General features: G+C 29.7%; 2 protein-coding genes across 3 annotated transcripts; one reads left to right on the top strand and one right to left on the bottom strand.

The window, feature by feature from the left end:
* Positions 1-35,572: 35,572 nt before the first annotated feature.
* Dh31 (diuretic hormone class 2) lies at positions 35,573-59,676 on the top strand. Of its 2 annotated transcripts, XM_040715040.2 has the most exons (5): positions 35,644-35,801; positions 51,587-51,717; positions 54,121-54,210; positions 55,031-55,075; positions 58,760-59,676. In XM_040715040.2, exons 1-5 carry the CDS (start codon positions 35,700-35,702, stop codon positions 58,908-58,910), a joined length of 519 nt encoding a protein of 172 aa, XP_040570974.1. In that variant the 5' UTR covers positions 35,644-35,699; the 3' UTR covers positions 58,911-59,676. The 2 variants fall into 2 exon arrangements, with proteins under 2 accessions (XP_040570975.2, XP_040570974.1); XM_040715041.2 differs by lacking the exon at positions 55,031-55,075 and having other exon boundaries at positions 35,573-35,801.
* Positions 45,682-48,337, bottom strand: LOC121120195 (uncharacterized). The gene is made up of 2 exons (XM_040715039.2): positions 47,225-48,337; positions 45,682-47,150 (listed from the first exon to the last, which is right to left on the bottom strand). Exons 1-2 carry the CDS (start codon positions 48,233-48,235, stop codon positions 46,950-46,952), a joined length of 1,212 nt encoding a protein of 403 aa, XP_040570973.1. The 5' UTR covers positions 48,236-48,337; the 3' UTR covers positions 45,682-46,949.
* Positions 59,677-72,089: the final 12,413 nt, after the last annotated feature.

Here is a 72,089-nt window from a genome sequence, read left to right as displayed (position 1 = left end):
TCTAGAATATGTCATTCATTCTCTTCACATCCAATCACAACTGTTCAAACTTCAATACGTAGGTTTCAATTCATTTTGAAGGAGACACGGAATACTACTCCTATGGTCACTTGCGAAGAATCATTGACATTCATATGCAGTCAATTACTTCATCAAGATGCCATGGAGATTATTGTACTAGAGTTATAGAAATAGATCAAGATGTGGACATCGTCCATGAAAGTCTGCATGTATTTGTGAATATGTTATATAATGATAAATATATATAAATATTTTATTAAGTTATCACTATCATAGATTGTCTTGGGCTCACTTCGACCCTTCACTTGTGCTTCCCTCACTGTGCTTCGGGGAAACAACTTTGTTATTTGAAGCAATTAACCATCTTCATAATACTGGGAGTATTTTGGATACATACACGATCACAAACCCTGTACTGACCTCCAAATCGAATCAAATAAGTATTTGTGTAGGTGCATAATATCCATGGATAGGCTGTCAGAAACCCCTTTTTATTTAATAATACAGTTAATTGTGATATATTCAGCCTTTACTTCCACATATTAAAAGAAGCTGTATTTAATCTTTGTAAGTATTGGGGCATGATTCAGAATCGTTTATTAATTCCACGTCATTTTTTATTCAACTCTCAATATCCAGAAAAAAGAATGATTCGAACTGATATTTAAAAAACCTGTATTGAACAAATATAATCAATTCTTAAAAATTAAATTGTAAAGTATTAGCTATAAATTTATTTGACATACATAAAATATACATTTGAAAATATGGCGCATCATTGATAATGCACTACAGTATTCATTTGTATCAAACTGTATTTAATCCAAATTGGTATTAAGGAATACAAGCGGACTTTACTTAGGCTCTGTTCAAAATTCCTTATAATCATAAAAATTCCATAATAGTTATTTTAGTTAATAAATGATTTTTAGTTAAGAAAACCTGCACAACCGGTCGGCCGGGATGTATTTTTGGATATTATATGGGATTTATGATTCTCAGGCTTGTGGAAGATTTTTTTTCACTCAATAGTTAGAGTAAAATTGAGTGAGCTGCTACCTGAATGTACGATATACGAATAATCTGTAAAGGATTCAGTTCTTTTGATGATTCAGTTCTTTTAGTGAATCAGTTCTCTTTTGTTAAAACAGTTCTGTTGGTGGGTTGGTGACTTTGCAATTCTTCGTATGTGCAAATCAGAGTGCACTCAAAGTAGCAAGCTAATTAACTACCGTGCAATACACAAATATATACTTTTTCACTTGAATATATTGATAATAACTTAATAAAAAAGTCAAAGTGAATAGAAATATTTGATTGAGTTTAAGTGATATATTCTATATATATATGTATCTATTAATTGAGAAACCTTTCAATGTTGATTACAAAAATCCTTTCAAGCCTACATATCGGGTTAACTTTTATTATTTATTCATCTCTATTATGCATATTTTGAGTGGTTAAGAGTCAATTTTTACAATTTTCTTTGCAAACAATGTTTTAGAGGACATAGTTAGCAGTCAATTAAAATGCAACCTGTGGGAATTTACAATGATATAAGGTATTACTGCCATTTACTGGGCTTTAACTTTACTTAGTATTTATTAGAAAATTAATAAATAATCGGCCAATTAATAACTGCCGACTAATATTTAATCATCCAAATTGTTTATGGGGGTATGTATACCTAATTATTATGTCTTTTTAGTATAACCCCAAAGATGCCTTAAAGCCGACTAAAACAACTTAAAAACCTTTCCTCCAAAAATAAGCATACAAAAAAACCAAAATCTGTTTGTAGCAGATAGTAATTCTTCCAAAATAGGGAACTATTAAAGAATAATTTTTGGAAATTGTACACATCTTAACAAGTGCTAATTCAAAGTCAACCAATCAAAGTTCTGAACACAGATAGTGGAAAATGAAGCAAATAAATTCACAGCTGACAACAAAATTGTTATGTTTGTGAGGTTATTGAAAGAATAAATAATACTCCTATTAACATTAGCTGCCTATAATATAATTTTGTAGCAATAATCATCAAACATAATATACAGCTATGGCTAATATTGCGTAGGCTTTTATTTAGGAATTAGGGCTTTGGTCCAGGCCAGTCCCATTTGTCAGTCCTTAAAGGAGATAAAATCGATCCTTCGTGACGTCATTGAGGTATTTTTTCATTTTTTAAAATTAATTTTTAAATAATAGAATAAATATATTTACTAAGTAAAATAATAATTTTTCATATTATATTGTGTTATAATGAAAACATGAATACTTTTTGCAAGATATGTGCAATGATCTGAATTTCCCAAGGAACAACAATCCTAAGGACCAGTAGTACTGATCCTAAAACTAGACGGCACTGCATAAATAAGGACAGAAACAAAATAAGCATAGATATTGGCATCTTAAAAATATCACAGGCGCTGAAGCGCCTAAATTTTTTTGATTGCATACAGGGCACCTTTATCAAAGGATAACCTGGATACCTTTCGGCATTAGTGGATATATATATATATATATACATAATATGACTTTTGCAAAAGAAGAAGGCGAGGGATTGTTTATAAGTTTTTCCTTTAAATAATTCTTTAAAAAAATTGTATGATACATTTTTTTAACTTTGTATTTATGAATCAATAGAAATTTTGTAATTAAGTGGTACTCAAGGAAGACCAACATTTGAAACGTCGATCCGTCTTGGACTACGTTATCATTCTATAACTTCATTTGTTTGAAATAGAATATAAATTTTATCTTTGTTTTTTAAGTAATATTTTGATTTGATTTTAAGGTCTTCATTTTTTATCCGGTTTTTAGAATTTATTGCACATTCTATATATTTTTTTATTCTTCTTAAAAAACTTCAATTTAACATATAAAAGAATTAAAAAAAATATTCTTTTCATCAAATCATGATTATAATCCCAAAAAACCCGTTCCATACAGAGTCACATCAAATCTATATGAGGATACAATATGTAGCTCAGCCCGAACAATCTGGAATTTTTGGATTTTTCTATTGTTTAAAAAAGAATTTATAATTCTTATTCTTCACTCTAATGCCAATTGGTAGATAAATAATAAGTTTTCCAACAATTAAAAGCTGTTTAAAAAAGATAAGCTCCAAAAAAATATTTACCAATTTTAGACATGTCAAACTTTTTACTTGACGTTAAATTTTGACATAGAATATTGTTGAATATCACATTAAAAGTTTGTAGTAAGTAAAATATTGTATTGTCATATTTTCAGATTGATTCAAAATACATGAACATATATACTCCTAATCTTTTCAATAGTATCATATAATAGTTTTTAAGTATGTTTAAAATAAGATAATGAAAAAGTATACATGTGTTGCTCACAAACGTGTGACGTTCCGTCCAGTTCCGTTCCAAACCATAAGAACGAGTCCCATTCCTACGTAAATGCCACGCCATGGAACAAACTATGTCCAATCGAACCTTTAAATAGATACACTATTATCAATCTATATTAGTTCTCTTGAATGTTGATAGAAATTTTGAATACTGTATTTAACCCTTAATTAATAATAATGACAAACTATTTTGTGAATTTGTCTATCATAATAGGAAATAATATTAAGAGATAATTCCAATAAGTTTTATTAAAATCTTGAGTGGCACTAGCTCTAACTGCCTAACTTCATCGATAGGATAAATAACATTTTAAGAAGAGAATTAAGTCCCAGATACTTAGTCGATATGAATAACTGATTTTTTTCTTCAAATAATGATTGTCCTATCGATACTTATAAGTCACGCGTATATCTCTACCAAATGATCAAAAAGTTATATCATTTATGGAAGCAATGGGTTTCAAGGACAGTTCCTGCTACGAACTAATACCATTTTGTTAGTTGATCTTCTAAGAGTAAGTAAATGGTAGATGTTATTCAAGGTGTCTTGAAATGAAAAACTGTACTTTAGAAAAGCACAGATTGATTTTATGGGAACTAAACAGGATATTGCTGTATTCGTTTTGTAGGTTAAAAAAATCTATATTAATTTATTTCAATTATTATTAAGTTAATAAGAAAACTTTGATATAAAAAGTTCCAACTTCTTCAATAATTTGGATGAATTGCAAAGACAACTTTATCTCTTTCTCAAAAATGAAAGAAATACGAATATATATTAGTTTGTTATTTCGAAATTAATTATTAAAAGATTATATTAATTAATTGAAACAGCAGTTATGATGCATCAAGTCGAACTAATATAGGAAAAAGAAAGATATCATCCCACAATTATAACATATGTTTATTTCTTGCATTTAAAAAAGTAAAAAAAACAACTTTACCATAAGTAATCAATCTCTACACGAGTCAGTAGGACTTCAAAAAACCATAAGGGATGTACTCGTAGAAATTAATAAGAAGAAGAAAGATTTTATTTTATTTTAATCTGATTTAACTTTTATTGCAATAAAGTGCAACCAATAAATGAAGTCTTCCAATCACAAGAAGATATACAATATTGCAATAATGAGTAAAAAGTCGTCATTTAAGATCTGATCATTTGAAAAAAGAATATTAAAAATATGTTTTCCCAACAGTGGCTTCTCAGAGCTGAGCATCTATTAGAAATTGCATAAATAACCCTATTCAACAAAATTTCAACTTCCCCTGTCCCCTTGAATTGAGACGAGGTGTTCTTGAGTGCTTTTTATCGAGAAACTTAAAATGACCTTTAAATTGCCAAATTTCTGTTTTTGTGGCAAACATGGGTTTTCTTGGAAAAACAATTTTTGAAACATATACATTATTTTGTATTATTTTAAAAGATAAAAGTATAAATATAATTTCTAGGTTCATGTTTCTATATTCCAAAATTGGTTTTTTTATTTTTGTTTCTTTTAGTGTTTTTATAGGTAAAATCAATCAGGAGCTTAAAATATCTAAACCCAAGGGAAAACATTTATAGAGTAGTAATAATGAATAAAAAATTAAAGTTTTTATTTACCCGAAACGGAATGTTGAATTTAGCTTCATGAATATTATTTGGAAATACAATTTTTCCTCCAGATCATATTAAATCCTTTTTGACCATTTCATTTCTAAATTATATATTCATTAACTAAACTTAATATATCATTTTGGGTTATATCTTAACAAAAAAAAGCTTGTATTACTGAAAGTGTTAATTGTGGTTGAAAATTTGACCACTTAACCTGCACAATAAAAGTATTAAAAATAATTAACTAATTAAAACACAACAAAGATAAAATAATGTAACACCGGGGTAAAGTTCTTCAATTTATTACGTTAGTCTCTCGTTAAAAATACATACTATTGGACGATTATCTTCACCGTAGAATAGTTTCAAAGAGAATCCTTTATACGATACCTAATCAAAATTATATATTTAGTATCATGACCTATCAAGTTTGAGATTTTTAAGGGGAAACACAACAAAATATAACTATTGGCCTCAAATTAAGTCTGTTAAATGTTTACCAGAGTTTTGGCAGAGCAAAATGCATTGCTCAAATTTCTTGAGATGATTTTCTTGATGAAACAACAGATAAAATTTTGCTTTTGCTTTAAATATTATTTTCCTCTGTCATGTTCTTGTACATTAGAGTGTCCTGTTAATGTATTTTTTTAGCTATGTAAACACAAAAGGTATCAAAATTTGCTTCATTTTACAAAAATTATGAAAATAGTATTATTTTTTGGGGTTTCCTTGACCTCTCAAAATGGAATGACCTCTTACTGTGCCTATATATTATCTTAGTAAGATGTTAGATAAAAATCGATCTGTAATTTTTATTATAATATTTAACTTTATTAACTAATAATCTGCAACCTGCTGTTGCTTCTGCAGTTTTGGCTGACTTTTGCTTAGTTTTGTCGAAAGTTAAACACTTGTCATTGTTAAAAACAAGATTCACAGACCTGTATCAAAAGATCGTATAGAAGATTTAAAAGCTTTTGAAGGAGTTCTCATTAGAAGTATTTACTTTGATGGACGAAACAAAAAAAAACTCAGATAAATAGGAAAATATGCGACCATCACAAAGAAGTTATAGAATATCAAATCTCAGTTTCATCAGAACCTGGATCTTTTTATTTGGGACACACAACACCAAGTCGTGTTTCACATGTAAGGCCATTATTACTTCGATCACAAATTTATTAGAGGGACAAGGTTGGAATTTAGATGCGATCATTTCAGTTGGATGTGACGGAACTACAGCTAACATCAGTTGGAAAGGTGGTATGATTCAATATTTAGAGAGACAATTATAATGGTGCATTTGTATGTTTCATGCCAATGAGTTAGCATTCGTGATTTTTTTTTTTTTTTTTGAGTTTAGATTGTGGCACTTTTGGTATTTGGTAAGAATATTCTAGACCAATTGAAAAACGATTGACCCTGTTATTGAAAGAAAATACTTTTTGTGTGCATCCAGAAAACTTACTTGTCAATATGTTATTTGATGAGCGGAACCATATTTGGGAGTTGGCATTGCAAAGAATAATAAAAGCTAGGGGAACTGAAATTAGCATTAAAATCAGAATATTTAAACCACTAAAAGTAAACTTTTATGCAAGAGACTAAGCCAAGAGTGTTGTGTGGCACGAATGTCAAGTTACAGAACCACCGGTTGTTTGAAATATTTCTAAAGAGGACCTACAAATCATGACCAAAAATAAGAAATTATAAATTATTGATTATCCTTGTCATACAAAATCAGTGGAAAGATATGTTAAACTGGCAAGAGATGCTTCACAAAGTGTAACTAATGCTAGCTTTAGTGATGGTCGAGAAAAAATACCAAATTTTGAGCACGAAAATAAGTTTAAATTCTGAGTTTTGTCGTGGATTACCATCACTAATTTACTTATATTATTTTTCTATATTTTGAATCATTGATTTTAATAATAAAATATCTTTCAATATCCATTTTGTATTCTTTTAGGCAATCAGCTTAATTATGGGAAAATGTAAATTTTTATAAAAATTTGTAGACCTGTACAGATCTATAAATGATGCAAAATGTTAGTTTAATTAATTTTAATAATAAAATAAATATAATAATAAAAGTTACTGATCGATTTTCTTCAAACTTGGTACTAAAGTATGGTCAGACTAAGAGGCCATTACATTCGGAGAGATCAAGATCAAAGTCCAAGGTCAAAATCACGCCAAAAAATGACCATAAGTGGCCAAATGTTTTATGACAAGAACTCTTAAAGCATTGCAACAAAAGGTTATTCAATGAATGAATGTAGAACCTTTAAAAAGAGCTTCCTACGATGTTTGAAAGGACAATTGAAAAGAGACAACCTGTGGAAATCTAAAACTGTGAAGTCTCCTCTCAGATTTTCCCCATAGAATATCACAATATCTTTGGATATTTCATTTACAAATTATTCATTAAGCTAAATTCAACATTCCATTTCGGGTAATATCTAAACAAATTATGTCATTTTGTCATGATTTATAAAATTTTTAATGAATCATGTTATTGGCTTGACCTCATTCTACAAAAAAATATATTTTAAGTTTGGTGATACATATATATAGTATGCTTTATTTACTAGAACAGCTTATGTTCAATAAAATCATGTTTTCTTTTTTTTTAAATATAAAAATGTAGTTATATTTTTTTGTATAAATAACACCATTACTCCAATTTCTGAACTAACAAAAATTAATAGAAAAAGTATTTTATAGGGGTGTAAAGATGTATCGGAATTGGCCTATTTTGAAGTATGGAAATCGGCTCTATACTGCCAATTTTTGTGGCCCATAAATAGGATTGGAATAAGAATTCATGTGCAATAGAGTGTCTGTTAATATTAGTCTTTTTTAATATCCAATGAATCCAATGTTCAAGAGTATAGAATCAAGTAGAATCATAACTGAATTTAAAGTGGTACTGTCTCTAAGAGCATAAAAAAGTTGTTTATGTAGTTTAACACATAGAACAAACTAATTCTTCATTTAATCTATAAATACATATTTACACATACTTCCTATTTACACGTTGATACTTCTATCATATCATCTCCCTCCCCAGTTCGATCTTATTCCAATTATTTTCGACCTTCTGACTCTGAGTTCATGTGTATCCCCATTACCTTCGTCACATATTATTTTTGTTCTTTTTCGGATCTTGGACCATAGCTCCTCCAATGAATAGGTAAACACGACCTTACTTCATTACCAAATAAGATCTCATTTGGTGATCTTCCATCTGCATTTGGAGTGTTTTGAAATTACAGGATTCAATGTAAAAATTCGTCAGATTTACATTTTCCTCCTATTTTCACTAATAAATTCTTCATACATTTTACCAAACTCTCAGCATGTCCATTACTTTGCTGAAAATGGTGTGAAAAAGGTTCTCATGTTACTCCTCACATCTTCAAGAATGTCTGAAATGCTCTGAAATGGCCTCATTGGTATTGAGTCCCTCATCATCGTTTCTTCTGGTAAACTAGGTAATCTTTCTCTTTATTTTCTGCATTTTCTAATAATTTCTTCAACGTATGAGTTCATTCCAGGGCAATAAATCGTCTATCTAGCTCTTTTTTTCGTCTTCTAGATACCTTGATGTGAACTGTGCAATCCCCTGCAAAACTGGAACTTGCCTCTCCTTTGGAATTACCTACTTATTAGCATATAAAACAAAACCATTTTCAGTACTTAAATCCTTTAATATCTTGGAAAATGATTATATTGAATAGTTTATACAATTGTCTTCAACTTCATAGACTAAATCTTTATATGTTTGATCTTTCATTGCCAACGAATCTTCCTTCATCTTCTAAATTAGTTTCTCTAATAACTTGTCCTCTTTGTTTATTCAACATCACTATCCAACTCTTCATCTTCCTCGGGATGAGACACCATTGATCTCAATAATGCAGGGTACTTCATTATGAGAAGTGTAATCGATGTAGAAGAATAGGATATTATCAAAGAGTTTGCAAGTCCAAAATAGATGAGAAAATATTCGCTAAAATAAGAATAAAACTTCACATCCCAAATATGATGAATTATTATTTCTTGAAATCCAAAATTGACCAAATCAATAAAAACTGTTGTTTTGAAAATATATCTTCATTATTATCATATTAAAAAGATAACGTGTACTGAAAGCACTTGTTTTGTTTTATTCTCCTGATACTCAACATTAATGTTCGAAAGTCTTATTGAAGAAAGGATTGAAAGCTTCCGTAGAAAGTTAATATTTGATCATATTTAGAAAGTCAAAATTCCCATTAGAAAAATATTTAGTTTATATAATTTCTCACATTTTCTGCGTTTACTTAGTATTCAGACTAATGAATGCTAATTAATATCAACGATTTGGATCTTTAAATAATATATAAGCAAACCATACACAAAGGTATTCATCTTCTTATGGATTGGCAATCCCCTGGCACTTGAAAATGGAACATTCTGTAGCAGATGTGGATGAGGTGAAGAAATTATGCAACAGGTTCTTAGATGTCCATGTTCTATCAGAGTCTTAGAAAAGCCAAATTTTAAAATCTCTTACTAGTATAGCAGATGGTAAAAAGTTTACGGCACAATTTCAAATATCCTCGGGAGTTATTTATTTAAATTATCCCTGTAAAGACTGTATGTAGTAAGCTATTTAACTATGGGGTTCATGCTTTTTGTAATTGTCAGGCTCTGTGGATCCTGAGATAGTTTTTTTTTTTGAAGGGAGTCACAGAGTTTGCTGGATATTTAATTAAATTTCCTTCGCCATTCTCAGCAAGAAGGTTTTGTGTGAGACCATTTGCAATTTTAAAAAGTTAAAAAATCTTTTAGTCCAAAACAGTCCTTTGCATATTTACGTTTTTTTATTCGTATTTCTAGTCATTTTATGATAACTTTGTGGTTGCTTTTTGAACTTTCAGAAACTTGTTCTTGGCTTATTGGCTTGTCATCGTTTTAAACGTGTATATTCGAGTTTGTTTTTTTCTAAAAAGGAATTTTAAACTAAAATATTTATTTATATTTGTTTATGCAACTTTTCTGGATGAATAAAGAAAAAAAAAAGAAGATAATTACATGAGTTTCAAGTAAATAAAAATTAGCTTGGCTTGATATCTATTGGAAATATGAATTTACAGTCCTAGATATACAATTTCAATACTTGGAGTTCTTTTACTAATGTCACCTGTTTTGTTCTCTTAGGACAAGAAAGAAGGTTTATGTAGACTCAAATGACTTAATAGTACTTATATAGGCTATAAAATGTATTATTAAAAAATTATGTGTTGGAGTTGGAATAGCAAGGGGCCAAGAGAACCTTTATACTTGGGTTGGCTGATTTAATTTCAGTTTTTCCTAATATTAAAAATAAATAAAAAAACATAATTTATTTGATGAATTTAATTAACTATTTTTCTAGATGATAATAATTTGGTATTAGTTAAAAAGGCTGATTTAAAAAAATAAAATAAAAGTACCCCATATCAGTAAAATAGTTGAAGCTATAGCAAAGTTTCCTCTTTAGTAATTGTAATCATTGGTATTTACAGTAGTGTCCTATTATCATTTTACCATTTCATCAAATATATCATATAAATTATCAAGTCTGACTCATTAAGAACAGGATCCTGACCTTCAGAGGCCCCAGAACGCAAATATATATATATATATTTAGGGAAACCCCATTATATGGGTTCTATCTATTAATTTAATTCAATCTATATTAAAAATAAGCAAAGTTAGTTTGTTTCTCTGACTTTGGGCGACACATTTTGAGGAACGTGTGTTGCTAAAGCTCAAACCATCATATGGAAAACATTTATGGTGCCTCAACATAAAATAATCTCGAACAAAAACCAAGAAAAGGAATAAATCCAAATTTATTTTTTACATCATAGGTATATACATACAATCTAACATTTGAGTCATGAATAAGCTTTGTTTTCAAATTTGTAAAATGAGGTAAACTTTCTAAAAATTTGAAAAAATGACTTATATTGGCTCCGATATGTTCTTTCAAATAAAATCAATCAATTTTTCATTTCTTTATTGTGAGGATCAATTTAGTTCAGTCTAATTTGCAACCAATCCACAGAATACATTAGAATAATTTGTCGATGGAAATTGATAATAATTTGTCGGTGAATATATATGTAATCCACAGTCAATTTTGTACAAAATTCATTTTGGCTTTCTTTTGTTTTGACGGGCCATATATATTTGTATATAAATAATAAATTTGATTTTAAATGAGGTTAGGAACGAGCGTGTGTAGCTAAAACGCAGCACATCGCATTAAAATAAAAAGAGAGTATATCTACATTTTTAAAGCAAAGTTCATGGACGCTTAATAACTCAGACCAATTGAGGTTACTCCCTCTAGTACACTTATATTGACAAGCAAAAATTTTTATCCTTCCTACAAAACTTTATTCTTTCCTGTTTTTTTTCAAAGTTCACAAATGAACAAATGACCGGGAAAAAAGTGAAGGAATAAAAGACGAACAATTTTTTTTTCTTCAGAATATGAACGGTAAAAGGGTGAACTGGTCCAAGCCTGTAATGAATTCAAAACACATTAGGGCCAATATTTTGTTTGGAATTCCTCCGCAAAGCAATTCCAGCCCTGAAGTTAATGCAGTAAACTATTCATTTTAATTTTTAAAGCACTTATATCAAGTCTACTTAGTTATTGCAATAAATGGTGATTTTGGCACATTATGGCAGTAATAATAGCATCTGTAGCAAGATGTTCCGCATTTTCTTGCGTATTCTTAGGAGAAACTCCTTGGATCAGGACTTTGCCTCAAATTTGGTAGGATACTTTCCTTTTTGGTTGCTTAGATATTATCATAAACTAAGGGCCAAAATAGATAGATTCCGGAAAATTAAAGATTGATGGGAGAAATGTCTGATGATTTTATTATTATTATAATGAATATTAATTAAATTAATATGTTTTTGTATGTTTCTCGTTTGTGTGAATATTTTTTGAATTTAGAAAAATATTATAGCCTTTGCGTGTTTTATTTTAGCTCTTTAGATGTTTATATTTTATAAACAATCGTTTGTAGAAATTGTTTTTTAATGATATATGGTTCAAATAAATAAACAAATGGAATGGTGAACTATAATTAAGGAGGATAATTTTAAACTAGAATGTTCATTTATGATATTTATTCTGCATTCCCTCTTAGTTTCATGATGTTATGTATGTTAGGTACATATTTTTGTGAATAATAAAAACCATACAAGGCCAGATTGAGGATAATCCGTATTACTCACAAATGTGAATTTTCTTCATAATAATTCTTAAAAACATAACTTTTTTTTATTTATTAAAGGTTTATGTTTCTTCTTTAATATAAAATCTAGATCTTAATCATTATCTCCTAAAATGAGGAAATTATAAGTTTAAAAAGCAAACAGTGATTTTTTCGTAAGTATTTCTTACATGTATGTATGTTATTTTTTCAAGTTTAAAACAAGATAACGAAATGTTCAACTTTTTTTTTTAAATTTAAATACTTTTGTCTATAAATTTTAGTATATGTTTTTAATTTTTTTGTCATGTTCAAAAAAATCTTGAGTAAAAAAGCAAAATTCTTCACTTTATTTTTTGTGCTATTTGACATCAACGAAAATATAAAATAGCCATCAAAATCATGGTACAATATAAATCAAAATTTTATTAGTATCATTTATCTTTCACATTATGAAAAAAATATATACATAATTTTATTTCGAGTAACACTCAACTTTTTAATACGTATCAATATAGTAATATGAACAATGATTTCTTTAAAAAAATTCAATAAATGATATTTATGAAAGCTATTCCTTCATATTTCTTGAATAAAAAAATTAATTTTGACTGTATATGGTTATAGATGTAGCCATAAATCCCGGAAATTATATAAAGGAAATTTATGTGACTCAATTCCCAAAAAATAAGATTATTTTATTCGTACATAGTGTGCATTTGAAGGTTATTTCCTAATAATTGAGTCGTTTGAATGGGAATATAAAAAACTATAAGTGATTACAGATTACGCAATGAATCACTAATTTTTATCCCAATTAGTCCATAAATGGTGAGAAAATAAGATGGATGTATTTCAACGGGACATGAGCGTTGATTCCTTACCTATATTAGTTCCATACCGATCCCTGGATCAATTAGTACCTAGCCGCACAATAATCAATTAGTTATTTATATTTTATAGTATGGGAAGATAATAAATGGGACTTAGTACTTCATTTACAGTTACGGGGCTATTATAGTCCACGTCTAAGTCTAGCAGTCTTTCATTTTGAAGTGACCGTATTTCCTCCACTTGCATGTAAAAATTTAATCCAGCTATCAAAATAAGTCTTTGGAAAGTTACTTTAGGTTTTTCGGCAGTGACAGCCACCAATAGGAGTAGACTGGACATAAGCAACACACTTTGGGTGTCTTTGTGTCTATTATCACCAGATGGAACTATTTTCTTGCATAGAAACAATCTCAGGGCTCCTATTGATTTAGAGTTACGGACAGTTTTTGATATCGGATATAATAGCTTTATACTGTTGGAGCAATGTCTAATAACGTTATTATTTCCTAATGTTATAATAGCACTTGAATGTTTGAGCAATGTGCTAATCAATTTACACATGACTACAAACTGGATTCACGTTTATTATTATTGAACCACTTACACAGTCTGCAGTAAAATTGTCAAACTTTGACTAGTCCCAGTTAAAAAAGGTTGGGAATCACCCGCTTGAGATATTTGTTTTTATTAAATTAAAATTCTAGGTATTTAGGGCAACAGGAAAATAGATTAAAAAGGAATAGCCTTTTTAATCTATTGATGGCCCGCTCCCAATCAACATAATGTCTCACTAACTTGCATTAAATATATGTATTTAACTTGCTCATGACTCATAATGTCGTTGTAATGTTACTAATGTTAAAACTATGACTGATAACATAATATCTTATAAATACAATATTTTCATCCAAAATAGTGCATAAATAAGATGTACAGTTGCATTTGATAAAAGAATAACCAATAACTCAAATTAATAAGAAAAAATATACGTTATGGGCTAAATATATATTTAAAGTAGAACCTGACGCACAAAATTACACTATTTAACAAACTCAGACTTTGTTCCAATAGAACGAAATATACTTATAGCACATTTTGTACAAGTACATGAATATTCTTGATCCACAGACCAGATTATCCAAACAAGGTACCAAAAGAAGTTGTGTGGGGAGTTCCATCCGTCATAGTCCGAGAATAGTTGATTTTTTTATGCTCCTTCAATGGTGAAGACGGATCTCAAATTAGGGATTCCACTTTCAAGAACAATTTACTTTGAAAAAATTTAAGTTTTACCGCATTTTATAAGATACAGCTCAAGACGTAGCTTTATCTTTAAATTATTGTGATAGCTTTATCTCAAATTAACAACAGTATAAAGGGTTTTGAAGATTTAAAAAAAAAATTAAGTTCACATTTATATCGATCAGATTTAAATATTTTTGTTCTTTCTGGATTTCTTTTTGGAGCTATGACTTTTTGAATAAAGAACCCTCATTTTCAAATCTAAACGAGGAAACCCCAGATTTAAACATGATAAACACATTTTAAAATGATTTTAGAATCTTTCCACATTAGGCCTTCAAATATTTCCAAAATTATGTATCCGTTTCTTCAATATATATATATAAAAAAAGATTTCCATTTTAAAATAGCCAAAAACACCTTATGGCCTTTTTAAGGCCTTGAGGTTAATATAGACAAATTAAGGTCATATTTTGAGTCAGGGGATTCAATTCTACATAAATAAGTTTGTTTTTATCACATCTTTGCTGTTGAAAAGTGTTATGGATCAACTTTTTGGTATCCGGTTTTTTTTTCAATCTTTTGATGGACTAAACCAATTTTCAGAGATTCGATAATAATTATAAATCTCTCTGAAAATTAATTTTGTATATGATACAAAATTAAATGCTTATTTGATATATGTGTTAATATTTATTCTAAGAGTAATCTATCACCTATAAAATATAAAGAAAAAGCAATGAATATTTTATTTATTTATTTTTTTGGTCGGGATTGAAGAATGTTTGATTTTTTCATCTTTTTATAAGCAAAAAGATTGAATAATTTGAAGATTGAATAATTAATTTTTCATTTTCAAAGAGTATGTCACTCAAGGGTTTACATAGTCCAGCAGCAATATTGACTTGATTTTAATTTTTTATTGCCAAAAATCAATAGATATTTTCGAAAAAAAAGAAGAAAAGTATAATATATACACTTTACCACTACATTAATTAAAACCCGCAGGCTTTCCTCCTAATATTTATTTTCATTTGATTAGTTATTAAAACCTTTTTATTATTCATATATCCTTTTTTTGTTTGATTGTATTATTATTTTCACTACAGTGTTAAACTTATATTACTTTTTACTTTCCTTGTCCTTGACGTCTTTGGCCTATTGGTTAATTTAAATATATTTTAATGTATTACCTTCGGATTTTATGTACAAAATTATGTTGCATAAATGTTTGCCAGAATTGAAATTTGGACAGAAAACAAAAAATAGCTGATGCTCTGTGGATGGTATTTTGAGAAAGTTGTATCATTAAGAAAGAAATGAAAATATATCCAAAATATAATTTTTATTTATTGATGACTAATTGTCTATTTTTCCTTAAATCATAGCCCAATAATGTATACTAAAACAACTTATTAAGACATAATGAATAGTGGTCACCTTTTTTGAGCTAGGTCCTTCAAAATTTTAGGCAAGGGTATAATGCCATAAAAATAATATTTTTATGTAAAGTAAGTTTTTATTAATGTGACAAAGTTGGGAAAATTATATTTTACTACGTTTCAAAGACCTTATTGACACTTAAAGCAGAAAAAAGTGATTATGTTCACTGAAGTGTCTCAATGGACTTACCTACCAAAAATCAGTTTAATTCATCTATTCGTACTTGAGTATATAAAGGTAATAGACAAAGAAACATAATTTGACAAATATATGTATAAGCGAAGGGTTACCCGGCGTTACTCGGGACAAGGAGGCAGCGGGAATTTACATAAATGCTATTTATTCTTAATATTTTGAGCCCTTCGGTGCAGGCAAAACCTTAGCAGATTCTAACTGCCATTATAATATAGGCCCTATATATTATTTGAAATGTATTATTATGAAAATAAGTTTTGTTATAAACTTCAAATAGTATACCAACATATATTGTTCTCATGAAAAAGTGTATCTAGATGGGAAGTCCATCTTTTCTGTTTTAAGAAAAAATTTCAAATCGAAATAAAAATAAAAATGTTAAATTTATTTTTAAATATTATTCTAATGCATCCATGTTTTCTTTGTTTTTGAAAATTTGTTTAAGTTTTGATTCAAATCTTCATTTTTTTTTTTTTTTTTTTTTTTTCACTACGACTCTATTTTGTATATGATGAATGCTCATTTATGTAGAATGCAAAACAAAAGAAAAATGTAATTTCCTTGTTATGATTTTTAAAATATTATTTTTTCATTTAAAAAAAAAATATTATCTATCAAAACTAAAAAGAGATAACTTATTTGAAGAAAGCTCCAGTTACTATTATTTGAATTCTTGTATAGAATAGTGTTTGCGACATTTTGTATTCAAGACTTTGTCCTATTACCATTATTACCTAATGAAAAATGTTAAGAAGCACTGCCTTAGAGTTTCTATAGCCTTATATACATTCTAACAGTAATTTCATTCAAGTGTATTTCAAATGTCGTCTTCATTTTGAACAAATTTGAATACATCAAAATTTGCGCAAAATGATGTATTACTAAAAATTATTTATTAGGAGTCTACTTATGCATCGGAATAGGGAAGAATGGGCCTTTTTTTAAGTATTTGAATCGTTTTGGCTCAATAATACCGATTCTACCAATAACTATGCATAATTATTTATATAGATAACATGACTTATTTGAGCTCATTTTTGGAGACAAATTTAGAGGTTCAAGTCAATAAAATAGCTACAGAAAGAATGAGATGAGATGGAGTTGAGTCAATTCTTTGCCTCTTAAAAGGTTCATTAACTCTAAGTGTATGTTTTCTTCAAAATCATGATCCCTTTCCCCTTTCAACTAGTAATCAAACAACAACATTATTCACTTAGATATAGATAGGCATACATATATCTCATATATTAATTCATTATCAATGCATCTACTCTAGAAAAAAGGGTAATGTATAATAATGATTACCTTTCTTTTTAAGGCAAGGCAAAAAAAAAGTACTTTGATCCATGGGAAAAATATGTATTTTTAAGTGAAGGATAGTGGTTATAACTTTTGATGTGAATGGGGTTGTTAAAAACATAAAGTTGTTGAAATGGGTCCCCTATACTCGTACTCCAGAACATAAAATAGCTGCATATTAACTACAAATTTGTTATCCTGCAGCTTGTATTTTATAAAAACGAATGAAAAATCTTAAAATAAATTCGTGATTTTAAAAGAAACATAAAAACTGTTAATTGAATAATAAAAAACTATTTTACTACCATGCACAAATTTACAAAAAAATTGAATTGTCTTGATTTCGGCTTTTCAAAGTCTTAGCCGTTGGCAGGTAAAATAAAAAAATAAAAATTTGGATTTTTATTTAATGGATAATACCGATTTTTATCAGGATATTATCCATAATATTATTATGAATATTCACGTATACAGGGTGAGGACTCAAAAATTAGAATCCCATTCGAGGGCGTCTAGCCTCAGTTGTAAAAGTCTTACAATTTTGTATCTGTATCTGGCACCATTAGAAATAACTAGCGTGCGTAGAGTGTGTGCAATCTCCTCTGTGTACAAGTCGATCTCTGCTAAGAAGATCTTCAATGTGGACACTGTTCTGAACCGGAGAAATGATCGCTTCTTCACTGAATCAAGAGCTAAGATCGTGGGAACCTTCAGGAGTAACCATCCAGCTCAGGTTATGGTCCTCAATGTCATGGCGTACAACGGCAGCAAGATGCCTCAAGATTCTTCAAGGCTAACGAGAAAGTCAATACGGACGTCTACTAAAAAGTCAATACGGACTTCTACTAAAAAGTCCTCGGACTTCATCAAGGCCAGCAGTCATTCTATTTTTCCTTGTATTGAAACAATCATTAAGAATGGCCGCTGGTCTTGATGAAGTCCGAGGACTTTTTAGTAGACGTTCGTGTTGACTTTCTCGTTGCCCTTGAAGAATTAGGAGGCTCATGGTTTTTTCTAACATAATCATTTCTCTTCAAAACTCTTAAACTCACATAGATTTATAAATTGTTTGTTTCCAATTACTAATCACTGATTTGTTATTTAGTTGCAACAGTAGAGTGGTTTACAATCTATGGTACACAAACTTCATCTAGGTGCAACATGGTGGATTTTTATTTAAAAAAAAAGTTCACTAGATCTTTTGTATTTTATAGTCCGAAAATCATATAGGTTAAGTCTTTTTGAATTTTAAATGATCATGATACTTGGAGACCTTGATATTTCTCAGGTAGTACGTAATGTAAAAAGTTTGAGGACTACTATTATACCAATGCATTATTCTGTACTTTTGAAAGTTTATTATTAAAACTATATATAAACAAATTATTCGTAAGTATAAGAATATTCGATTATTACTTTTTTAGGATTCAATATGAATGCTTAATTGAGGAATTGCAACGGTCTTTTCCAGATGAGAACAAAGGAATTAGATTTCGGAAGAAGGTAGTATTAATCCTTGAATTTAAGATTGCAGTCATTTTAAAGTGCCTCTGATACTTCCGGTGGAGGAATTGAAGGATATATTTTCATCCAATGTTGATGAAAAAATTAGTTATATCTGATGACGATGAGCTTAAAATTTTATTATAAAGAAAATTGCTGAAAATATACTCACAAGAAAAAAATAAAAAGATCACGAACACACCGAAAACAGTACATATAATCTTGTACCATTCAAAGTACATCATTTGAAAGACTCTTGATATTTTCAGTTTGTCCTCTCAATGAAAGTAGAGTCATTCTCCACTGCTATAAAGAACCCCTCAGTTTATGTCATTCGACCCGTTCCAAAATATCCCTACACAATGCTTTAGAAAGATTAAGACATGTCCAACCCGCAATAGTTTTTTTATTTACACATCAAACTTAATATTATTTCGACTTTGATTATCCTATTATATTTGAATATAAATAAATAGTCGTTTTCTTCAAAATGATAAGTTGGAAAAGTTAGAATTATTTATATTTTTTTAACGTTGAAAACAATTTTCTAAAGTGAAAAAATATGATATACACGTATGTAAATATAACATTTTGTTAATTATATCAAAAAAATTATGTCATTCCTAAAAGAATAATTCTCTTTGTAGAAACTTTTATACTCAATATGACGTAATATTTTTTATAAAATATCTTCGTGAAAGTGTTTTGAATAGTGATGTAGCGTTCCAAAAAAAAAAAAAATTACGTACCGTCCAAAATCTTAAGGACGCATCCGAATCGGACGCAAAATATGTTTTTAAAGTACCCCATGATAAATATTAGGGGGTGGCGTCTTCTCCAAACTGTTTTCACACATTTTTAGAAGAATAATACATACTTTAATTAGTCCTGAGTTAAGGGGAAAATTGTGTTCAATAGGTAAACTGACATTCTATTTTTTTTTTTTTTACTTTTGTCAAAGACTGATAACAAAGACTATACAAAACAAAACGTGGGATAGCACTCATTTAAACTTCCATTTTAAGGATGAATACTTCCCTAATTCAATATAAGGTATCAAAAACTATGTAGCTAATTTGGTTCTCTAAACTAAGAGGTTACTACTCTAACTATAGCATACCTGGTAATAGGTATCGTCTACCCTATAGATTTAACTTTTGTTGATTAATAATTCATAAAAGGCTTATTAAAAATAAATCCATTATTTTTAATGGATTTATAACTTTAAAAAAATCATTAATATTTAACATCGTTGCAATCTTTTTGATTAAACGACGGTCCGGCTCGACAATTTCCATTATTTTATCCACATTTTCAACAATAGGCCTTACGGAAAGTGGTGCATCTTTGACATCAAAACTATAAGAACAAAATTGCGCATGATTGGCTGTTACTGCTTATATTTTGAGCCTACTGCCTTAATTTTTTCTTTTATCGAAGAAACGCCGTAAAATATGGTGTTTGTGGTGTCCATTTTTGACGCTGGCTCAAGCAATGCTGATCTAAACAATCACAAAATAAGTTTTTTAGATACAAAATATTATCTTTTTAACACCGTTCAATGTAAACCAATTACGTTTATACAACATGAGATACACAGCGCTAAATCCATCAATTGGGAAAATAATGAATTCATTTTTACTACAGATATTATTTTGTTATATTTTTAAATTAAACTTTCCTCCTATAGAAACTTTAAAAACATAAATTTTCATACAAGAAAACAATTGATACAACTAGTTGAAGGAATCTCCAAGATATTACAAAATGTTTAATCGCAAAAATGCTGAATGTGGGAGGAGACGGGAAGGATCAATAATACTTACCTAAAGAAATTCATACGTAATACAATGTATAAGTACAAACACATGCATTTTGTATAAGGTTCTTTTTTAAGTACACTCCTTTCTAAAACCCCATCTTATAATTTCTTTTATGTCTTCTGCGTTATCCCTTATTTGTTCAAACCTCAAATAAATGACTCAAAGCTATAAATGTATAAATAGTTCTTGGAAAAGGTGGTAATCAATCAATAACGAATCAAGGGCATTGACAATCCGTTTCTGCTTATCTGAAAAAAGATTTTTCTAGAAGTTTATGAGACTTATTCATTGTAATGACCCACTTTTTTTCAATGTACATTTATATGGTATAATTATATCTTGGGTATATCATGATTTGTTTGCCAAAAAAGAGGATACCTTTGTGATCAGTGGGGGATAAAGAGAGGGAGAACGCTAATATTTTTATACTTTCATAAAATTTAAACACACCTGAAATTGTAATAAATTTTGAGACTTGTCTATAGTGGATCTTGCTGCTTTCTGTGATAATAAACTTCGATTCCGTTATTTTTAATTTGACTTATATTTTAAATCGAATAAAAATCGACTTAACCCACAAAAAAATCCGAGATATCATACATTCATAAAAAAGAAGTCCTCAAATGCTCCAAACAGGATGCAAAAAGATCATGTTTCTGTGAGAAAGAAGACGGTTGATCAACTTAATATGCGTATATTAGTGTTATGTATTTAATATGTCCTTTCTGGTTTTTATCTTCTTGTAAATTCGTCTATGTATTATAAGTACTGTTTTTACGTATTATAAATAGTGTCGTCTTTTGTAAATATACTAGAGTATAGTTAGAATACACATGAGCGTATAAACAGTGTGTAGTTTCATTCCTCCACGTCCTTCTTCCTCTCATCTCTCCCGGTCATCCTGGATCTCTCCTATTATAAATAAGATTGTGTCTCTCCCTCGTCAAGACACAACAATTAGTATCATGACAAGTGATTGAATCCATGTGCATAATTAATCTGATTTATATGCAGGAAAATGATTTTTTAATCCGGATAAGTGCAACATGCTGGTTCAACGAAAATGATAATCTTGTTCGAAGTTAATCTAAATTCAATTTTTTAATAAAGATATGTCCATTTATTGTAAAATGGGTCGAAAATCAGATTTTGAGAAATCAATAATGGTGATATTGGGAAATTTGTAATACTATAAAATAATGTTCTATCTCAAATTTGAGGACAATAGAACGTATTTAGAAGGTTCCTTCCTCAATTAAGTTGAAATTGTATTTATTCCTATTTTTTGTAATCAACAAACTTTATTGAAGTTTTCGGTATCATGGCAATAACTACTTCAGGTATATACATAGAAGATTGAATTTACAGAAGAGGAACGGTATTTATTTTTGTCCTAAAAAATGGAAATTGCAAATTATTTAATATAAAACAGATTGAATATCTCATGGAATCAATGAGACTCTGATTGCCTCTATCAAGGATACAATGACCAACATGCCAATGAAAAAAAGTATTAATACCTGATCGATCTTCCAACTTGGATCCAGGCCGTGATTAATGCTGGAGACGGACAGATCAAATAAGATCTTTTTCAATATTCATATGTACAATTCAAGCCAATTTTCAAGTAAATCTGCAGAAAAAGGTTGGCTCAGTCACAAGATAAAGGGTTTTTTGAAAAAATATAGCAATTCAATATTAACAACCTTCATGTGAAAAACTTGTAATTTACCTAAAAATGTTTATGGATTCGGGAACCACTTTAACCCACTTTCTCGTTCTCATATTCGGCTGAAATTATTTTTAGAACCATACACAACTTTTCATAATACCCTGATTTCAAAATTCGAAGAAGTTGATGCCTACCCCTTCAAAACAACTAACTTTCTTGTACATTTACTAACAAGTAGTTCATAATCAAATTTTGCGCTTACAACTATATACTAGATCCTCACACCATTGCAAATTTACTTGAAATATCGTATCTTGTCTTGAGTCTTTTCACAGAGGGACTTTTCAATGACGAGCAATCTGCAAAGAATGTAACGAAAAAAACACATACAAAAAAAAAACAAAAAAAAAAAAACAGGTGCGCATAATTTCAGTGATTGTATTAAAAGAAATTAGAGAGGGCATGGAGTCCAAATTAGGAATGAAGCCATCGGACCCGAATTCTTGTATGGTTTTGGGGAGCTAGCAATCTCCAGCGAGTTATTAGTAAACTATCCATTAGTGTGAGGCAGTTGCCCCAACATGATAAGAATCAGCAGAACCTAATTTTGGTACTGCAACTAGGTAAGAAGAACACAAAAATAAAATTCTAGCAAAGTTGGCTACCTATAATACAATAGTAATTTCTAAACGTGTATTAAGCAAATCTTTTTTTTAAATGGGTTTTATAAAAACCATGTTGAATAGAAACATATTTCGATAATCAAATAAAGATTATCTTGTAATATATTTTTTCTTTTGTCATTTTCCTTTCCTTGATTGTATCAAGTAATAAGTGATCCCGCCCAGACCGTTTATTAAATAAAGAAGACATTATTATACTTCAGTTCAGAAAAGAAGAAGAAAAATAGTAGTTTTTCCTTTTGAGTTATTTTCTTTTTTACTAATTATCATCTTGATATAATAAAATTAGTCATTACTTTACACATATAAATACATAGATCAATCGTCAATTTTTAAGTAAAATCTAATTTTTTGGGTTGCTTTTTTTTGCTTTGATTTGGAAGGGATTATCTTGAGCCATTCCTCTTGTTGCATAGTCTTCGTCTTAAAAGTCAGTAATTTCGACACCGTGGATGTATGTTTTGATGGGATTTCTAACTTGATAAAAAATGCACTAATGGCACGAGTTCTTCAGTTAGGTACCACAATTGTACCGATAATGCCTTGATTGCTGCATCTACACAAGTGATATGGATGGAAAATATCTAAATAATTCGGCGGTATAATTCTATGATTATTCTTGCAATTAGGGAATCCTTTGGGATAAAACGGTGTAACTAGCTGCAACCGATATTAACAGAGTCCCTAGATTTTTTTGGGCAATCTCTCTCGATCTTCTGTGAGTTGTTGGGCAATAGAAGCTTTACAATTACTGACAGCCACACTAATTGCTTTCTCCTCATCTGAACTCTGCTTCATATAAGAAGGAATAACAAATAGCTCAAATGCTTCCCAATATCTTGGCTCAAAATCTAAAATATACTTGGAATTGAGTAATACCAAATCCTTTATAATTTTATAAAGTGGACAAGAAACAAGAGTGTTTGACATCGTTATATATTCTTCCACAGTATTTACTATATAGAGAAAAACTAATCAACTTATTCGATATCTGAAATGGGGAGGTGAACTTCCGACAGTCATTTAGACCTTTCAGAGAACACATAATCATCTTCTTCCATGTTAGAGGAAGATCTAAGCTTCTTATGTATTCCTTAGTGATAAGACTCGCAACAGGAGATTTCAAACCTTCTGAATTAAATTTCAGATACCAAGGATTAAGGGGAAGATGCCACTTTGCTGATCTCTGCAGAGGGTAGTAGAATCTTCCAGTATTTTAGAATCCATTTGTGATCCATATCATGAAATGTAAGAACGTTCTCATTGATGGCAATCGTTTCCAGCTCTCTCGGTTGTTTTTGTAGGTTCTTAAAGAATGATTTCTTGTTTCCATTTCGGCGGATGATATCTATTGCACTATTGGAGTCAGTTGAGACCGAGGACTCTTCAGGGCAGGGGCGTATCTTTTATCAAATAATCTATTCAACTACCCTTCTTCTTCCTTTAAGAGCTTCTCGCCTACCAATGGTTGAGCTATGGCCACATAAATCCTTTGAGCAATTAATTTTGGAGTTGTATGGGTCTACACCCTTTTGCAAGTTAAATCCTCTCCAGACTCGAAACCACTCGTGGGCTCGAGAGTTTAGCTTCACAAAGTTAGATACAGAAGGTTGATTTCTCTCCAATTCTATTCCCAAAATATTTAGGCTATCAACTAATTACATCCTCCAATCATTATGGGTGGCCCAGAGTACAATCTACCCATAGGAACAATGGAAGTTTTTCCCCCGAAAATAGAGAAAATTTATCAAAATACGAGAGTAAAATCTCGATTCCTTTCAATACTCGTATGTCCAAATTTCCTTCTGCCATCAGTGTAAGGTCATCTGCATAAATATCAATCAAATGCTTTTTACTTCCTATGGAAACACAAGAACCTTCATATTTCTGCATAAGTGCACCACTTAACTGTTCCATTGCAGCCACAAGGACATCCTTATCTACAGCTTTTCCCTTAGACTATATCTGAGGCCATCACAAGAAATCAAGTCCTAAAAAAATATGTGAAAAGGAGAAAATGTGGTTTTTATATTTTTAGCTATTTTTGTATGATAAGAAAAGAAAAGAAACATTTCCTGTAACATGAAATTTCACCACTTTTAGACAGAAGTTCTAAAAACTGCAAAAGAACCCCATATTGCTTAGAATCTTTAGTTTAATTTGAATGCATTTTTTAAAAGTATAATGCTTCAGAAGAGCCGCAATGACCTCTTAAAAATGGTACAGCATGACATTATATTATAAGGATGATTAAAAAATTTTGTTTGTAAGATTAGGTTCTTAACCGGCACATCTGAAATGATGTTACTTTCTGTATTGTTATATTTTTTATTCTTCGGTGCTGTTATTATTATTACATGGATATAAATAATATATTTTCGCCATTAATTCTGCGATTTGTTCTTCATCTATTTACGATATCTCTGATATCCGAACTTAGGAGCATGAAGATGTCACATTTCGTGATGTGGATGTTGAAGAAGGACGTAGAATTGAAACGTATCTGGAAAATGGTTGTTCCTGTTCTCTAGGGCCATTGGATCCATTAGGTAACTGAACTCCTTGTTTTAATTATGAATGTGTTTCCTTTCGGCGAGATCAATGCCTAGAAATGTCTTCTATTTCTCAATTGAGTCATGAAGCCTATGTGTTTAGACATTTTGGTGCCCTGGATAGAGAAGATGAAAATATTAAATTCTAAATTTTTGGACAGAGAGTTTATCATACAAACTTTTCTTTCCTCGTGGGGGAAATTAAGGGGTTCAGGGACTTTACACTTAATATTTGAAAAATGAGTTTACTCATAGGTAACATAAGTTAAATGGAAATCCATCTAATAACCCGTACAATCGAAATATTAGTGAAAGAAGAGAAGATATTATTTTTTTTCGGAAGAACCTAGTGAAAGATCATGGTATTTTTGTACCGGCAGAGTTGCATCTCATTATGATCTTAAAGCAATTCGTTTCCCAAGTCTTTGGAATAGGGAAGTTGTATATAATAAATATAAACGAATCATGTTTGGATCAAGGATACGATAAATATTGCAGTTTTATTCGTCATTGGAAGACAGTGTGTCCCGAATTGGGTATTAGGGGTCGGCGATGTGATATTTGCATATTTGATATGGTCATTCTAAAGAATTGGCCACATGATTAAGAGAATCTGCAAAAAAAAATCCTTTGGTTGATTGGACATTAAATATTAACGACAGTATTAAGCAGCACATTCACCATGTTCAAAGTGAATGCAAAGATTACAATAGGAGGGTTGAGTATTCTAAACATGATCAAAAATCTGTTATGTTATTAACTATGGACTTTTCTGAAGCTAAATCCTTACTTGTCAATTCAAATAGGAAAGACATATTTCATTTCTATCTATAAAGTTAACCTTTTTGCTATTGAGAATGAAGGAAAAGGAACATCCAAAATATATATTTTTGATGAGGCTGAGCCAGTAAATTTTTATCTAATATTTTTAGTCCTTGTAATCTTGTTCTATAATAATTTTAGGAAATGATTCAGAAAGGCTCGAATTATGTGGTATCTCTCTTATATCAAGAATTACTGCGTATGAGTAGTGTTCTGCGTCTTGAAATTCAACTATGGGTAAGAATGCTTGAAGAACATGGAAAGTTCTTCTACTTGTAACAATTAATTTCTTTTACAGAGGCCAGAATAAAAATTATATCATTATGGCTTTTGTAGCATACATGGTCATTTGATGAAGTTACTATACGCTTTCTTCTTGAAAATCATTCAAAGTTTTTGCCAGACTGCAGCTTTGCCTTAATTCCCAAATCTTATTAACTTGAACAATAAATTAAATGTGTGGAAGATTTAGTAGAAGTTGTCGTCACTGCATCTACTAAACTCAATGTTATTCACAACAAAGAATTAATGAATATTCCTTTTCTCAACATAACGATTTATCCCTTCGTTGACTTCTTCTCCTACATCTGTCACTTTATCCAAAGATTATTCATAATTTTTATCTTCACCATCTAATTATTTGGAAGAAATCAACATCAACTCCATCAACATTATAGGCTATTTTATTAAAAGGTATCTCTCAACATTGAGATGTTTAATTTCATAAATTCATAATCCATCCCTTTTCTATTATCAGACTCAGCATGCTATTTTGATTGTACAAGTAACTTATCAACCCATTTTGATCCGGAACAAGGACTCTCACAGGAATATGGAACTGATGTGTTAAAATTACATGTAAAAAGAATGATTTTTTTTTTCATGCGAAGGGTGTGATTTGCACAGTAAACATTTGAAGAAGGAAATGAAAAAATGTGGAACTTGTAAAAATTGCAGAAAAAATATATTAAAAACCCTGTCAAAAAATGTATATGTAAAAAATCAAACTAATAACTTCTGGATGTAATTAATGTACATATTATGTGAATATGGTTTTTTTCTTATGGAACGAAATTTTTAATAATTTGCCATTTGAAAACTATTTCTAAGAATTACTTCTACATTTCAAATTTTCAAAAAATTGTATTTATCCCTCCATATCAGTGTGTTCGTTTTTTTTCTCTTCATCTAAGTATACTACTTCTTTTTTTTTGTTATATTTGAAACTATTAATACATGAAAAATTACCCTAAATTTTCTTCTAAAAATATATAAGATCTTTATTATATCATTCCATAACAGATTAATTTAATAGCAAATATGAAAAGGAAAGTAGCATTAAACAATGAAAATCGAAGAAGATTAATATTTATATTATGAATTATTTATTTACTCAAATCCATTGTGAGGCTAATATTTTAAAGAAATCGTATAAATTCGGGATATGATATTTTAGATGAAGGAATTAAACTGCGTACGACAAATTGACCAATTAATTTTGACATTATTATTTTTGTTGGGATACAACAATACGAAATACATAGTCTATACTTATGTTATTCAACATATAAAATATTATATTTAGTTGTTAATAATAATAAACTAAATATTAATTTTTTTGTATTTTTGTTTTGCTTTTAAATTTACGTGTGATTTTTTTATAATCCAAGAATATACCTATAAAAAATGTGAATAAGTAATGTTTATTGAGTATTTCATCTATGTCAAAATAGTTTTTTTTTTACCAAAAGGTTGGTTAAACTTCAAATATATTGTCATATTAAAAAAATATATATGGAAATTAAGATAATCATTTAATAACAAATATTAAAAAAATATATTACATATATTTTCTAATAGTTCAGAAGATATAATTTTGTAAATCTAAAACTAACATGCTAACTATTTAATTAATATGATGACTCATGTTATATTTGGGTCTAATGGTAGGAAATTCATTGTTAACTTATGAATTTATGAGTAGGTAATAACCATCCTCTTTAACAAAAAAACATAAATATTAATTCAAACTGGATTACAGTATAACATCACTATAAGTCGATCAGAATATATTCAATTATTTTTTTAAATTATAAAGTATAAAGCATTTATTCGAGATATTCCCAAAGTTTGAAATAAAATATGTTCTGACCTCATATTACATGTTTAAATAATAATGTGAGTTTTGCAGGTCATTAAATTTTTATTTTAAAAACTAAAGAAATAAAACATGAAATATACACTACTCCTGTATGTATATATATTAGAAATAGTATATATTTTACAAAAAAACGTTCAGACAATAAAAATATCGGTGACAGTGATTGGAAAACTCTGTAAGAAATATTCATTTCATTTTTTCACCTGCTAATTATGAATTCATATGCAGGTTATACACAAAAATCATTACATACAAATGAATTTACTTTCCAGCTTCAAGTTCGAGTCCATGAGTTGTCTAATTTGAAAAAAAAATTACGTGGAAAAAATTTCATTGTAATTCATTATAGGTATATTTGTGACTTTTTCTTCAGACCCCCCCCCCCAATCATAAATAAGAAAAACGTTGAAGAGGTATTTAGTGCCTATTTATTTAAATGAAAGATACTGATGCAGACTCATTACCAAATAGTAATGAGAAATTCCAAGTATTGACCGTGGAAAAACAGATCCCCACTACGTCTTGGCTGTTGTGATCCACGTAGCAGAGAACATATATTATAAATTAGGGACAAAAAATGATGTATTAAAACAACTCAATGTAAGAAAGCAGTCTGAGCCTTGTAAAGAGTCATTCCTCAGTGTTCATGAAGTTCCAGAGAGAAGGAAGTTAGACTGCGACTGAACACACCAATTCTATCGGATGGAAATGTGCAAGGATTTGAGTGGTGCAATTACATGCTCCAAACAAATAAGTTGCTCTACAAAAAAAGAAAAGAAAAAAGGGACACCTTTGTGAATGCAAATGCTATAATAGAACAACATCTAGCAAAAGTAGTTTATTTAGGGAATGTGTTTATATTTAGGATATATTTTGGTGATATTAGTTATGTTAGGTGTTTTTTTGAAATTATTACATTTTATGTTGAAAAGTATATTTAAATAAGTTTTTGTTTATGTCTATTTGGAACAAACTCATAATATTTATATGGAATACCTATATAACTGGGTAGTTCGAACATTATGAAATAGGATCAACAATTATAATATAAATTTTTTTTAAATATTTACTTGTTGGAGTAGTCATCCTGATATGTCCAAATTTTATCAAGTCCATTCAAATTACTCACCCTTTTGGCTTACATTTTAGTATTAATAAACACATGAACATCTGGCTTCAGAGGAGCTGTATGACGGTCATAAACCCCCACCAAAGTTACACATACCTTTACATAGACCACTAAGTATAATACCAAAAAAATTCTAGAGTTCTGCAAATAACGACCCACCTTTTCGACCAGCGTTCACTTGCACAATCCATGAACTGGGGTGTATTATAGGATATTGAAAGGGATCCTTAATGTTCAAGGAAGCGGTAGGTAATGATCCGCTTTTTGAACCAGTGGGTCACTTGTATAACCGGATTATTTTATAATAACTTAGAAGGGGTTCTTGATACTAAGGATAGTAATGAAGATAGGTTTTTATTCCTCATAGGGACCAGCTGTCCACCTGCTCAACATGTTGGCTTAGGTATATTTTGCAAAATAGAGTTGTGTCTCTCGTGACAATTTCTTAGCTTAAAATAGTTTGATTATGTGAACATTATATCTATTTCAATATAAATATGCCAGAGTATCAAATTGATAGAAATCAAATTGTATCATAATCAAATCCTTAACGACAGAATTGTTTAGTATTGAACTGTTTAGTAATCAAAATACCCATCATCATTTTACCTCACAGTGTAAATGAAGTTACAATTACTATTGAACTCTGTATTGGAAATCTTATAATTTGATCGGGCATTTTGCACATTACCGGTAACATACATGCACATTATAGAGACACTTAATTATTAATTAAATTTGATACACTCTAACAAAAGTTTTGTGTTATGAGTATGTTGGACGAACCATCAGCATCAATTATTGCATTGATATTTTTTGGGTTCGTAATCGTTAGTCATTATTTTTTTGTCAGAGTTTCGTTAGTGTCATAATATAATCATCGTAAGACATCGTCATTATTTCGTCGTAGTTATCTTTTATTTCGTCTTCGTCAGAGTTTTGTCTTTGTCAGTTTCGTCTTCGTCATGATTTTTGTCAGATTTTTGTCCTCGTCATGATTTTTGTTAGATTTTCGTCTTCGTCATGAAAAAAGTTTCAATAACGAAATTATGACATTCCATCAGGCTTGAGGAAGTTAACACTGAATTTGACTTGTTATAAATATGATATTTAGTATTAAAGCAATACAAATGTTCTTATATAAATAGATAGAAATGCTATTTTTCTCAACTGCTTTGGCTTTATTATCTTACTTATGCTTACATAATTATGTCTTATTAATGTAAGTAGGTTTAATTCTAAGAGTCATACCATCTATATATTGATGGTGTTGTTATTTATTCCTAAACAATAGTGCTACCGGAATACAAACGCATTTAAATCGGCATTATCATGATAATTTTTTTAAACTGCGTATTTACGTCATTTGATATAATGAACAATCGATGACGTAACTCCAAAATTTCTGAGCTTTCTATCCCAAACAAAAATGTCGCAGATGTTCCTGTAAGATTGGCTTATGTTTTTAGTCGAAAAAATATCAAAAAATACCAAAACACCTATTCAAATTTTGTGACCGGAACTGGAATAAAAACAAAAGCATTGTGACAAAACTAATCCCATCTATTATTCATACTCAAATTAAGATGAACGAAAATGAAACAATAATAATGATACGTCAAACTTGGGATTATGAACATTATTACGAAGCATTGATGGATTGTTGGTAGATTTGTCTGACAGGGTCGTGAATAAATAGTAAATCCATCAAGGGAGAAATCTGTCTAAAAATATCTAGAGAAAAAAAACACAATCTAATTTGTTTTTACAATAATCCCCGAGTCCTATTTAGGTGGATAATTGAAGCAAAACCTTGTTTACAAAGAAAAAAAATATTTTGATGAACATATTTATCTACAAGCACACATTTATTAATTTAAAGGCATCTATGTATTTTGTTAATCATTAGTTTAGATCTAATTAGATTGTTATTAAGCCATGTTTACATGAAAGAGGATCTCCATGTAAGCATCAAAACAATGATTATACATGTTCCAAAAAATCCATCAATGATATAATTACATATATTATCGATTAGGTACTAGGGTTATACTTGTAGCTAATCTAAGGGGCATTCTATTGACGGTGTCGTTAATAACCATGTCAATACTTTTTGACAACTAACCATTGAAATAATTTGATTACGATTGGGATCTTATTCGGGCCGTTACAAGGATTTTTTTTGGGAGAGGGGGGGGGGGGTCACTTCTTTTAAAATCTTTACCAATTTGGATTTTGTCTTCTATAAACTCCATACCCTACAGAATAATTTGTTTTCTTTAAGGTAGACAAACTTGATATATTTTTTTTTGAAAAATTTGACAGTTAAAAATAAGTTTTCCTTTCAACCCATTTGATAAGAAGCTATAACTCCAACTTCTAAGGTCACGGGCCTCATCTGTATTGTATTTATCGACCTCTCCAACAAATAAAAAAAGGCCGAATGTTAGTTGATAGCTAGAAGGTTTTCTCATTTCCCCAAAAATTTCTTTGAGTGGGTGGAGAACAAATATTTAAATTAAAGGATCCTCCAGACATCCGATAGGTAAATAAAATAACTTTGAAGTATAAGTAATTTATTTTATACTTTAGCCATTTATTCTCAATTCTCATGTTCTTGATTTTTTCTCATTATCACTAATAGTGAGAGAGTTGATAATTTTAAAGGCCCATTTTTTTTTTTTTTTTTTTTTTGAATTCCGTATTCAAGAAATAAACTTCCATAGTAAGCGATGAACCAGCAAACTTTTTATAAAGCTGGGGTGGTATGATTGTGAAATATACAACATTTCCCGTAAGCTAAAATTCAAATTGTGTATCATTTGTTGCTTCCAATCCTTTCCCACTATAGAATTTTTTCCAAGTGTAGTAGTAGAGAAGGGTTCTCTGCTTCACAAAAATTAATTTAAATTCAGCAACCAATGAATCAACGTTCAGAACCTCTATAAAAGCAAGAGTAACATAAAAATTGACAGCTGACATCATTTTTATTTATTTTCGTGGAACAGAGCCATATAATCTATTAAATTATATAAAAGTCAAAAGACGAATAAACTTTTATACTTTTTTTGAAATATGGTTGATAAATAATGGTATTAATTTAATTTAACACAAAATTAAATTTCAAATAATCTACCAAACTGATACACGTATATATTATATTAATATAGATAAAAAATAAATAAAAAACTATTAAACTTCAATTATTTAATGTAATATCACATTGATCTCCATGATTACAGGAACTTATAATGGAGGCTTTTAGTATTTGTACTTTTTGGTTTAGTGTTTTTTTTCTTCTTCTTCTTTTTTCCCTTTAAAACCTTGGACCGTCTTGTCCCTATCTCCTCTCTGAGATCCAACAGTAATAACTCAATAAATACTCGGTTAATTAACACTATTTTATTATTGAAATACTTACAAATCATTATATTTTCATAAAATAAAAAGCTTTTAACAATTTATGATAATACTTGGGTTTCAAAAGAAATTTAAAAAAGTGTCAACAAATGTGTCACATCTCAGGTGTAGTCACCGTTCTTAAATACCCTTAAATAATTTAATACTAATAGATGAGAATAGCCAACTAGCCCTGCTCATCCCTACTAAATTTTATGATTAATGAGGGAAAAAATAAAACCCTGTTGTTTTATTATTCAGAAATGAATATCAGTTGGGATTTTGTATTTGTTTGGAGCTTATCTGTAACATGATTGATTGATATTTTTTGTAAGTTAAAAAAATAAAATTTTTTCAGAGGGTAGAAGTAATTTGATTACAATAATTTTTGTTGAATCATAATTACTCCAAAAAATTATATAGTATGGTAAAAGGAAAAATCCCTGATATAAAAATAATTATATACTCAAGTTTAGATGACAGAATTATTTAATCGAAAGTCCTCCGATCAAATTAAAGTATTAATATTTTCTCTCTATTTTTTTAGTTTTCCCTTATGATTATTCATTAATTTTAAGATACAGTTAAAAGTTCATAAAATGAGTCAATATATATTTTTTTCAAATCAAATTTGGTTTTTGAGATTGTGATTTGAATGCTTAGAGTATTTTTACATCTTTTATAGGTTTGAGATAACTTTTGAACAAGAAAAAATAAATAATAACCCACATGAAATTTAATATATTATCTGCAAAATAATATGTTCATATCAAATATGTGCTTATATTTTACATTTTGAGGAAATGCAATTTAAAAATTAAAAAACCTACATATTGTTTGAAAAGGAATAACGTCTTGGTTTTTCAATTGTTTTTACGGCAAAAGCACTCATTTGAAGCATGAACAATTATAGTTTTAAATGATCCTTTAATTGATCAGATGGAATTGCACTGTTAAATTAAAATTTAACAGTGCAGTACTGCAATTATTTCAGCTTGCTGAAGCGATATTTGGAACAACAATCCCTAACTTATTTAAGTATTAGGGGAAGGAAACGTCAAAAAATATATGAAATCAGGCACTTGATTATCTGAATCTTAGAGCTAAATTGATCATGACTTATTATCAATTATCCGACTATTTAAACAAATTAGAAAAATTATGAGCAATGAAGATTCACCTACTGTATCTATCATAATTCCCCTTAAAAAAATTACTCTAAACAATAACACCCAAACAGGACGAAGTATGGATAATAAGAGAAGCTAAATCTGGCATAAAAAAAGAAGATTGAATGTATATATAGATACCCTGATCTTCCAAACTATCTCAATATATCTAAAGCCTTGCACTCAAGATTCAAATACTTTCCATATCTTGATCAACAATCCCATTAATCAAGTTTACCCATCTTTCACCAACAAATTAATAAATTTAAATAGTGAGTTATATATAATACATAATTTCTGTATTTATTTATTAAACAGATCTATGAATCAAAACCTAAAAAAGTCAATTCGACAATAATCCATCCTCCGAGTGAAATAAAAAATAAATCTCCCCCTACTTATAAACGATATATGTGTATCTCTATTAAGCTATATAATGTCTTGACAGGTGGCGTTATTGAAACTTTTTGCTTATTGCCAAAAAAATGTAGACAAGCACAAGGGGCCAGTAGCAACAATAAATTGTGTATTCTTTTTAACTATTATATATATATATACGCAAACCAAACAGGCATGTATTTTATCTATGTTAGGAACTTCCTTAATAAAATGAAACTTAATAATTACACGTCTTAAAAAGTTTAGTTATTTACTCTTCAAAAAAAGTTTTTCCTTATTCCATTTTTCAAAATTTACTAGAGTAGGCTCTCCGCTTGGGACACTAAGAAATAAAAATTAATTTTAAAACTTTTCTGCTTCATTTAAAATAAAAGTAAATATCGTAAAATTATTTTACCTAGATGAAATAAAACAAACGACTTTTGACAATAATATGAAACTTGAGCAAAAGACTGTTCAACTTGTCAAAAAATTCCTGTTTAGAAAAATGCTATTTTTAGGGCACCGTAACCATTTCCAGAACCATTTCTTAAGCCTTAGCAACCTTCACGAAAAATTTCAGCAAAGTGCGTGCATTTTTTCCCCCGTGATTCCCGGACAGGCACTCAAACATAAGCTTTTCATATTTACAATACATGGATAACTTAAACTCGATTTTTAACTGTTTAAACCTTCCTTGACGACGGGGAAGCTTGAAATTGCATAGCCTAGCCTTTATAGATTAAAAAATGGGAGACATACGTAGTAATGTTGTGGCGAATTTTGGCCATGTCTGAGTGGAATCAGCTCTGGATAAATGAGCCAAAAGCAAAAAGTGTCGCAAGTGCCCTGATTCCCCCTATATTTAATATGCTTAGCGTGTATTACGTGTAGATTTGATTATAAAAAGGAAAAAGTGTGTACATAGAATGCATGTAAAAGCTAGCAATGTAAAAGCGGGTAAGGAGAAAGGCAATAAGGACGACGGTTTGACGTCAAACTGCGATTCCTCTGGATGAGGACCGTAGGAAAGAAATAAGAAGATAAATAAATAGCGTGATATGTATATAAAGCTCAAAAAGGAAGTAGAAGGTCTAGGAGGATTCACAAACTCTTTTAACATGACGCCCGGAGGATCATCATCATTATTATTAAAGAACTCAGGAAAGAAGAAGGATTTTGTAGTTCCTCATTCATCACTTTGGAATCATAGACATCACAAGGTAAGCAAGCAAGCAAGCAGAGAAAAATATTTGTATAATATGTTATACCTTACTTCCATCTACAATATATTACTAAATGCCTTTTCCGTAGTTGTGTATGTATTAAGCTAATTTATAAAATGTATTTGCTCAAGTGCAAAGGACCAATTATGGAATTCCTTAATTTAATATCCCTGTACATTAAATACATGCATTAACTACGAATAAGTCGATGCATTTTGAAATAAGAGAATTAATTATCAGCTTTCATGAATTCCGTGGGTGCCACTAAGAACTAGCTATTATTTCAATTAGGAAATCCTTTTTAAATTATGTGCAATATTCTAATAAGAAATAGTCCTTAAAAGCCTCTCAAAAATGTAAGTTATTGTGCAAATTATTTTATGCATGTACTCGGTTTAGTACAAATTCCATCAGTTCTGATTTCGTTACATATATGTTACAGATATAGCCAGACCTTGGTATATCCAAGGAGAGTCACTCAAAATTACATGAGACCAGGGACAATGAATTTTCTTTGAGGGATGACTAATTTACGGATTTATTCATGATTTTTTATTTATTTTGTAGGACTTTTTTTCATTGAAGATAATATAATTCATTTAATATTAGGATTACATTCCACTGACTGTAACAGCTATAGATCAGGGGGCTCATTTGAAAATATTAGTCAAGCTTGCTATCTAACAAATACTGAGTACGAATATATTTGTCCTCTGTATTGAAAGAGACCAAATAATTATACAAAACGAAAGACAAATATATTCAACAGCATAACAAACAAATTTAAAATAATAAAAATACTTTTTATGAGCACTAATGAATGAGGAAAATGCTGTGGTGTTCACGTCGTCAATGCACTTCCGTACTGAGGGAAATCAGCACAAAAATCTTCCGTATCGAGCAGTTTAAACTCGAGAATCTAGCATATGGTCGCCATTCTGTAGTTTTAGGATAATATAATTTAAATTATGTTTTTACTTCAGTCGGAAGGGGCACAATACATTTTAAATGGGTGCTATCCCCAAATATCCCCGAGTACTTACAACACTTTATATTTAGTACAATTTTTTAATTTGGGATCCTTTTATTAATAAAGCCCCACACCCAATTATAATATGAAATGTTATTTCGTGTCCCTCGAATGATCAAGTAGATACAATTATCCTAACTCTGTTCGTAAAGTATTCCTAAAGATCCATTTTTATTATTCATCTGACAAGTTATCCATTAGATATATTAAGTTCTACACAATTTGCACCTTTCCAGAAAGTGTTAAGTAATGATGATTAGTTATTTTTAAATTTAGATAGGATTAAATTTTTTTATAAAGGATATGTAGAAGGGATAGGCAACACTTATAAACTGATGAATAGTGTTATTTGTATGTACCTTTATAATAGATATAGGCAACCCACACATTAAGAAGGACAAATCTTGTTACATATTTATATTTCAGTTAAAATTCGTATATTAACTTTATAATGTATGTTATAAAGTCTATTTGATATACAAGAATAGCCACTAGAACGCCCTCTATGCAATCAACCCCTGAAAGATCTCAAATTTTAAACATTAAGAAATAGTAAAATTTATGTTGATAAATTCTAATTACTTCGGGGCATCATTTTATTGTGATATAAACTATGTTTTGAGCTTGGATTTCTAACACTTTATCATTTTTTAGTCATGATTATCGTTTAAAATCCTATTGAGTTATGCTAAGATACTAGCACCGTACATATACAGACAAGCCGTGACGGAAATTAAACCGTCCGTGTATAAAGTAGACTCCCTGTTTTTGGGTTTATATTTTTTTCTCCCTTCACAAAGATCTTTTCTGCTGGGGATAATAAAAAAACTGACCCTCAGACATTTAAGTTTAGAAAAAAGTTTTTTTCTGGTCAAAATTGTTTAGTTTTAGGCTTTTTGTACCACGATTCCAAATATGAGTTAAAAGTCGTACTCCTTATATTTTTAAGTATTCCATTTATCAGTTAAAAATATTGTAATCAGTTTGATAAAACAGGGAAATCGAAAATCATTGAGCACTTAAAGAAATAAGGCGCACATTATTTTTAACTGATAAACCAAATACTAAAAAATATATAAAGTACGACTTTTAACTCATATTTAGAATTGTGGTATAAAAGGCTTTAAAGTAGTCTATTTTTACTGAATAACATCAAATTTGGAACTGTAGTACAAGAACCCCAAAATGGCCAATTTTCATCCAAAAGTACAATTTTTCCAAAATAAAATTACTAAAGAGTCCCCTTTTTTGATAATCTCTAGCAAATAATGTATTTGTGCTGTAGGAGATAAACATTACCCAAAACCGGGGCAATTTAACGTACAGAGTCACAATTTAATCCTTCAAGCACTATTTAAAAAAATTAATACCATTATACATAAATGAATGTAAATAATCACTTATTATTTGCGTAAATATGTGCCCCTAATGAATTTTAAATTCAAATAATATGCTTATACTTTAATTTAAAATGTCAAATCAGAATTGAAATGCTAATAAAATTCAACACTTTCCTCTTTTTTTTTCTTTCCATTCAAAACATTCTTTTTGATATGTAAAGTTTGTTTCAAATATTTAAAAAATTCATATACATATTTATTCGCATTTATTTAAGAAGGATATATAGAGAAGTATAAAAAATGGATACATAAACAAATCATCTCTCATCTGATGAAGTCACTTTAATATATATACAATTTACACACCAGGAGTCAAAGGATTTTTTGAGACCATCAAGGATTTGGGTCATAAAAAATTAATTATCTTTAGATTTTAAATTAAAAATTGAGATCCCAGTAAAAATAATCAAACAAAAGCTTAAGCATGACCATTGTGGTCAATGTGCCGGGTCAACACAAAAAATATATATTGACCAAAAATTCAAAATCAGATAAATTACCAATTTATACGCACCGTTATTTCATTGACTTATTTTATGGGCTCCACATTATAATTTCCAGATTAGGTTAAGATACTTCGGAATATTAAATATAGTATCAAGCTTTCAATTGGTATATGACCCTTTTCGTAGTCACGATATGGTCTTTGAAATAAGATATATTTTGTTTAACAACTGTTATATAATTGTTTAAAAATGTAAATACAGGGTCGGTTTAGGTAAATCCAGACTATCTTTAACTGCATCCTGATCAGTAAGGGAAGGAAGCATAGGTCCGAAATTTTATTTACAAGTTTTAATAATAATTGTATGTATGAAGAAAAGAAAAAAAAATCATTTAATGTGTCTGGCATTTTCCCCAATCATTTGCTCGATACGCTTCCTAAAGGATTTGCAGTCCTTAGCCACGTCCGCAGGGAGACTCTGTCCTATTACTTGATGATGGAGTCAATGCTGTTGTGTGAATTTGCAGAAACCTTCCTCTATAACTTCCCCTGAATGAAGTAATGCATGGAATTCATATCAGAGGAGTTAGAGAGGCAGGTCTGAGATCCCAAAATGGCACTTTCTTTTCTTTTAAAAAGTTTTTAAGCTTATGGGTCTTGTGAGAGGGATCCGAGTCTTGTTTGAAATGGGAACTCGACACCATTGGCCTCAGCTATCATACAAGGTATCCCTTGGTCAGACAGAAGTTCACAGTACCTGTTGGCACCAACCATCTCTTATGACTTAAAAAAAAAGATGGGGGCATGACGCTACCGTTGCTCCCAGTGACTCCAAGGTCATGTTGCTGGTCGGAAAATTGGTTTTAAAGACGTGGGGACATTAGTGATTTCTATAGAAAAACATCTTTTTTTTTTTATGGTGTGGGATCTGTCAACAGTTCATAGTTTATCTTCCATCGGTTAGCTTTACTTTTGTTTGTAAGGGTATATATTTTTTAGATGGGGCATGACTGTATCCTCAGGTAAGTGTTTATGGCCCTAGAGATTGTTGTAAGGCTTATTTAGCACTTTTTGGTAAGAACGTTAATTGGACTCCCATGAGATGTCTTCACAGTCCGTTTCAGGTCTACTAGAAATATGGGAGTGGGTCTTTTATTAATACGGGACTTGTTGGTTTTTCACTTATATGCCCCCTTTTCAAGCCAATTCGATGATGGTGTTCCTCCAGGTCTCCTCCATCGTAAATACTTGTTTCAAATTAGATCTGAGAATGTTTTGGATTCAGTTCTATTTAATGTATTATCTGTGTGGCCATACATAAGCTATAAAAAAATAGTTTCTCAGCAATAAGTCACATTAATTTTCAAGAAAAAAAATAGAAAATAAAAACAATAACGTTACATGTAAACTTAAAAAAGGGCCCAAAGATGAATTAAGAAAATGAAAGATACTTTAAAATCATACAAAAACAATCATAAACAACGGGTTTTTTCACTTCAATATACACAACACTTCTTTTCTCTAATTTCGGTCAATTATAGGCTATGTATTCAAATATGTGGAAACATTTGACATACCCAAGAATATCTTCAATATTTAAAAACGTTCATTTAATTTATGAGACCTAATTGACCCCAATATAATCTATCAATTTCTAATTTTTTCATTGTTGATGAATCTTTGCTACTTCAAGTCCCGTTTGCGACGACTCCTCCGAAGGAACAATCCAAATAATTAGGTGATAAAAAAAAAAAAATTGCTGAATAATACAAATTTAATTAAGATTCAATTATTTCAAAAAAGAACCATTCTAGTTTTCTTTCGTATTGATAGACCAACAATAGAGAGGATAATTTTCTCGGTCTTTAGTAATTTAAATAATTTTGTTATTGTAAGTATTTAAAGGAAATGTATATCTACAAAATTTCAAGGATAATTTAATCAGCTTGTTGGTACATCACTCAGGTCCTTGTAGATACACTTTCCCTCAAGCCCCTCTCAGTCATGTCCGTGAATTTGTTTGAGGTATAAATATTATTGTAAGCAGAATTTTTTAATACTTAATCAATTTTAGGCTGATAAGTAAAATGAAATTTTGCAACTAAGTATAGTGAGAAAGGAATTTTTTGAATAATAGAAAACCCAACATTTAAATTTGAAATTTGAAGAATGACAAATTATACTGATTATAAGATTTATCTTGACTCTTTAACTATTTTAAGCTATGGTTTAACTCATTTATCATACAGAACATATGTTATTGCAAGGAGTAAATATATTAAAAAGTATATTCCTTCCTTCAAAATTGAGTGCCCTACGTATTCTTACTCTTCAAATAAGGCTCTTTAACTCATTAATAACCATTGTTTCCAAAGAGGAAACTATTACAATTTATGTTTAAAGCAAAAGTAAGTTATTTTGGAACCATTTTCTTACCTTGACATGTCCTTCTAAGGATTTATGTTCAATCATCATTCTATTAAAGCCGATGTTTGATAAAAATGATCTATTTTAATTTGGGCAAATAAATAAAGTAAGCAGCTCAAATTTTGTTGCAGCCTGGTCTGGAAATCCTAGGCCGGTCTAAGGTCTTAATAATTTTACCTAATTGGGCTCAACTGGACCGATCTTTTAGTAACATTATGTCTATAAAAAATGCCTTTATCTGGTTCCTCATCATTTTGAGTGAAAAAATTGAACACATCTTACCATTTGACAAACGAAAAAAAGTATACTCAAATTTATAATAATCATTTTGATCTAATTATAATAAACCAACTGCATATACTGATTTAAAAATAATAATTATAATTATTAAGGATAAAAGTTTTTTTTTTTTAACTTCATTATATTTTTTAAATAAAAGATACACAAATATAATTTAACGAACTTTCAACAAAGTTATCATTATTTTTCATTTTGTGTAGAGCTATTGTGAAATTTGTTACAATTCAATTTCATTATTTAGTGTTAGGTACGTAATATTTCAAAAAGAGTCCCATAACCTTTCTCGCATTCCTTTTGCTGATAATAACAAATATTAATTAATTATTTTTGTGGAATAATGAAGAGTTTGGAGATGTAATCAAAAGCGATTTAATCTTCGTAATTAGGTTTTTTTTCCTCATTAGTTGCACTTGCTTCCATTAATACATTTGTGCTCCTTGTAGATTTATCTGATGCTTTGCACGTCTCATTAACTTTTTTTCATTTCTAATATCTCACTTGCACACTTTTATTGTGATAATGATGGGGTTTCGGCATAGATTAAGAAACTTAAAGGAAAAAAATGAAACATAAAAAATATATTCAACCAGAATGTTTACCCATTCATGCAACCTTCATACAAAATATATTAATGATAACAAGGGATAATTAACCTGCAACTTTTCTTTATAAGTATCCTACTTCATAACAATAACTGTAGATAAAAAATGAACTTAGTGTTGTAATTTTTTTAAAACTAATCACCCTTTAAGAAGATAATTTTTTCCCGAATGAATATATTATTCACCACTCTCATTAGAGGAGTGGCTCTTAACCTTAAAAGTTTTCTTTTTCGTAGTATTTTTTTTTGTTTTTTGCAGCAGAATAAAACATTTAATATTTAATTTTTTTTTCAAAAATGGTAATTTTTTGTGAATAGATTTCGATTTGTAGAAATTTTTTCCCATCAATTTAATATTTTAATTTTTTTTACAAAAAATTTAACTTTTTGTGAATAACTGTAGATTTTTTAAATTTTTATCCAAGAAAAATTCATAATGGAAATGTAATTTTTAAATTTTTTTCCAAAAAATTTAATTTTCTTATATTGAAATTCTAACTTTTCTTTTCACATGTATGCAAATGGTGGGCCTTGATAAAAAACACCGTATTCGGTAAACCAAGACTATGATTATTCAAATTCAAACTAAAGGATAGTCATTTTCCAATCTTAAACTACCTTATCCCTTAAAATAATGTCAAATGCACAATCAGCTCTTTAATAGTCTAAGTAATTGTCTATAAAACTTTCAAAGTGATGAATGTACTATCAAAATTATTGACAAAATATCAATATATACATCTACTTGTTTATATATTTATGTATATAACATTAATTTCATTTAAAAAATTAATTAAAACTAATAACAACTTTTATTACTAGCATAATTTGCCAAAGGGTAATACTGTAAATACATTAATTAAAAAAATCTTACATAATCATATGTACCCATGTAGACGTTCTAACTTGTAGCTTGCAAAAATAAATACATAAAAGAAAATGTTTTCTTTTATGTACCTACTCATATATAAACTTGACTTTAAAGTTTGTTATTTTATGAAGGAGAGGCGTTATACTATAATAAATACAAGTATAGTTGAAGGTTTTATAAATAAACTATTATCTACTATCAGTCAGTCTATGAAACAATAGTTATCTCTTCATGTTTTGAAGCAGCAACAATTTGACGCGGTAGACTATTTTCACTTGATATTAGGATCGTTGATGTCGGTCATCTTGGGGAAAGGAATCAACAACTGAGTTAGTTGATAATTAAAACCTTTTTTTCATTAAGATCAAGGAAAATGATGAACAACTACCGTTTATTTAGATATCAAAATTGGAATAAAAAAATAATTTGGTTTAGATTTTTAGGATCTATCAATAATATCTCTCACTAACATCAAATTTTAATTAACATCAGTCCTAATAACTATTAAAATTATGCAATAACATCATTATACATTCTTATTTAAGGGTATCAGATTTTTTTCCTAATTACCAAATTTTTCTCGTCCTTAATCGATTCAAAGCAAAAATAGCTGTACAAAGTTTACAATTTCATAGTGATTTGAAGTACCTAAATAGTTTATTTTATTCCAATATTACAGCAACGCTTTGCCATTATGAAGTATTCGATATATATATTTTTCATTTTCAAGACATTTAGTAAACTTTTTCAAGTTTTTTGAAAATTACTCCCTTTTATTTAATAAAAATTAATTGCTTTAAATTTATAGTGCATCCTCTGACGTTAGTGAAAACGCTTTTTTTTTATGGAAATAAAAATTAATTTATTTCCCTACTTATTGCTCAGCTTTTAATTATCGGATCTAAGAAATATCTTGAAGTCAGTCTATATGGAAAATTTAGAATTTCTTCTTTTAGGAGTGACTAGCATTCGAATAATTCCTACTCGTATCATTTTTATCCGGGAATGGACATAGATAATTTTGTGTATCGTTTCATTGGTGATGAGTCAAGGTCAGTTCAAATATTTGATCCATCATGAATGACAAACTGTTTTCACCTTCTTTTTTTCTATAATATTTATACAGATCTTTAATAAATGACTCATAATAAAGTCATAGAAATAAGTAAGGAAAAGAACAGAAAAAAAAAATTAGAGGTATTTATAATACTGAGTGAAAAGAAACTTATGCAATCATTTCTTTTTTTATCTTAAACTTGGTAAACACTAGAGAATATATACTTATTGTTATTGGTATTTAAGAAAAATAATAATAAATCATAGAAAGCCATGGACTTTAAGTGGTATAAAAAAAGTTCATATAGAAGGATGAGTAAAAAGAAGTAGAAGAATAATTTAAAATACTTTCTTGACTTTTTCTTCCTATACACCATATAAAAATATTCGAACATTTCCTCTAGGAATTGTTATATATTTCATTCACTCATATTCTAATTCAAAGTTTCTAATGAGTAATAAGAAAATTTGCTATGTATTTTTGCCAGCTGTTTCTCTGTCTCACTAATATATTGGCTCTAATTTCATAGTGTTGTAAGCTTAGAACCAATGTAAAACGACATTATGAATATATCTAACCCAGAAATATGTTGTTGGCATATAGATAACTATTATATATAAGTACTAGCATATTTGCATAGGATTTTTACAGCTATATGTTAGCGTTATTTAATCATGAATTGATTCTTATCTGTAATAGTATTTTTTACACAGTTGCCATTTAATTCTAAAATTATAGTTAGTAGTTTTTTTGCTCAGCATTTGTACCTTAGTACTTTAGTTTGCTATATGCTAGCGTTGAGCATTGAAACGCTTCGCAAGGAATATTTGAGAAAGTTGGTGGAGTTAACTTCTTTATAGCTGATTTTAAACCCTTTTTATATGCTTGGAAAAAAAGCTCATATATGTTTGTTTATGAGACGATATGGTGTCTATTTTTCTTCCTTGTAGCAATATTTCCTTATTCACTCCACTATTCCTTCAAAAAGTTAAAAAAAAAAAAGCCAGAAACTATGTACTTGTATAGTTTATGAAATTCTTCCCATCTAATTACTTTTCTTTATTCTTTAATAGCATTTAATACTTCACAAGGTTTAATTTTTGTTCAACAAATAAATGTTCAAGCCACTAATATAGAAGCTACTCAACAGGGCAATGGTTTCATATTTTTTGTTGGCAGTTTAGAGTTATCATATAGCAGATAACTTTTTTTTACAATTATTGCCCTCCCCCGCCACCCGCTTTCTATAATACGAGGGCTAAAATAACAGGTAATAATAATTCAACAATTGATAAAAATAACATGTTAAATTATCTTAATAGTGATGGGATGATAATGCTTTGTTTCAAATAAAAAAAAAGGATATATTTGAAAAGATAAAAGCTGCATGAGCTCTCCTTCAAGTATCATTCAGTCGTTTGTTATGTGTAAGCTCAATAAAGAACTGAGTTTGTATACAATATACGAAATCTCTACTGCATTGCTCGTAGAAATAAATGCCCAACATCAATTGGTTCCTCCCAAACACGGATTTATTATTCAATAATTGTTGTATACAGCTTCACAAAAACTAATGAAAATGCAACCAATCAAGCGCTCAGAACAATGATAAGGAGAGGGGAAACAGAAAAATCTGGGATAGTCAAGGAAATAAAGCGTAAAGTAGTGTCACTCCGTATCATGAGTAGTTGGAAAATATACAGCTGACAAAAAAAGATATTTCAAATAAGTATGTCAACAACCTTGTTAGGTAGAAACTCAGTTTCTTTTTATTATTATAAAAAGGACAAGAAAGCCTTTTTAACGAATTGTACACAGATTTAAATTAAATGAGACGATGAAAAGTTCTATTGTAGATAGCTTGACATGAATATTTATTGTAACTTGAAGATATCTGTCTAAATATTGACAAATTTATATTATTTATACTCTCTCTACATTTCATACATCCCATTCTTCTTTACTATATATTTATTAAAACTTATCTATAAGTTGAGGTAAATTCTTTTATGTACTAATTATAGTATACACATACAATAAATAGGAAGAACCAAGCATAACAATAATCATAGTCATAGTAAATGGTTGGTAACTCTATGATCATGTTATTAAATTCGGAAAAAATATACATAAAAAATATTCCCAAACCACAAGAGTCATTTCTATTCTATATATGTATATATAATTTAGGTAGCAAGAAACAGTTTGTTTTTCGAAGGGGGTATGCTCTATATCTATGTGAAGGTATCTTAATGTATTTTATTTGTTAATATCTATTAGTTTCTTAATTTTACTTTAAGCTACCCTATTACAACACCAAAATATGGATTAAACTCCGATTAATAAATGATCATTATTTCTCTTTAGTAAGAAACTACAAGTAGTACTAATGGACTCGTTTCTACGGCTTCGAATCTCAAATGTTCCTTTCATTTACTCAAAATAATGAATGAAATATTCATGCAGTTTTTAAGTGATGCATATAAAGTGTATTATTGTTATATAGGTTCATAAGTGGTGAGTTAACGCAAAAACAAAAATCCAGAATCAGAGTCTAATTCATTTGTATACTTAATAAATACATACAGTTTACTATTTTCGCTCAATTGCAGGCTTTATATTCCAATTTATTGGGATAAGTTGAGATACCCAATGATGTTAACTATAGTTTACATACTTCATTTGATTTATGAGTGGGTTAGTTTGTCCCTGAGTTGGCCTTGTTAAAAAAAACAAAAAAACTTTTCAATTTGATTTACATTGATTGGGCAATGCTTTTTTGCTACTTTATTTTGCAAATTCCAAATTATGGTGGCGCCTCCAAATGTTTCAACAAAATAATTAGTTGATAGAAATGGACGATAATTCATCATTGAAGAATGCAAATGTAATCCAGACTCAATTTGATAAAAACTGTTCTAGCTTACTTCATTGTTGACAGCCCACATATGTAGTATATAGATTATTGACATCCATCTCTCTCTCTCTCTCTCTCTCTCTTTTGAACACAATCTTTATAAAATCTTATTTTCTAGGGCTTCTTCATGGATGTCAATGATTAATTTAAGGAAGTCCGGATTATTTTGGGCCATTTTGAGACTCAGTGTCTCCATTTGATTACATGATTTTTCTTGTTCCTCATTTATGGCCTTGTCAGATATTTCAAAGGTGTAGTCCCCTTCTTGCTTATTTGCATGCAACTCGCCAAATAAGATCTGAAAAGAAGGATTTACATATGTATATTGTAAGATAATTTAAAATGACTCTCTTTTGAAGGGTTTACACTTACACTGATCAGTGTGCTCTGTAATAGAAACCGATGTGCCTCAAACTCTCTATATTCGCCACAAAACTTCTCATAGGGATATATTCCTTTTATCTCCAGACCTTCTTCTTCTATATGAAGACTCAAACGTTCATAATAGTACTTTAATAAATAATTCAAATGTTTTTTTCTGTATGAGGGATCCAAACATGTACCCAGTACGTGGGATACATCTCTAACCGGAGTGTTCATGAGCAGCATTTGCCAGTCAATGACACAGATATCCACCAATTCCTTGTTTTCGTCATATTTAAAGAGGAAATTATTGGTCCAACAGTCTCCATGGTTAATGACAGTAAAATCATATTCCTTGTTTTCGTAAAATTGCTTGCTAATCTCTGGGACTCGAGATTTAAAAGGGCCTAACTTATCTGCCAAATCTGAGCGACCTCCAAATATAAGTGCAGATTCGTTGCTTTTCATCAAGGAATAAAAAATAAAGTCCAAAGACTCCATGTCCATCTTTTCATTCATATGGAACATGTTCAAAATCTTTTTCTTGATCTGGACGTTTATTAAAAGCTTATGTGAGGAAGCATGGAGTATGGAGAGCTGATTCAGCATTAGCTCAATGTGTTGAAGACTCATATTAATTTTTTCGGAGCAAAGAGCATATTTTTTTTTGCAGAGATTCTCCATAAAAATAACTCCTTGTTCATTGGAAACGTAGTAGGGCCTTGGAACTTTTAATCCTTCGCCTAAGAGTGGCAATAAATCCAAATAAAATCGGCATTCCCTTTCGAAAATATGCCATTTCTTCATCATTTCAGATTTAGACTCGTCAATGGACTTACACATGTACTCAAAGGTCCTCACTTCTCCCTCAATCTCTGCTTCAACAGAAATAGCCTTTATTTTACAAATAAAGTTATCCCCTTTCTTCGATCCAGGGGTTTCTTTGACTCCCTTAATTTGAACATCCTTCTCACTCTTGTTAAGCTCTGTGAGCAAGGCTTTCTGTACATGGAGCTCCATGGTCGAAGACACTTGTAGAAGTGATCGACGATAGGTTACAAACAATTGAGGAAGGAAATTGATTTATATACATATTACGTATTATATATGCATGCATGTACTAAAATTGAAACAGAGGCGAGAGAAGCTTCAATGTACGTGTATGTACATGAAAAACTACAATAGGCATACACTGCTGTATGGAATACATATTATATATTTATAACAGTGGAAAAAGGATGCTTTATAATAATAAAATACCAATACATGCTTATTAAAAAATGAAAAAAATACGATATTGATAAATTGTTACAAAAATTATCTACTTCTTTGAATTTGAAAGGAATGTCTTTCAAATTTTGCCTATTAAATATATGACAATATATCAATTTACATGAGGAAAAATATTTCTTGCATAATATTAAAAATGTATTAAAATAATTGTGAGAGTCATACACTTAAAAATAAACAAAAAAAACATACAATATACTGATGATAGTCAACAAATAACCATACTAGACTTTTGAAATGCTTATCAGATATTCGATTATGGTTAAAAATGAAATAACTTTTGTATTTGTATATTTTTGGTAAACTATGCATTTCGGAGAAGATAAGGTTGTGTGATGTTTTTGCATTCATTTCCCCTTAAATTTGTATTATCTTCATAAAATAATGCTCTTCATTTTTTTTTCTTCAAAGAACTATAATTTTACTAAATGCATCAAAAACCCCTCAATATCATTTGGAGGCATATAATATTATATTAATAATATATACATCAAGTAATAGAATATGCAATAAAAAAGTATTAAATTACATTTAATTATAAAAAAAACCCTTTATGTGAAATTTTCAACCTACACCTAGGTGGGTATGTAAAATTCATAGACTGGTATAAGGAATTTATTAATAATATAGATTTATCAATAAGCCCCCTCTCCTCATTATTTATATTTAAAAAAATGATAAATGATACAAAAAAAAATCACAAAAAAGGAATAAAAAAATATATTTATAAATAAAAATCGTTAAAAACTCATTTTATTATGTACAATATACCTAGTGGTCCATTAAAATCTGAACACTTTGAATTTTAAATTTAAAAAAGAAAAAATGAATAAACAATAGAATTTCAACAAAATTAATACTATAAATAGATGTTTGTCTGAGCTCTTTTAATCATCAAGTATCTATACTTATGGGCAATGATGGCTTCCAAACAGCGGCAGAAGGCCTAGCAACCACTTAGGATATAATCCCGTAGTGTCTTAGTGCTGACTGAACTTTAAAGAATCATTCAAAAGAGTCTTACAATTGAGGAGATAGGTTTCTTTCTTTGCTGGTGTCAAAAGTGGCCTCTACACCCTCACAAGGCTCTTTAATCCCCCTTCTTTGATAGCTCTCTGGACATTCTGGCCCAGAGATCTCGTGTATGGGACCTCATAGACTTGGGGGGAGTGGCATGAGTTGTTTTCTTTCATTCCTACTGATCAAGCTTGGCCTGTTTCAAAAAGATATTTCTTCCTTTCTAACGTTTTGGACTTGCTGACGGCGTAGACGGTAGTCCTGGAGACCTGAATTGCACGTAAGTTAGAGAGCTCAAATTTGTGTTTTTTTTAAACAAATTGTTTCTGCTTAGATATAAAAAATATGAATTAATTTTATTCACTCAACCTTTATTAATTATTGAATTAATTTAAGATTTTAATGGACGACCCGGTACATTATAATCATAGAAAATAAATAAATAAAAGGATAAAAATAGATAATTAATCATCAAGTTATTTATTTTTAGGTTGATGATAATGTCTTAATTATGAAAGGTGGTGCTGATAAAATAATCAATCATTTAAAATTTGATTTATTATCTGTTCTACGCATCTTTATTCTGCGTTCATCATAAATTTATTCGTCTTTTAAACTTTATCCTACTTAATTAAACTTTAAACCTCTGCTCCTCAAAAAAAAAAAATCTATTATGTTTATACCTTAACATACGAGTAGTTTATTTTGTTTTTGAACCAAGGTTGTTGGTCTAAAATTGCTATGAAATTCAATTGTTGCAATTTTTTAATACTATGGAAATAACCGTGGTGTGAAATGAGGAGGACTATTTGACTTATTAGGACAATAAGCACTCCCCAGATACTTCAAAATATACGAACTCTCAACCTCCTACCCCTCTTTTCAAGATCCTCCAAAGTGGTAATGGGACATTAGCGTTGTTTCCTTCTATTTATTATTTAGTAAACAAAGCGAGAGAGAGAGTAATAATTGACATAATTAATAGACCAGTAGTTTTTTTTTTTTTTTTTTGTTTGCTAGTTTAGATTATAAGTTATTCTTAACCTTAGATTTACACAATAAAAAATTGTATGAACAATTTTTGCTTAGCATCCTTCATTATAGGCATAACATTGAAAATGATTTGTTTAAATAGTTAATATGAATAAACAACAAGGGATGTATCAATTTAGAATACTGTAAATCGGATGTGTCTTTTTTGCTTGATAGTTTTGAAATATGATTTGTCATAGTATGTAACTAGCCCATCAACATAAAAAAAGCAAGGATGTTGTTTTCCATTCAAAATTAGTCTGATTACATTAGTAATTTATAATCATCAACTATTAACTATTTTCCATTTCCAAATCCGACCTATTCCGCTTAATCCTTCGAAGAAGCTGCAAATTGTAATTAAATGCCGCATTTAAAAGAAAACAATAATATAAATTATATTAGAAATACCATATTGGAGTAAAAAAAAAAATTACCAATCAAATGAAGTTTTTCATCTTTCCTAATACCACTGGTTATCTGAAACCATTCCATAAATTTAAATAGAATTATATTAGTTTGCAAATAAAGTAATTGTTAATTTTACTGACTTTTGCTCAAGATTGTTATTTATGTTGACGCATCACATATATAAATATGTGGAGTAAATAAAAGATACTAAAAGTTATAATATTACAAAAAAAATCGTTAAAAGCAATTAGTTGCGAATCAAAGTAGGGTGAAAAAGGAGATTGATATATTAAGGAACATTTTTCTGAAGACATTGTATTGATGCACCACATACGCTTAAGAATAAGTAATTTAAATGGTTAGAATTTCCTGACTATGATTGCTTTAAATTGTTCACTTAAAAAAAAACTTAATGAATTTACTCAAACGAAACAAGTATTTAAAGCCTCATACTTATCCTTTCTAATCCGCAGAAGGAAAAATAAGCTCTAAAAAAGATTCAACATTATGAATGTACATATATTACATAAATGAACAATTACTTGCATATCATATTCATTACCATAATTTTGAAAGAACGACTTGTTGAATTAATAAACTACTTTTTTTTTTCATTTTCAGGCAATGAATATTCGTTATGGACATTTCATTATAGGAGCCCTCTTTTTTTGCTTAATAAGTCTCCAAACGGTCTCCTCTTCCTCATTCTTCGTCGATATTCCACAAGGAGATCAATTACCTGGACGAAATGAGTAAGATACCTTCCATTTTAAAGTCAATAACAAGAAAGACATTTAATCAAAAGTATATTGGTATTTTGACCAATGACGTCCCAATTCCTTACTACGCGATAATCCAATCTTTTTACGGTTTACAATGTAATTTCTGTGGATATTAAGAAGAGCTGATAAGCTTATTAAATCTATATTTAATAGGTGTATGCTCTTGATATTAAAGGATCAAAGTTTTAATTTATGTACAAAGAAATGAGGGTCGGAAATTTTGATAAGTGGGCGCTGTTGTTTTTTTCTCAACAACCACAATTTATTTTTATATTTTTTTAATTAAAAAAAACTTTGGTTATTAATATCTAATAGGTAGACTCCACTTTGGGTGTAAATCCGGATTAATTAGTCAAATGAAAAGCTATCGCAAAATAAATTTAACAATAAAAAATCCCTGAGACACTTTATTAAAGGGCGTAAGTACTTTTAATTACCCACCTATTCATCTAAGTAAGGTAATAAATATAAATAAATCTTATCCTCAAATGATATGGGGATATTTGAACTAATCGATGACTATTTTTTATGGATTATATAATCATTGCCAAAATAAAAATATATATATATTATACAAAAGTAACCCACTTATAAAAATCCTTACAGGGTTCGTTTGGAATAATAATTTAGTATCTTTATAGTCGAAACATTATAACTGCATTTTTGATCAAAATTTCTATTAAATGTCAATTAATTTAAACAGCTTTTGGCTACAAAATAAATACTCATCAATTTTGATGTCATTAAGTGTGAAACATATTATATTAGTTAATAATAAATCAATGGCAACGATTACATCTCTTACTTAAAAATAAATAAATAAAAAACAATAGAACTACTAAAAATCGAAAAAATTAATTAAATTCACCAAACTTGATTAAAAGTTTCAAAATATACAAATAATTACATGAAAAACATGTTTCAGGGTCATATTAAAAAGTTTTGAGGTAACGTGTAGTTTCAACAAAATTTAAATGAGTTTGATAAATTTTGGGGTAGAGAAAATACCAGTTCACAAACGAATATATTTTCTTTGTGGTATTATATATAGATATTAGTGTTGAGACTCGGTCCTAAAATGAATTTATATTTGCTTCGGTCTTAAATGATTTTTTTCAGACTGATAAGGACAGATATTACGAACCAGGATACGATCTCAGAAGGTAAAACCAAATTTAATCGTTTTCAAATCGTAGACCGATGTTCCCTCATTTATGACCTTTACAAATATGATTTATTTAATCAATTTAGCTTTGTATGACGTTATTGTGTCTCTGTAAACAATTGGGAAACACACAACACGAAATAAACAATTCATCTATTGAATCGTTCTAGACGTATAAACGTGATTAAACATCACGTTTGAATCACGTGATGAAAAAATTTGCTTCCCTAATCATCATCAACTCATGATCCTCGAAAAAGAGGACACATCAATATTTTTATTTCTTTGTTGCTCCTATAGGGAAATAAATGGTAAATCCTATTGGAAAGATATTAATGGTCGATAAATCTTATCAGGATTAGATAATCATTTCCTTTTGTGAGATCCAAACTAGGTTTTGTTTCATCAAGAAGCATTTATTGAGCAGCTATGGGAGAAAAGCAAATGTACTTGTGTGTGAAATACATACTTTTGGATTATTAGAGGGAAGTACCCATAGATAAAGTTCCCTAAGATAAAATAGATATTAATCCTTTTATGTGGTGAGAGCCTTACTCCTTGAAAAATATACCAGAAATTTCTTACAAACTATCTTTTAAAATTGTGTTGTAAATTACTTTGAAAGATAAATTTTCATCCCATCACACTCCTCATTTACAGATCTCAACTCTTCTTCCAAAAGAAGAGGGGAAAGGGCCCAAAATTATATATAAGTTAGCCAGTGTCGTCACTCAACATTTTAACTAACTATTTGCCTATTTTCTATAGTTGGACAGAGTACAATCCTACTAAAATACAGCTTTACACTCTACTTGCTTTGTTAGTTATCGATTCTCATCTACTACTTGTAGTCCAGCACTTTGTAAAGATTGGCTATCTACAGACTGTTTTAAACATGGATTTTTCTCACTGACAAATAAAATTACACTATAATTTATTGCCTGCTTTCGATGACCATATTCCCATAATTTTTGAAACCCATTTCTAAGAGCAAGTCAATATATTTAGGTGATTATTTTTGCCCACTGAATCTCTTCATTTCGAGACTAGTTCAAGCTTAGAAATAATAAATGTGTCCAGTACTTATAAAACGATTAACCATTGCCCCCTCTGAAGATGCTATGTGTGAGTTCACCTCAAGAGTTTGAACTTGATGTAACCGTTCCTTTAGTCAATTTATATTATCGATATGTATTCTTTTTTTACAGATATGCAGCTAATTTGGTACACAGAGACCCTGAATTTGTATATAACATGCTTAGTAAACTAAGGAAAAGCATCCTTAAGCCTCTGGTCAAGTAAGTGCATCCACAGTTTGTTCATTTACTTATTTATCTATAAATAAATTCCTTTCCAAATCTTAAAAGTCAAATAATATCTTAATTATTCCTTGTTAAAATATGGTTAATGTTCTATCACAATGCAACTCATTTTTCTCTTGTTCCTAATAATGACATACCTTCATCCAAAATTAAACTATATAACTATAATTTCATTTAACAAATGATTAACTAATTCAAGAGACACAAAACTGAATCAGCTTTCATAAATGGCTTAAGATACTAGGACTAAATAATGAATATACATTCATATATAAATCCTATGTATATCATTTGAGTTCTCATTATTTATTTAATTAATTAATTAGATAGTTTGTAAATATGCACAAGTATATGATATTTATTGCTTTGGTTTTCATGAGCAGAGATAGAGAAAGGAAAAAATAAATGCTTTAAGCACAAAGTTCCGAAAGCATTTTTCCTTAGACGCTTGATTTATTTGCATTTCTTATACCAAAGGGACTTTTATGTACATAGAAAAACAGGCATAATCAAAGGAGGAAGCACTCAGATGGAAATAAAACTCATCACTCCCTATAAAAACGTTTAAATATACAAAATACATAAATCATTTTATAAATATCCATTTATTTTGCATCAAAATAATAAACATGTATTCAGTTTTGTCACCTCAAACATATTCACTATAGTAATTTAATTAGATATTAGAAGAACCAAATTTACATATTATAATATATATTATCACTAATGCTATGACGAATATTTTAATTTAATTCATCTATGTATTGTAACATATTTTAAATTAACCCATTTAAAGGATTAGAACCGCTGCTTTGAACACTCCTGGTCCTAGTACGGAAAGGTATATTTGAGTGAAACAATGAATGATTAAATTTATACTTATAAAATAGAGTTTTTATGAATTGGATTGATCTGATTTTTTTTACTTCGTCTTTTTTTAGAGTCCTGAATGTGATAACCATTTATTTAGTTTACATCTTTATAAAGATTCAAACAAAGGTTCCTTAAAATTGTTGTACACTTATGCACAGGTACGTAATATGGCTGAGTTCCCATTGTGAGTTTCTTTTGGCATCTCAAAAATGCGTAGAGATATTTGAAAACTTTACTTGTTGTAAATGCAGAATAATAACTGCTGAGCAATCATTACATGCAGAGCGTTTGGGTTACGACCTAAAATTGCATATAAAAGTTTGTATTAATTATATTAAGATCTGGTATATGAATACATGAGCCCTGCCTATGTAAATACAAGGTTAATTGATCCAATGTTTGAATCTTTATAAAATTATAATAAACGCATGCTTTTCATTTGCTACATTTACTAATAATGTTTTCCTCATTTTCTTTCCCTCATACGTACGGTGTGAATAGTTTTAAACCCTTGTATATTTACTATACATAATATAATATTTCATTTGTTGACTACATCCATTTTCTATTTAGATATATACGCGTGTCTCTAAAAAATGACCAAATAAAGTTTATTATAATTGAATTGATACATAGTAGAAGGGCTGTAAATCCTAAACATTTTTTAGCGTACGAGTTTTTTTGTTGTTTAATTTTTGTTTTTTAAAGCTGTTATCAGTATACTTTCATTCATGAGGAGATACTATCTAAGTATGAAAATGAAATTACGAGTGTGTGAACGAGGAAGAGTAGGACTCGGAGAAGAATTGCGGATCGACTAAGGGGGTTAATTCCACCGTATGTCCTTGCAACATAATAATCTAAGGAAGCGTCATGGAAGTTAAGCTGCTTTCTTCTCAAACATGCTTCAAATTGTGGGGGGTTAGCAAGCTCATTTTTTTTTCTTTTACATGCCATCAATGCTTACGATTTACAGCCCCAGTTATTATGTATAATTGCCGAATAATAAAAAAATAGGTCCTTTTTCATTGGATTACATGATATTTGCCCATTAAAGAATGATTTATTTTTTTCAAAAAGCCTATAAGGTAAGGATATATTCTTGTTCCCTCCCCTTTTCTCAGAGTGAGGTCATGAAAAATAATTTTCTAATATATTTATGTATTTATTGATATTGCAATCTCCATATTTCTTGATTTGCAAATCATTGTTTTAACCTTTTTTTTTTGTTATATTTTATTCGTAGTATTTTATAAATATACCTTACATATTTATGTATGTGACGTCTCAACACAAATCGCAATTTTGAGTAAAAGGATAAATGACTTTATAAATATTATGTAGGTATAGATAAAGAAATATGCATTCTTCAATGACATACTATTTAGTCAACTACTCACCGTATATTCAAATTTTTGGGATGGGTTGAGATCAGGGCCGGTTTTAGAATGACTGGGACCTGGGGCAAAGATAAATATGCTGTTTGGGGTCAATTTCTTTCTTTCCTTTTTAAATAATAAAATAAATCTTTTTTAATTCAGGTCCCATCATTAACAATAATTTTTTTAAATATAAAAATAGAAATATTACTTTTTCTCAAATGGTCTTTTTAAATATATGAGATTATTTTTATTTTAAGGCCTTTTATATAAACAAAAATATAACTTTTTCCTCTCAGAATATAAAAAGAATTTAGTCAGGGCTTATTATCAGGGTTTATTGAGCCTCCAATCAAGAGCGGGACTGTAGAATATGTATATATGCCCCCTAAAACCAGCCCTGTTGAAATACTCAGATATTTTAGCTGTATTATAGAGCCTTCATTTGATTTGTGATACTTTATTTAGATCTGATATGGCATTTCTATTTTAATTGGTCTTTAATTTCAATTTGTAACTGATGAGTGAATCAGTATACTCAAATAATGGAAATGGAAGGTCATTAATAATAATTATCAATTGGTTCATCCTGTCCAACTTTTGTGATGATATGTTACATACATACATATAAATGGTTTGATTGTGTTTTAAGTGTGAGTGTAATTGCAGTCCTACTGTTTGAAGTAACTCCTTACCTAGAGTTAAGTCTTGCAACAACTTTGATCTCTCAATATTCATTTCTACAACAAATGGAAAAAAAAAAAAAAAAAAAGAAGAGATCTATAGAAATTAAAAGAAAGTTGACAATTCAATGTTTGCAACCTTTTCATAATCATAAAATAACTTTTCGAAGCAGAGCCATATGGATTTTATATTATTTGAGTAGGGGAAGGGGGATCTCGACTCTTTCGAGTTATTTGGACAATTATCACATTGGAGGATCTTGAAAGTAGATGGAAGGTCTGATTATATGGAAAAGGTTGTGAGTTCGTCTCTTATAGATTATTATGGGGATGTAGCGCTTGGAGTCAATACGGGAACTTAAATAGGAGCCCGGAGGATGAGATCGCTTCTCATTATGTAATTGATCCCTCACCCTTACTCCAATAATATTTAATTCAGGTTACTTTGCTTAGCAAAGTTCTTTACTGATTTTGAAAAGGCTGCAAATTTAGTGTAGTGTTGGTCCTTATTTATTCTTTTCAGTCCAGTCTTAAGACCGATCTTATTGGTCCGTTAGACTGTCCGTCCTTGGAATTTTTCCTAAAAATGTGGATGGTTTATTAAGCCAAATAAAATATCTGAGAGATGTTATAACCATAACTTATTCTATTATATAACAGAATAATTAAAACAGGAAAAACACTCTCAATGACGTCCCAAGGGATCCACTTGTCCTTCTTCAACAAGTGGGACTGTACTGTACTGCAGGCCTAAATAAGGTCCGATACAACACTAGTGGCAAGTATTGAATTTCAACCTTTCGCGTACGCTGTCTCCAATTTCAGGAATAGACAGACAAAATATGACATGCGGGCAAAACTGTAAGCCATGCCCTAAGATGGATTATAAATCTCCTCTATATCATTTTACAAGCACATGGTGGCAATTTGATAACATATGTATATCTATACAAGTAAAGGTAGCTGTTGAAGGGAGGATTTCTATAATATTATATAACATGATTTAGTCAGAGATTTAACCCTCATGAGAAAAAATAATGATTAAGGTTTTTTTTGTATTTATTGTGTAATTAATGAATGTCGTAAGTATAAAAGTAATACAAATGAAATAGAGTAGTGGGATACGACTCTGTTATCACGTATCATTATCAATATCCTGGTATTAAGATTTAATGAATATCTTATTTGTACAGGTACATAGGTACATTTAGGTATATTTGTACGTATATTTACTTTCCGGCGTACCTGTTTGAACTACATACAAAGTATGTATTTTGGCTTTGATCCTAAGTATGTATCTACGATAAAAGGAATGAGATCCAAGATGGAACTGATTATGTATGTACATAGGGCTGTCAATATTGGAGGATAAGACTACTTTTTGACAAAATCGAGGGATACTTTTTTTAATTTGACATACATAGTCAAACAAATGGTATTTTATTGTTGTTGTTTTTTTACATCCTTTGATAACTGTTTTTATACATCTACATATTATACATTGTAATATTTATTTTGAATATTATAATACTTAAAGGACCATATTTATAACTCCTTTGTATTTACATAAAAATCTTTCCATTTTTTCAGCACCAAAAGAGGTTTAGACTTTGGACTCGGACGTGGTTTTTCTGGAACTCAGGCTGCTAAGCATTTTATGGGCCTTGCAGCAGCCAAATATGCTGGAGGACCTGGCAAAAGGAAAAGGAATCCATTTGAGGATATGGAGCTTCACTATTAAGAAAATAATTTTGGGGGGCCCTTATTTTCTTCTCAATATGAGCAACAATAAAAATAATCTAAATAATGCTTTTCTTCAAATTTTTGTTTCTGTTTTCATAATTTTTTTTATTATTGCATGATGTTTTATTTTTATTTTCTTCGCCTACTTTTTATGGGAAAGAGAGGGATTTTACATGTCGAATCAAAGGCATTTAGTCAAGTTTATTAATTATTCGATATAGCCATATTTTCATGTTACAAATATTTATTTAATCATTATAGTTGTTAGACTTTATATTTTTCAAATTCCTTTTTAATTTGGGGATAATCCTTTGAAGAAAATCAAAAATAATTTACTATTGAATAAAAGAACAAATCATATCTAAAATGTTATTTGATTATGTCGTTCTGATTGTAGCTTTTTTAATCCTTGTTTTTTATAAATATTTCCATCATCCACATATATACATATCCATATATCTAAGCCAACCTAATAATAAATGGAAAAGAGAGTAAAAAACAACAAATACTAATCATAATGAGCGATTAATAAAAATATATTTAGTAATATTTGTCCATCTTTCTAGAGACACCTACTTAAATAAACAGTGTACTTCACGATAATTCCACCTTCCTTTGGTTTGTAGGAACCATTCTCTGACTATTATTTTTGTATCCTTGTTTTGTCATTGTTTTTCTTCCTTTTTTGAGAGTCAGTATTAGATGATTACATATTTATTGTATCCTGTATAAATATATTTATATAATATTCTATAAAAAACACACACTTTTACAGAACTTTTTTTTATTATTTAGTTACTTCATTTTTTCGAAATTTATTAGCAGGAATTTGAGGAATCTATAGGCCGTAAAATAATAAGATCTGCCTCTATACTAAAAAACGAAAAGGGACTTGGTATCAATTTATTTTGTAGAGTTGTTATCATCATTCTTTGATTCTTTAAGAGAGAGCATCCAAACATAAAGTAATCCCTAGTGTGTTTACTCATAAAAGTCTGAGAGTAACAATGTTGATTTGTTAGGGAGCTATAGAAGCATTCGGAGTAGAATTGAGGATCGACATCCGCTTAATTTCTGATTGTATCACTTTACTTAATATGGAGTTGGATTTGTGGCTTTCCCTTCCTCCCATAGCTGCTTGCAGTTTATCTACCTTACATTAATTTTTTTCCTTGCATGCCCTACAGTTGAAAAAGTTGTGCTTAACGCATGTGCCATAAATATAAGCAGAGAATAATGACAGATGATGTAAATTTGTTCAAATTAAGAAAAAAATCAATGATTATACAATAATACAACTGCGTCACAGGTCAAAACGAACATAGTTTGCTTGAATTGGGACGACCTGTCCATTTGGACATCATGAACACAATATTAGCCCACAGAATAATTTGCCTGTCCCGGGTGGTAGGACATGTATTAATCACTATTATTTCATTCTTGAGGATGAAGCAGTATCCAAGTAGGTATAAGTGTGTTCGCTTATCCAAAACGAAGTGTAACACTGAGGGTTTGACACTTGTCTAAGTAATTATAAGTCCTAGCTTAGATTTGTGTTTATTTCCTCCCCCCCTTCATAAACTGCTTGTAGCTGTTCTAATGAAACTTTGTGACAGCTAAGCTGCTCTTTTCCCACGAGCAATCATTAATTGTCAGGGTTGCCATGCTGATTTTCAGTTGTCTTTTTTTCTACATACCCTTCTTCTGTCCTTTACTCATAAGAGAAATAAGTACAAATAAAATGCTTAAATAAGCATTATTTTGGGATAATATCTCATACACTAAATGAGTAGGAGGCAAGATTATGACTTGATTCGCATTCTTAATGACTTAATTTATAGAATTGAAGTTTGTTTGATAAAAGGAAAACGGAAGAACAGGAATCCATTATACTATATAAGCTACTGAACAAGATTATTCTCTATTATCCATGTGGTGCTTTTTTTTATAAAAAAATATATACTATAGGATGCACCTAGATTTTAAGCATATTCTTTAACTTTCAAAAGATGACACTCTCTAGAAATAACATATGTTATTATTTGAATAGACTGACAAAAGAAAACTGAACTACACTAATTCATAAAATTGATTAAAAGTCAATAAATTAAAAAAATATGCGTAGTTTATAGTATATTACTTGTTAATAAAGCTGGAAATAATTTTAAAACTATGGATCACAACTGAATTGGGATTAAACATCTAGATAAATTGACAGTATATTCCTATGTTGAGCTGTCTCAAGCACATAAATTATGAAAGAAACTTGGACAATGTTGATATTATTGTTTTAGTATTTTAATGTAAGATGTTTGATGGTATGTACATACACAAATTGAATGCAACCCAGAAGAACCAAGTATGTTGCATGGAAACTACAACATTTGGAAAATTCGTCAAAAATATCCGGACTTTTTTTCAGAATAGAGTTCCTTCAAATTGCACATAATTAACCTTTCTTCTTAAGCTATACATATTCCTTGAGGTACAAATTGAAAGAAGGGAAACTTGCAAGTCTTTCAACGTGTATCATTTTTTTATGACTGAGGACATGATGTAGATATACACTTATAAGAGGGACTGTAAATTTTAAAAAGTTTAAGTACATTATTTGTTGAATATACTTTATGAGGCTGAAAAAAAGATTCAAACTATTCATGGGGGAAGTATTTCAGTGAGAAATAAACTATTTAATTCATCGAAATCCTCAATTTCCATTTATTCAAAAGGTTGAACGTATAATGGGTGGCGATAATTATGAGATGCTGAAGATCTCACCAACTTCGAATTTACTCCAACTATTAATGTGGACGTTGAACGCATGCAAAAATTAAGGGAAGAAAATCTTTCTAAAATCTTAAATTTGCCGATATAATCATTAAATAAATATAAAACAACCCTAATTAAGTTAAATCATTCTTCTAAAACTTTATTTTTATTTAAATACAAATTGCTCCATTTCGATATTTTCGGGGCTCATTTATCAAAATTTTAGCACTTTTTTTTTTCTCATTTTGGCCAAAAAAATGCTTCAAATACTTAAGTCTGTTGATTGCACTAAAAATGAACCTTTTAAAGTTTGCTTAAGAAATTTGTTTATAAAATACTTATACTAGCATAGATAGGAACAAATACATCATTATAAGTAATTTGTTGCAATTTTGAAAATATACAACATTGCTCAATAGTGGGTTCATTTTACTAAAGATCCGCCACTTAATTAGATTTTTTCCCACCAAATAATCGATATCGACCTCAAAAATCGATATTGGTTGATTCCTCTTACAGTAGAATACCATTGATTTGTACAGTATTCAAATCCACATTTTCTACTTCTTTATATGTAATTCAAAGTGATTGCAACAACCCAATATCAAGGATCGTTTCTGGACTTTCTTCATGGATCTTATTTTGTAATTAAGTTGTATATTTAAAAGGTACCGGTTTTATATTAATAATATCCACAAGATATTTTTTTTTTTTGATAAGATCATCATAATTTCATTACAATAACCATGTATGTACGTAGATACACTCAACCACAGCCCATCTTAAAACTTCATTAAATTATTATTCATATACTATTTACAATAATCAAATCATTACCACTCATCATTTAAGAAAAAGAAAATAGACAAGAAAAAAAACTAAGGTAAAAAAAGAGGAGCATGTAGATCCAGAGAGGATCTCAAGCTTGTTCTAAAAAAAAGATCCTTATAAACATTATTATTCCTTTACCATTCCAAACACACCGTTGATCCTCTCACGTCAAAAACAACAAAATTCTTATGTGCATCTTTAATAGCTCTTCTAAATCTCTACGCCTAGTTGACCTGAAAACTTGCGCAATACGTTATAAAGAGCACCTTTGATATGATTGCTTCCATCTTAAATCTTGGATTAGTGGCCACTTCTTTTTGGCCCAATTCCGTGCACATCAATAATCAATGAATTAATCACATTCCTTACATGAATAATATATTTACAATATTAGAATATAATTCCTGAATTTTCCCTCTCATTTTTACAACACAGTGTTTCCTCTGTCGTTTTTTTCAATTTATTCACAAATTGGGACAACATTACTATTTGGTACCGAAACCACTTTGGGACTTTTTCTTACGTCTCCGTTGTGTAGGAGCTTGAGCTTTTGATAGCGTTTCTTCACCAAAATATTTAGAGTAGATACTTCTAAGGTCTTCATCAAAGTTTGACGGACAAATTGGCATTTTAACGCTTCTAAACGCAGATAAAATTGACTTGGTGGTTCATAAACTCTAATAAGTGTTACTATTTTTACAGACACTATTTTTTTCAGCTAAATGCAATTTTAAGGTGTGGTTGACATTTAAGCAATCTGGCTTGTCTAATGGTAGTCAGATGATGTACATACTTTAAAGAGGGTTTTCACACAAAAGCAAGACACAAATTGGAATCGAAACTTCAAACACCAACAGATCGTTACTTGTATTGTATCACGAAACTTTTCATACAAAAAAAAACAGAAAAAAGCCCAAAAATATGTTGCAGTTATCAAAATATGTCAATCATGCCAACTGTTATTTATCTCTTTATTACCCCCAGTCGATACATATATACGACAAGTGATAAACAAGAAATTTATTCCTGTCCTTATAACTTTTTATTTCCTTTATTTATCAAAAAGAATGAATTATGAAATAGCCATTACGTATCAAGTGAGACGTGGAAATCCACAGATAACAAAAAAAAATACATGGGGTATTTTTTTTGTTGCTCATAACTTCAATCTGAAGCAATAAATGGATTTCAGAATGAAATGATGAAATAGAGATATTGTTCTATTTCCCCCGGTCCTCTTTTTATATCCTCTTCGGGGATTTCATTAATTCACGAATTGTCGGGCTGTTTGTGGAACAAACAGTTGAATATCGACTTTCAAAAGTAAAATTAAACTTAGAAACAACAAAAGATCCACCCTATCATTCTCAAATATTATATTTTTAAATTTTAGAAATATTGACGCTCCTAAAATTGTATATAAGTAGGTTTTTACTAATTTCCCAATAAATAGTCAAACTAGCATAAAATAATTAACACTTCCAAGACGTAGTGTCGTAATCCTGGTTTTTTATTGGGGACTAATCGGAGTGACTATGGATGAACAACCAATAATAGACAGATAATTACTATATCTGCAATAATTACTAGCATCCCCTCCCCTGGTGATTATGTCCCTGAAGGCTTAAACAAACAATCTAAAGACTCCTGGGGGAATCTTTATTTTTTTAAGCCATTAGATGAAGTTTTCCCAACCATTCAAGTCGAGACTGAAAATGTGTCCAAATTTGATAACAATTCCTTTAATTGAAAGGATATTTTTAGAAATAATTAATAAGGCTCAAAAATTTTACTCATATTTCCTGATTATTCTTATAAAAATTAAAATGGAGTTATGTCTGTTAGAAATGTTTCAATTAAGCTCCACTATATACAATATATCCACTGAAATGTATACCTCGTTTGGTTGAAGATGTAATTTATTAAGTTATTTAAGTGCTTAGGAGTGTGATCTAACATAATAAGCATGAATTTGGTTTCTTTTTAGCAACGTCAACAATTCATCACACCTCTCAAATGTCCATTAGTTTATGAGAAAGGAACGTAATAAATGGTGTAAATACAGGTATATCTGAATTGCCTGTATTTACAGATTCTGTTGACAAATTATAGGGATTAATTAAAGGGTATATGTATGTTTATCGATAACTATGTACTCGCACATATACTTGTTGTCTTTGGATATTTTTGATTGACAATTGTCATTAATGGTGTGTCCTTTGTAAGACTACTTATTATATGGATGTTTGATGGATTAAGCTCTAACAAACAAATTGATATATGTACAATTGTACATTCATAAATTCGTCAAAATATATTTTTGTATTGTATGTATTATATATTACCTGCGACATGCGTATCTGTATTTTAATAAGCATATCTCATAAACGTAATTAATATATTGGCAGATACGCAATTTAACAAGATATACATAGTAGGTCTCCGATTTTGCATTTCAGTTTTGTTTATTTCACTCGCTCCTCTCTTTATTGTATCTGCAACCATTCTTCCCATAAAAAACAGAAAAAGGAATACAGTCAGGAGGTAGAAGTTAGTCCATTCCTACCGACTATGGAATTGTTATTCAATAGTAATTGTTCGGACTTGCTCATAGTTTAGTAAGAGCTTCTAATTCGAGTTCAACCAATCAAAGTTCAGAATAATGATTGGGGGAGCAATATCGATCGCTGACAACAAAATAAACTGTCCATTTTTATGTTCATTTCAATCACAGGATGTCCAAAACATAATATTTTCTTCTTATTCTATACAAAAAGGCCAATCACAAAATTCAGATAAATATATGCACAAGTGTTGCATTTGGTCTGGAAATCCCAGAATCTAGAAAAAATCTCTAGAGACTGAACCATGTCTCAATACTGGTATGTACCATAAATTTGAATTGTCAAATTCAAATATTCATAAAAGTTTTCTATAATTTCTGCATATGTCTATGGCTATATAGTTTTATGTTTTTGCTAGATTAAAAAGGGTAATTGAGAAGCCCCTCCCCCACTCAAAAAAATAAATAATAATTGGTTGAATAATGATGTCTCTTGGGTATCCCTTGTGTTTGCTATACCTAACTTATTTATAAGAGAATTAAGAAAAGCCTTATGACTCAAATCAACAAATATATGAGTATCTACTTGAAATGAACTCGACGGTGATCTGAGAACTTGATGAAAATACTTAAGGACTTAAACTGATTTGTACTTATGAGCAAAAACTTCACTTCATTTGAGACTAGATACCAAAGACTCACTTGGACCTGCGATATAAAAAGTTTTTCCACCTCTGGTAGTAAACCAATGTCTTTATTCTAGTTGAACTATTCCTTCATTAAATTGTAGGGATATCAATGATCGGAATACTAATAAGAATAAATGAATCAACACTTGGCACAAAACATACATACACAATAAATTTTCATATTTCTAGGATAAGGTCATGCTTTCTCTAACATGGGATCATCAAATAAATTGAATATAATCCTTTCATTTTTGTGTAGAAAAAGTTTAATTTTTTTTTGACAGATGATATATGTATTGTATAGTACTTAGGTGGGACATTTTAAAAGTAGCACTTACTTCAGAATTTGACTTCACTCAGTGTCTCTACGATAATGTACAACAGCTTTCGATGTCTACTTCTATTCAATCATACATCCTCCGCATCTACTCCATTTTTCGTGAATTAGGAATTCTTATTTTTACTGTTATAGAGAAGGACTTTCGTCTCCTGGATTAGACTATCATCTTACCATTCCATCAATGCTTCTTTGTTTCAAAGAATTTGAGTCCCTAATCCCTCTTTCCCAGGTCGGTTCTCCTAGACATTCAAACTCATTGAGGATAGTTCACGTCGCAGTGAAGCATATGAAGCTAAGTTTCAGTTTCTCAAGAGGACCACTTCTTCATAGTGGACTGCTGCGAGGAACGAAGAAGACTCTCTGATTTCACTCAAGTCCATAAGGAAATTGAATGAATGAATGTGTTAATTCCTTAGTCTTGTCATGATCAAATCTATTATTCAATCTAAGACCAAATATAGTCAATCCATAGGTGTTGTGATTACTAATTTTTATTGACTGTTAGGATGGCTATCAATTATTATAAGCCTTCTTCATCAATTAGAAGATACTTGGTAGAGACTCCTTGGCGAATATATGGAATTGAACCTGATAAAAAATCGCGTTATTTCGTCTTCCATCAGTTTGTCTTCGAAACTACAAAAGAAGAACAACTGTGAAGGTGAACCAGACCACGATCCTGACGGCTGTCGTAGGATGTTTAGTCTTCATGGAAATAACAAAGTAGATGGAAATTGATCGTCTAATAGAATGAAAAAATAGAAAAGATAACTCTTTTAACCCTTAATTGAAATTCACTGATAAAATTGGAGAGAAAGTACGCTTTATTGAGATTTCTACGACATCTTGATTAGCCTGACATTGTAAAACTGTCCGATACTAAATGTTGTTTAGAAAAACATTCTTTTGTTCCAGAGTTTTATTTAACTTTCAGTGCCTTCGACAAGCAACTTTCAAATCCGAAACACGAAGCCACACTGCTGATCAACAAGAATTTCAAGCCAACAATTCAATTGCGAGAATTGGATGGAACCTTATAAAGGTATCCTGCAACTTTTCGGGAATTACTTATGATATTCTGGGAATTTATGACCCATGTTCGGACAACCTTGATTTTTATAGTAAAAAAGTTTTATTACCAATTTTGGCTCACATGCCAACAATTATGAGTAGGGGTTTTAATATAAAATTGGACACTAACAAGGACTCTACATACCCTAACAGAAAAACCAATGCCCGCGCAAAGAAAATACTTTGCTCCATCATTAAATCATATGATCTCTATGACGCAGTTGAAACCGTAAAAGATTATAGCCCTACTTTCTTTTCATCTGAAAAATCCTCCAACCCCGTGTCCTCAAGAATTGACCTATTTCTATTCAGTGGTATTCAAAAGCAATCAGTCACGGTATATAAAGCAATCGATACCAAAATATCCGACCATAAGGGACTACAAAAAAATTAATTTGATACATTTCCCAAATCATATAGATAAAAAAGCCGGGAAACTCAATTCATCCCTTTTAGATCTACTCAAAGTCAATGATGGGATCGTGGAAATAATTGAGACCACGGGGTGCAATGTTGAAACAGAATGCAAAGCCTTCTAAGAACTACAAAAGATATTATCAAAGATCGAAGCTATATGCAGACAAGCTGGAGCCCGAGAAGCTTCCAATAGGAAAAGGAAAATTGATAAATTGAAAATATAAATAAAGAGGACATTTCAGATCGTGAAAAGAAATTCAAACTGTATCAAATCTTTGGAGATTCTGACCTAGCATTTCGAACCAGATTAAAATGGAACATCATCGAAGACTTATCTAAATCGAGGATAAAATGTGATATAATGGAGAAAAATCGACGCAATAATTACAATGGCACAGTATATAATATACAAATTGCGCTCTACATGAGACGATAACTTCGATGGGATTTTAGGTATATTAAGATTGTATTTTAGGACTCTGAAAGGGATTATAATTTAATTATTATTTTATTGTCATGAAGCTATCGACTGTTTTTGATGATCTAAAGGTAAATTTGTATTGTAGTACATGATTACAAATGGTGATTAAAATGAGCGCGTAGTTTTATTTTATTTTTTAAATGATATATTTTATTGCTAAATTATTATATCAATGTAATCTGTATTAGAAAATTGTTGAATAAAACTAACTGATTGCCCTAGTGGGCAACAAAAAAAAACATTGAGTTTGATATTAACTTCATATCATATTATCTGCATGTTTACTTGTGTTTACATCCAAAAACCACATATCAAATTTAAAGTTTCTAAAAGGGACAGAATAAATATATACACATTAATAGAAAAGATTCCATTAAATATATCTTTATATAAAACCAATATTTACCTATCTAGTGAATAAAATAATTACCTATGTAGGTATTATCCTTTTAGTAAATAGATCATTTTAGTGCACTGCTTTTTAATTTCGACAAGAATATCTAAGCTGAAAGCGACTGAAGGTAGGGCCCTTGATATTAAGGCTATCCTCGAAATCCAAGAGGACATTTCCTTTCAAATTTTTCATGGATATCATACGCTAAGCAATAGTTCAGTCTCCCACTGTCTTACCTCAAAGGCTAATGTCATCAAATCAGTAACTAAAGTAATCAACATTGCTGTGTGTTTAGGATCAAAAGAGTTCTGGAATAATGAAGAAACTTATGAAATCATCATGTGCTTATTGAACAAACTATTTACATCCACAGACTTGGAGCCAATTCATTCTTCAAAATTGTCTTTCATCATTGAACAGATGACATAACTCTTCAAGAAAACCAACAATAGGAGATTTTCATTTTGTCTTCTTTCTCCTTGTATTCTGTGGTAAAATGTTAGTACGGTCCTCTATGATCAAATTTTCAAGTCGAATTACCTTACAGTTCCATGTACCAAGTATCTTAGAACTCTGTCTACTGCAGTTACCGTTGTCACCGTATTAGTTGATAACTACCCCGTCAACAGGAAGTTTTTCACTCATTTTCTTTGTGGTGGTGAGCTCTCCAGACTTCAATTACTCACCCACACAAGATCAATAGGAAAGTTCATCTCATCTTTGACCCTATATAAAATAAAAAAAAACTATTTTCAACGGCAAGAATACTTCAGTATTCCTCTCAACCGTTTAGAAGTTAAATCATCAATACACCATAACTTTGCTCATATCAAAGAAATCAACCATAAAGAGTCGAGAAAGAGCTCAAAAACTACAATTGAAGCAATAGTTGATAATGTGTGTGATGAAGGTCACAAATGGACAAGCATTCTTGGTAAGATTTTACAAATCCTCTTCAACGTGATGGGAAATTTTTTGGATATTCAACTCAATGACAATATCCGACAGAAAGACAGAAAAAGATCATCTGAAACAAACGCAAATCTAGAAAGGTTGCCAAACTTCAATCTGATAATGTTTAAGTTATGAACATTTTCTGGGGTGTGTATCTATTTTTGAAATAATTAATATAAATTTTATTGCTGAAATATTGCAGCTTATTTAGCTTTGAATTCTTATTCATTGTCTATTATGAATAAATATTTATAGCTTTTCATAAAACTCATTAAATCAGTATTGAAAATAATTCTTGAACTTGTTCTGAGCCAGCCCTTGGAGCACATGTTCTCTAGTCTGTTGTCGAGGTGCTCCAGACGTCCACGCTTCTCTTGGACAATTATCACCTATTCATATCTGGCCATCGCCGTTGCGACTATTAACAGAGATTCAATTAATATGAATTAAAACCCTGTATGTTAAAAAAAGAAACCGAAAATGAACCCTACCAATTTGAAGAATGTTTTTGAGGAGAGCAGCTTAGTTGTCTTGAAGTTTCATTAACTTAGCTACTGGCAGTTATGAGATGAATGAAATAAACACAAAGACCACTCCGTATGTAGCAATGATATAGGCAGGAGTTACTGCGATGTCGATCCACAATTCTTCTCCAAGTCCGACAAGGACATATTTATATAACTCTACAGCAAAGTCTCAGAGTTATTCTTTGTCTTTAACGCGCGAGTAATTATTTCATACTTATTCTTCTTTCTTCAAAAATATAAGAATAATAGTGATAGGTTTGGTAAAAAAAAAAAAAGAAGCTTTTCAGGAGCAATAACAAATAGACCACGATCTTCAACGTTCAAACTTTTTTAACCTTTGACTATTACCCAATTGGTAATTTACTCCTCATTTCAATTAGCTCTATCTCGTCACAAGCGTCACAATAACTATTTGTATTGCTTTTTTCTATATAATATGATCTAATTAAACAATTATCGTAATATATGTGTATTGTCCCACCTACACAATCTTATTCTTTGATATGAAACGACGAATCTACCCAATTTCTTGATTTAAAAGGAATGTAGGTATCTATGAATGGAAGAAGATTTACTTTGGTGTGACAGTTCTAGATATTGTCCAAAGTTATACAAACATTTACTTCTCAACATATTTTTTTTCTTCCAAAAATACATACCTACCTAACTAATTAAATGAGTTAAAGAAAATAATTCTGCAAGCACCACCTAATTATGTTCAATTCATCTATCAAATATGTGTTTGAGTTTCTATTCATAAAGTTATTTTATGATGGTTGATATTGGAAATAGAATTGGTTTTAATTTCAAATGAATAGTATCCTTATTATGATAATTTATTATATCACAACCATAATTTATTTTCAACCAAATTAAATTGCTGGTATATTAAAAGCCAAAACCATATATAAACTAATTTTTTTAAGAAAAAGAAAAATAAACACTCATTCTCAATCAATAACAAGAAAACCAAAAACAAAACAGTCACATACAGCTTATTACTTTAAAAATTTCGATATAATTATTAAGAATGTTCGTCACAGAGCTGTCAAGTGTTAAACTCGTTGCATGGATTGAGTTCAAACATTATTGCATTTTAAATATTTGTAGTAGAAGTAAATAAGCCATCCCTTTCGAGAACGTCATCAAAGTTTTTTGATAACTTTACATACAGGTAGAATTGTAAAAACAATGCCCTTCCCTCCTTATGTAAAAAAAGGAAACTGAAAATTAATGTCGAATTGAATAATGTGTTAGATGAGAGCAGCTTATTTGTCATGACATTTCATTAAATTAGCTGGGAGCAACTAGAAGAAAAGGTAAATAAAGACAAATCGCACACCTGTATAGCAAGACCATAGGCTGGAATTACTCCGATCCCAATCCTCAATTCTACTCCAAGTCCAAAATGGACTTAGACATTTAACTCCCAAACAAGTAATCAGTGTTACTCTCTGCAATTCAGCAACTAACCCACTGTATACTTAGAGGTTCCCTCCTCAATTATTAAAGAATAATAATTGCATCAGAGACAAAAAGTTGATAATATACTTTTTTGATTACCAACTAGAAAACAATCTTGAGCTCATCTGAGGACATATATTTACATCCCTACTAAGGGCTGAATAAACTTTAAAAGCTTGCAGTCAAATAGGAGGTGAGAAATCGTTTCCTTTTTTCCGAGACAGATATAGCGCTCAATACGTTTGATAAGTACTCAAATACTTTGAAAAAATGACTTCTCTGTTGATGAAAATAGGTTATTCATGTTACTTTTGCATGCTCGCAACGAATGAATATTGGGATCTTTTACATACCACATATTCATTCCACATCTCTATGAGAGATGTCTCCAAAGTTCACTCCATTCTTGGTACTACGATGAAGATTTAATATTCTTTTCAACTTCCTTTTTCTGCGAAAATTCCTACACTGCTTTTTGCCAAAGAGTATTCAAGTTTAAAAAGAAAAAAATAAAGTTAAAATTTAAGTAAGCTAAATAATCATTGTAAATCCAAATATGGCAACAATCATTTTAATTGAAGGGATGCAACATCACTTTAAGATTTGTATCTATGATTTTCAAGAATTATTTTATCGTTGATTGTCAAAAACAAAATTATAATATCTCAGACCATTAA

The sequence above is a fragment of the Lepeophtheirus salmonis genome, chromosome 6 (assembly GCF_016086655.4).
Source record: "Lepeophtheirus salmonis chromosome 6, UVic_Lsal_1.4, whole genome shotgun sequence".
In the NCBI taxonomy this organism is placed as follows: domain Eukaryota; kingdom Metazoa; phylum Arthropoda; class Copepoda; order Siphonostomatoida; family Caligidae; genus Lepeophtheirus; species Lepeophtheirus salmonis.
Note: the sequence above shows the minus strand (reverse complement) of the source record. Positions and strands in the feature narration are given on the sequence as shown.

Coding starts and splice junctions, on each gene's coding strand:
- Dh31 (XM_040715041.2), top strand. CDS start 35,640: ATGTATATAAAGCTCAAAAAGGAAGTAGAAGGTCTAGGAGGATTCACA. Junction 35,802..51,586: donor GGAATCATAGACATCACAAG/GTAAGCAAGCAA, acceptor TTTCATTTTCAG/GCAATGAATATTCGTTATGG. Junction 54,211..58,759: donor ATCCTTAAGCCTCTGGTCAA/GTAAGTGCATCC, acceptor CCATTTTTTCAG/CACCAAAAGAGGTTTAGACT.
- LOC121120195 (XM_040715039.2), bottom strand. CDS start 48,235: ATGGAGCTCCATGTACAGAAAGCCTTGCTCACAGAGCTTAACAAGAGT. Junction 47,151..47,224: donor TACAGAGCACACTGATCAGT/GTAAGTGTAAAC, acceptor CCTTCTTTTCAG/ATCTTATTTGGCGAGTTGCA.